Source organism: Nipponia nippon, unplaced genomic scaffold, assembly GCF_047370975.1.
Source record: "Nipponia nippon isolate SJK-2023a ecotype South Korea unplaced genomic scaffold, ASM4737097v1 scaffold_1, whole genome shotgun sequence".
Lineage (NCBI taxonomy): Eukaryota > Metazoa > Chordata > Aves > Pelecaniformes > Threskiornithidae > Nipponia > Nipponia nippon.
Window position 1 is genome coordinate 137,995,571 of NW_028262290.1, and position 72,089 is coordinate 138,067,659.

A 72,089-nucleotide genomic window follows, 5' to 3' on the forward strand; every position below is an offset into this window, starting at 1 on the left:
TGGGCCTTGTACTTGGTACCTCATAACTAGCAGCAAGTTTCCCCATCCTCCTGTCTGCCTAAGCTGTAGAGTAAAGGTGTTTTGGGAAGACAGGTGAAGAGCAAAGGGATGGAGGGAAAGAAAACACTGAATCTTGTGTCTTTGGATATGGTGCCCAGTGTCTTGGTGTTGCAGTGGCTCCTCCTAGCTAGAGTGAACACTTACAGATGCAGTAGCATCTGGGGCTCTCGAGCCACAAGATAGAGTGAGCCCAGTTACTCTATATGGGATTGTTGTTTTTTACTAATAATGTTTTTGTTTTGTTTTGTTTTGTTTTGTTTTTCTATAGAGGGCTTGAATATGCTTAGGCAAATTTAAATGAAAAAATAAGCTGGAAGACATTTTTTTATTCTAAAAAGCAAAACATCAAACAACAGCCAGTTTAAAAAAAGAAGTTATCAGTCTAACAGCTGTAGAGCCACAAGAACCCATGAGAAAGAGTATTTCATTGCACTGCAAAACCAGACATGGTAAACTTTCCATGTTATCACGTACAAATTGCATGAAAGTTCTTTCCTCTAGAGACCTGATGCAATCATTTGTTAACAACTGTTTTAAATCAGTTTAAAGCACATCAAAATATGAAAGCTTTCATGGAAACAAAACCAATCCTGTTGCAAAAGTGAACAAGTAGACAAACTGACATTTTATATCCTTATTAAACAGGTACAATCATTTTTGACAAGCCATTTTACTGAACTCACTAGATTGCTTGCAGGCTAACATAAAGCATAGTTTGAGTGAGAACAGACAAATTTATCCCCAGCTTTCTACTCTTTTTTTAAGTACCATAATGACATACCAGATGTTCTTAAATCTTGTGAATAGTAGCTATCTCAGAAATGACATGCTTAGTCCTTGTTTTATATGAAGGAGTTATTTGTTCTTTTTACTTAAATCAAGAAGTAGTTGTCCATCAGATACAAGTAGAAATTGTATAAATTATTCTACCATTGATTAACAAAATAATCTCTATACCTGTGTTTTGTAGCTTGGGAAATATTAAGAACTATCAGTAAACCTGAAGTAGAGCTCTTGATCACCTGTTTGAGTGAATTTCATTGAAATGATTTAAGTAACCACTTTAAGAGCATGCATAAATGCCAACTTGACGGGATGGTTTCCTTAATAAGTCAAGTGAGTGCATAATTATGTTATGTTGTATATTTGTAAAGAACAAAACTGAAATATTATCTTCCTTTTTCTCAACACGACCACCTCAACAAGTTGTCACCATCTGCTCAAAATTTGAGATTTTTGGAACTGGCTTCACTAAGATAAGATTCAGGATTCTGCCACCAGATTGATAAATTAGAAATAGAAATGTTTTATTAAAGGGAATATATAGTAATTCAAAACCACAGAACTTGCTGCTGTTAATGTGTATGTGCTATCTACATCAACAACCAAGTGACGAGGCAGATAGATTACTTTACTCCAGCTGTCCGATGGGTTTTTTCCTTCCTGTCCAATTAGAAGCTTTTCTCTACATGGAGTTCAAATTATTCCATGAAAGCTGTTATTGTTTTAACAAGTTTTTAGCTTTAGCTGTTAGTGGAATACGCTCTCAGTCTTCCATGTGGCTTAGGGTTCTGATTTCTTACTAAATGATGAATAGTGTTGCTTCTAGAAAGACAGCAAGGTTTTTCTCCCTGGGCATCTTCTTATGGTGACACCTTAGCTGGAGATCATTCTTATGACACAGGTACATTTGATCAGAAAGCTGTAGAAATTCCTGACTCTTTGGAATGGTTCCTGCTGAAGGGAATTATGCCACAGCCCAAGAGCAATTGATAGAGCAGCAGAAGGTGAAGCAGATGCAATGGAAGAAAAATGAACAGGTGTCTGGCACTAAGAGAAGCAGGAGTTGGTTTTCCTCTCTGTCTAGTGTCTAGAAGAGATAATGGCAATACACAGCCTTGCCAAGAATGTGTTGTTTACACAGTGTATGTACACCCACCTGCTCCATCTGAAAATGAGCTTGTGAACTCACCTGACTGAAAAGAACAGAAAAAAGATTGATGTGTTTTTGTATTGTGCCTGTTGAACTGACAAAAAACATTATAGAAAATTAATAAAATCCACATGAGGGAGTATCAATGTCCTTACAGTTTAAATGAGATTTTTGAATTGCTAGCTATGTCTCTTGCATTCCTTAATTTGGATGTGAATGTGAATATACATATCTGATACAACTATTACACAGATTACCCTTATTTTCATGCTTTCCCATTTCTGTGAAGGTCTTAAAATCAGCAATGACAGAACTAAGAAACATGCATTTGATGTATTTCTTCTCATGAGACATGAAGTACAGAAACCCATTTATACTACAGTAAGATATGTCCAGTCAACTACTTAAGCATCTAATTAAAATCAGCTGCTAAAGGTAGAGAAGTTATAGTAAAGACTAGGTGGAAAGTGAGTTGACACTTTGGCTGTAGGTTAACTGAGTGGGAGATGATTTCTTTATTTCAAGAAAATTTGGATAGTTCAAAAATTTTACCTGCCCAGGAATGTGACCATAAAGTTATCTCTCTCTGATCATTAATATCGATCCCTTTCTTTTCTTAGCAAGTTTACATTTTTAAACAAGAAGCTGTTTCAAAAGGAAAAACGAAGCTTTAAAAAACTGTTAAAAGAAATTTTGCAAACATGTATAAATACTGAAATCTGAGCAGACAAATTTGAAAAAACAGTCATTTCCCTGATTAGTTTTGGTTTAAAAGAAACTATCAAAATGTTAAAAAATGTTTGTCAAAAAATTACTGACAAGATCATCTTTTAGGATGAGATGTTGCATCTTTGGTAAATTTCTTTCTTGATTTAGATGCAGAGTAAATATTCCTAGCTAATAGCTATATAGATCTATATAAATCTATACACTGAATATCTGTCAGGGCAATTGAAATTTCAGGATAAGGTAAATGCTCTAAAACTGGACTGATCTCCAGAGCTGTGGCTGTTGACCTCATTATTTCACAGTGACAGTATCCACCTCTTTTGGCTCTACCCTAAGCTCCCTCAAAACACTCGTTAGCAGTTTGTTCTCCATCATTAAAGTGGTGGAAGGTATATAAATAAAGTTCATGGAAGAAGGTGGAGATCTGAATTTAAAACATTCTGACAGGGTGGCACTCAACTTTCTGAATTTTGACTAGTAGGCAATACCAACATAGGTATTGTGTTATAGCAATTGGGGAAGAAGGGAGTAAGAGGGGACTTCTACAGCTCACATCCAGAGCAGATGAACAGTGTTCCTTCCCACTTCATAAGCCTGGGATGAAGTCTCAGTAGCTGAAGGCGTGCACATTCTTTGGATCTTGTGTTGATGGCCTGTCCTGCCACAGCTCCAGCCTTTTATAGATATCATCTTCTTCATGTAACCAGCAGTCATCAAAATCTTCCTGCTCTGTTGATTAGCATGTGAACTGCATCTCCCCTTGCTGTGTTACCCAAATTTTCCTGTCATTAAGCTTAGTCTAAATTTAAATTCACTAGCAGTGGCTATGGATTTATAATAGCTTAAATGAGGCTATAATTTGGTCTATTAACTTTGTACAGCTGACTACCAAGATATTTTTCTTTTCTGAGTCAAAAATTCATGCTACTCTTCTGAAGGAAATTTCAGCATCTGCCAACCTTTTTTAAAATACATACTGAAACATATTTAACACATCACATGCTAGTGAATATTTTGATAAACTGTTTGTTCTTTTTCAGAAGTAACAAGTCAGACTTGTGCCTCCAGAAAGGAAGTACTGAGAAATGATGGTGTCTAATCTTTCATGTTTCTCCTCACCAGAAAAAGATACAAACCAACACAATATTCTGAGTTACTGATGTGGAGCTGAAATTGTTCAATGAACTACATTTAAAAGGGAACACACATGGTGGAACAAAGTTGTCATAAAAAAAAAAAAAAAATCAATACAGAAAGGCAGTACATGAATTGACCAAAGGCAAGATTTTACTTTGAAATACATATGGTACAGTAGTATATTTTCCTTTAGCATCTTAATAGCCTAGTGTACGTACATTGAACGAGTGCACAGTGCTAGCAGATTGAACACATTACCTTTCTGGTGGCTTGAACTATTGTTTCACTAATTTTTCTAGGGGTTTTTGGAGGGAGGGAATGGAAAAAACACATCCTGTTGATAAAGCTCAGCAGATCATTTTGTTCTTTTCCCTTTTTTTCTCCTGGAAGAGTCTGGAGATTCAATCTATTTTTATCCTTTAAAAAATAAAAAGCAGCCACAGCAGAGGATGCATTTTCACATTTCACATCATCACCAAGAAATACAGAGCCTTGACAACCAAGATAAATGAACAACAAACCAAAAAGCAGTGGAGAAGGGTCAAATCCATTTGACTTATGGGCTATTGTAGAGAACAGTAGGTCACACAATCTTTTCTTTTGTTTCTGAAGCTACCAAGTAGAAACTATATAGGATAAATATTTTCCTGATTTCAAAATAAAGAAAGAGGAAGATAACTTAGAAACTAAGGGCTGGCTGTGCCAGGGACTTGCATCTATCACCGACACTTAGTTACCTAACAAGCTTGATTCATTTGCTTAATCTCATAGGTTCAGGAAGAATGGCAGATAGTCAGTACTTCCTGGTTTTTGGTGTCAAATCATTTCTTCATTTACAATCAAGTCCTGATTTCCTTAGTTGAGGAGGAAACCCACCAAATTTTATTTAACTTAGAGACCTGCTGCCAGAAGTAAGACTGGGTATAGGGGTCCCGGGATTCAGTCTTCTGTGTTCTCAGCTGTGTTGAAGGTGAGATTATTAATGTTCAAGACTGTTGCTCTTTTCCTCTTCTATCTCACTTATCTCTCCTCTCTCTCTCATGCTTCGCAGAATATAACAGTGCAAACAGTTTCATTTTGACATTGTTACCACATCTAGGAAAAATACTCTCTCCTCTTCTCTTTCCCCTTCCCAAATGAGTATGTATATTTTCCTGATTATGCAGAAAGTTGACAGTTGTCATATAATGGGAAACAGGAAGCTGCAGTCTAGATGATAATACCACTTTGCTGCATCAGCTAGTCAGGAATATGATCATGAAGTCTTGGTCTCAGAATAGGAAAGATCGGAGAAGGAAAGAGCTGCTGTTAGACAAGTGGGATAAATTAGTATGGAAGATTAGTCAGTGATTAATATGTTTCAAGAGTTGTTTTTATACTGTTACAATTATAGATATAGACTTATCTCCCCTTCCTGGCTTGTCTCTATTTATGGACAGTAATAAGATGAAAGGGAATGGAGAGAGAAACTGGGATTTGTCAGAATGCTGATTGTGCAATCAAGCTTAATACATGGAGAAGTTTCAAACATCAGAAAAAAGGGAGGAAAGGAGGAAGTGAGCAATGTACAAAAGTCAGATTCTTTATCAGAAGTTAATGCCTCCACCATGTTCCTTAAGGGCTATTATATACTCCAGCTATTCTTCTGTCTGAAGCAAGAAATACAATTACAGCAATAATAGAGTTTTCTCCTGACTAGCCATCATTCTGGCATTACTAATGTATATTATCTTCATTGTTTATATCCTCACGTTAACATACATTAGTGGGACAGCCTCTGTTTAGGTTGATGGAAATCATGTCATACTAAAGCAATGACCGTTTAAGGGGTCCCACTTTTTCTCCTAAAGTCTTCTTCATGTTCCTGTGCAGTGATCCAGTTCATGGAAATCATCTGGCTGAAAACTGATGGTTTCTTTTCATCTTGATTTGCCTTCAACTTCCTTGATTTGGCTCACTAGACAACTACACAAGCATTGTTACGACACACGTGAGCAGGTGAGACTGAGCCGTTGAGCAAAGGTGGGAACCACTTCGTTAAATGGTAGTACAGGCTTACATTAGACTAAAGTGACAATGTAACCATGGCTTAAACATGAATGAGGACAACACTGCAAGAACTCAATGCTGATCCAAAACGCTTTAGTTATCTAGGAAAGATATACTGGCAAAATGATAACGGGTTAGACTGATGATAGATAACTGTCGTATAATAAACACTAATAATTGCAATTAGACATGTAAATAATTTAACTCTCTCATTGAAATTCCCCAAGACAAAAGACAAAGGAACAAAGAAGGACTGTTCAGTGGAGTTATGACATCATTGCAAAATGACTGTCAAATTGAGAAAAGTAAGATATTAGGCTGGATTAAAAAAAAAAAAAAAAGTATTATGGACAACACTGTACCAATTTTTCCTGTGAGTGTGTTGAACTGCATACTGCCCCCAGCACAGATTATTTCATTTCAGAAAGACCGCAACAGAAATAAATAATTTTTACATATTGAACAATACCTATAATCAACTAATTAGATACAAACTACCCCTCTCTTTATCTCTCCCTGTACTTTCCCTTTAGCAGAGTGAATGCATTGGTAATTCAGTTTTGGACATTGTTATAAAGGTGATAATATCTCCATTTCATTGAAATCCATCATTCAGACAAATGTATAGATAAAGTTGTGAATATTCTCCTAGCATTGCAGACTAGCTAAGCACAGTATTACTCTTACCTGAATCATAGATTTATAAAATAATTTTGGTTGGAGGGATATATGAGAGTCATTTAGTCCACTCACCTGCTCAAAGCAGGACCAATTAGATTACGTTTCGCTGTGCTGTGTTCAGTCATGTCTGGAATACATCTCCAAGGATGGAGATTATACAACCTCTCTGGGCAACCTATTCCAATAATTCCAAAGTATTTTTGTAACAGTTGCCTGGAATTTCCTCTGGTGGAAATTGTGTCCATAGTCTCTTGTGATATCACTGTGAACCTTCAATAAGAGTCTGTCTCCATCTTCTCAAAATTCTCACATCAGACAGCTGTAGACACTAACCAGATCTCCTTTCTTCTTAAGGTGGAATAAAACCAATTATCTCAGCCTCTCCTTATATGCCATGTGCTTCAATGCCTCAGTCATCTTGGTGGCCTTTTGCTGGACTCACCCCACAGTATGTTAATATGTTCTACTGAGGAGGCCTAAACTAGACTAAGTAGGCCAGATAAAGTTTAATGATCTCTAGATTACTCTGTATGTTCAATGTTGTTCTCCAAATGAGTTATTTCTGTGTAAGAAATTTTAGCATCACTGTGGGAATTCTCTGGAATACATTCAAACAGAGTGTTAAACTTTGGGAAAAAAAAAAGAAAAAAAAAAAAAAGCCAAAAACTAAACCAGGAAATATTATTGTGCCACAGCATTACTAATTACAATGCACCTATATACTGAATCTTCTACTCAGGTCTCATCAATCCCATTTCAAGAGGGTCATGATGAACTTGACAAAGCATAGCAGAGGACAGTAAGGATTATCAGATGTATATAAAAAATGTGTTTCAGTTCTAGAAATCCATGGCAACTGGGACTCGTATAAATAGAATTTTTAATTCTTGTTATTGTATAAATTCTAGATGTTTTGTGTGCAAGGATGTATATTTGCATACAGCTTGTTTCCTGGGCATGCAAGTTGTCCTGCAGTCACATATGGTTTTCTTGCTTTAGGTGCTGCTTTTGCAGCATCTCATCAGGAACCTGTACTCTAACATTAGGTTTCCTAATGTTTCCTCTTCCGAGACTGCTAGGCTACTTTGACCTGGGTACACAGTAATTACGTCAATTCATTGATGTGGCCTGGCTTTTGAGAATTGTTTCCATCTCTGTATTTTTTGTTTTCATGTCGCATGATAACAAATAGCAGTACAAAGGAGTGAGAGAGAACATAGTTATTCACACTTGCTGTCACCAGGTGCTGTAACTCACTCTTAAATCACTGCTTTGAGTTCTGCAGGCATGCACCTTCTTTCTGGCCGTTTAGTTTAATTTCCCTTCTGCTCTTTATAAATAGTCTGTGAATGGAGCCTAATATTTGTCATAGATGTTTGAGTTACATTTATATAGAGAAATACTAAAATGAGTATCTCTTCTTCCATCCAGTTTGACTTTTCTACAGCTGGTGAAAAGCTGGTTGGGTCTGGAATAAATCATTTTCATGTGTTTCAAAGCTTCACAAGATTTTGACATCTGTGGTGAAAGAAGTATCAAAATTAAGCAAACCAAAACAAACTTAAACCCCAGCTGCAAATTTTCAGATAGTTCTTTTTCTGTAGAGTGTCAAATTTGCTACCTCAAAGTCCAATTAGAGTTTATTTTCTATCCAGTCCTGCAGCTGGCAGAAGTTGAGTGAATTTGCCAAACAGCTAATGAAGATTTTCACTGAAATAAATGTTGTTTAAACAGACACAGTTCAATGACTTCATATGCTATTTCAAAGATAGGTTTGGATTCCAGCTTTTTAGAGGTTTAGTAGTCACTTATCCTAGATGCCTCTTCTAGGTGTCTGAAAAGGTTGGTTGGCTCAGGAAGGAATGACATTTTTGAGTGGCTGCACAGTTTTTCTGATGGGATTTAAACTCCTACAGAAAGTCACTGTGAGACCGGATGAAAGTCAGAAATTATGGGATTAGTGGTATGTGAAATGGGTGCTGGAAAAAGGATGAGAGCACAGAAGGAACAATATCACCTGAAGAGACACTTTCCTTTAATTTGAGGCAGACTGAAAGGTACCAACCACCAAGGTACCATAAGTTTTCATTGAGTCACTGTAAGGTAAATTACATAAAACACCCATATATATATATATGTAATAAGGAGAGATGTGGGAGTAGCTGTGAGGCACAGAGGGTCTATCTTGTTTGAGCTTCATGTATTTCTTGCATAAGAGCAGATGAAGATTTTCTTTTGCCTTCGTATTTGATAAAATGTTCTGTTTTGATTCGTAGGTATAAATATACAACCAAGCAAATGTGTAGCCAATTATTGTGGAGCTTTTCCTGACGTATTGGCACTTCTATGGATATAGAAACTACTAACTTGTCATATAAAAAGCAAGATATATTTAGTAAGAACACAACTATATGCCAGCTATTTTCCCACCATTTTAATATAGGATCACTTTATCTGATGATTTTTTTATGGCTGAAATCAGTGATGGTGAGACCAGACACCAATTAAAATTAAGTTGGTCGTTTCTGAGATAGCATGAAATCTAAAATTCTTCAAAGGAAATTATCAGTTTAGAAAGTCTAGTCAGGAATGAGTCTGCAATGATGGAGCTGGGGAAACAGAGAACCACTCCTTCAAAAGGAGTTAATACCCTTGAGAAAATAATAGGATGTGTACTCTAATAAGGAAGACCTTATTTACATATGTTGTAGGAACTGTTAGATTTTTAGCATTCTTTATTCTTCCTCTCTTCAGTTCATTTATGTTTATGCTGAATTTTACTTTTGAAGGTAATGCCTCATATTTTGTGTATTGCAATATATCATGAGGCCAGTAACAAAGAAAAGAAAGGGAGAAGCATTATCTGAACTCATTGATGGTAATATGTATCTCCTGTTGATATTTTTGTACATTTTAAGTTCCTGTGTCCCTGTTCAAAGACTTCTGTTTGTCTGATCTTGGAATCCAAACTGCTCTAAGCCTGCATTAGATGGGAAACCCATTTACAAATCCCCTTTTCTGTAAGCACAAGCCAAGAAGCTGAATGTCTGATGAATTTTAATCACAGAAATAAGACCTGAGAGACTCAGTGTGACTTCTGAACTGGTGAACAGGAAAAAAATGTGCTTAGCTGAAATAAGTGTTGTTGATTCTACAAGTTCACTTGCACAAAATTCACCTGCTCTTTTTCAAAGCAAAAACATAATGCATTATTGATTTAGTGACTGACTTTTTTTAAGAATCCACTTTGTGAAATCCCAAGTCCTTCTACAATTATCCCGTGGCATTCTTCATGTAGTTCTGTTCCCATTCTAAGGTTTTGTGTGAACATCACTAACTTCATTAATTGCTCATGATAGTAGCACAATCTTCACTAGCTCGTTGAACATTCATAAAACAGCAGCTACTCTAAAAGGAAAAAAGAATATCATGGCTATGAGTAATGTACATGAAGTAGAATACCCATTTAAAAAAATATCTAAATGTTCATAAACTCAGAGTAAAAACTATTGGGAAAAAAAATAAAGATTGCAAAAAAATATTATAAAACTCTAAGTTACTTCCCAGAAATGCATTAATCTCACCTTGTTACTCCAGAGTCTTTCCGTGTCTGCTGCAGGCCACAGTACAAAGTGGTTGATAGCTACAGTTTGAGATATAGACTGACACTTTCTTCTGCAGCAGTCATGAGTGAGTTATTCCAATCTGTGCTAGCACAGCTAGAAAATTTACCTTCACACGGCTGGAATTCCATTTCAGTCTGTCATGATACACTACACTGCGTCTGTTTCTTCATGAGCTACAGTATTGGTGCAATGTGTTCTCTAAGGTTTCTGCCATCACAAATACAGTCACTAAAGGCATCTATTAAAGGTAAGTTGAGATTGAAATGCTTTGATATAAAAAAATAAATTATTTTGTAAAGAGCCAGCTCTCTCGGGATTAGAAAAGCTTACATAATAGCTATGATTTTACTTCATTTTTCTTTTAAGTTTTTACAACTGCCTTTTTGCAGGTAACTTATATTCTTCCTGAGCCAGAAATATTTTAAGATTCTCTTTCTTAGTACTTACCAATGGGTGGAGTGCCCTAGCTTTTATTTACTTCAGTTTGAGGGAACCAAAAGGGACTAAAACTTATTCATAACTGCTTTTCCAGAGATTGTTCACCCTGATAATTTGTTGATGTGAAGGGTATAAACAGGAATTAGTTAATAAGCATCATTCCTTCAAGAAGTCAGCAACAAAGCAACAGTAAGGCCTGGAGACTGGGCCAATATGAAACATAATTTCATTTAGACATTGCCATTTCTGAAGTCTATACAGAATTGCTATCAAGAATGTGAATTTAACTGGTAGTTTTCTTCTCTTTCCTTAGTGCAAGAGTTTAAAATAATGGAGTTATAACTAAAGCCATCCTCAGTATTGGTATTGATACTCAAGCATCACAAAACAATTTTTTCATTTTACCCCTTTGTCTTTTAAATGCTAAGCAGCAGAGACGGTTGCTTTGACTGATCCTGTAACCTCCATCTCACTTCCTCTCCCAATTCACTTTTGATTTTTTTTTCCAGAGTTACCTGCGACTGGTGCTGTGAAACATATGTTCTAGAGTAAATCATACGTGTTCACAGCAGAGCTAAGTGAAAGGCACAGCTTGCATCTTGTGTGCCTTGAGCTCAGGTCTTCTGTGGTCAAAATCAGTGTGATGCTCACAGTGCTGTCTTTGTAATATGAAGCAGGAAGCATAGGAAGGAGCAGAAGTAAGAACAGGGCCATTTGTTTACAGTTAGTAAAACTAGCATGACACAAGCAATAATGTGACTAAAGTAAGACCTATAATATTAGCTCTTTTACCTCACCTTTTTAATGGTGATTCTTGTTGCTGTATGTGGCAGATTACAGACATGACTAACATTTCTTATGTATTCATTGACTTTTTCTTCTTTAAATAGGCTAGCTATACACTGTGTCAGTTCAATATGAACTGGGCTGTGGGTGTTAAAATGTTATTTACAATGTCCTTCCATGTGCATCAAGGAATGAGCCACACCATAGTGAGCACAAAGAAATAAGCTTTCACTTGTGTAGGCAGGTTATGGTAACTACTGTAGAATTGCTTGAGTTTATAAATAGGAAAATGTATTATCCTGCTATGGAAAATGCAAACACATTCAATAGCAGAACTATCCTTTACATTTCTCAGAGGTTAGAAAGCCAAGGATGGTGACCAGCTCTACAGTAGGAAGTCTATTTTACACAGTTTCCCTCAAAGGTATTTTAAAAGAAGATTTTTAAAGTATTAGGTCCACATAACATTTAGAGCATTCAAAACAATTTAGCAGTGACTCACTGGGTTTTGTTGTAATAAAACAATATCCTTTCAAAAATACAGTTTTATAATTAAAATGATAGGTTCAGTGCTGTGGAATGCTGACTTCAAAGGCTTCAGTATTAATCAACAGAGTGATATTTTTAGTGGACATTTTGGGGAAGTATTAGAGGAGACATTTCAAAACCATGAGACACTGAAGTTGGGACTTTACTTAAGTATAGGCATCTAACAGATAGACTTGTAATCTGTGTAATCGTCCCCATTAGTGCTATGGGAAGAGACAGCACCTCCAGAGAACAATCTACAATCCACCCTGCCTCCATTTTTAGTGATTATTTTTCCCATTCAAAATCTATGGAGGTAGCTCTCTATAGGTGTTTTTACATTGTCTATACAGACATCCTAGACCTCAAGCTTAGTCTAGACAATTAAATTGTAGGTAGCTGCAGCTTGAAGATGATTCAAATCATATGTTCTTTGAAAGTCAGTATAATTAAACTGTGGTCTGCCCTTCTAGAAACCAGTCTACAAAGACCCTCTTATGGAAAGTTTATCTTCTGAGAGCCTATATCATAGTGCCTTCCTAGAAAACTACTGTTTGTTTAACATCATGTCTAGTTTTTGTCCAGAGATGATATTGATGGACAAATGTCTATTTCTGTTAGATATAAGTGTGATTGTCAGTTTATAAGTCTATACATCTTTCAGTGTATAAAGAGTACTGAGGTTTAAAACCACTCTGCTGTTTTGCAAGGAATATTTCACACAAATTGGCAAATTAATTTGTCTACCGTTAAGAACCATGTCAATTGCTAGAGACTGTATAGTGAGGAAATGAGTTCACCTCAGGGACATCTGCACCCAGGTGGGGCCAGTTTATGCCTTTTGGAAGAAGTATTTTAAAAATTATCTATTAATTATCAAAATTCTGAATTACAAGAAACCTTATGCACAGTTTTGATTATGAGTAGAACCACTGAAAAAATATATATAGAAATAAGGGCATGGTAGAAGAAAAAAACCTTAAGGACTTTAAGATGTGCTGATGAAAAGCACTGTAGAAGAGATAGGTATTATATTAATGTTGTAACAAATTGTTCAGTCTGGCTTTACTATATGAAAAATTCACTATGAAGAAAGAAAACTATAAAGAAAATACAGATCTAGTTCTCTTCATAGATACACGTGCAGGTGGCTGTCTGATTTCAAAGGAAGTCATGCACACATACATCTTATTATAATTATAATTTACTAAATTATTTTATAAATTATTAATTATTAATTTCTATAAAAGCTCTTACTGTACTGTGCACAAACAATGTGTTATCTATTATGGCAAGTGCCACCCAGTACTACGTTCATTCCCTTCTCCCAGTGAAAGCTGTAAAACCTATGGCCAGCAAGAGTCTCTGAGAACGAGGCCATGCCATCCAAACATTTGAGGGAAAGCTCACAAAGCTTTCAGACAAAAGAAAGAGACATCTTCTTGCAGATGGTTCTCAGCACCAAAAAAATCATGAGCTGCCTACAGGAGTTGATCTTTCCCCACTGAATGTGTAGGTAGCTTGTGTCTTCTAACTGAAGTCCCTCTTTACACCTGCTAAACTTTCAGAGGAAGATTTCAAAGTGTATGGACAACATTTATAAGTGCAATGCATCCTTGGACATGGTGGTATATGCAATTGGTCACTGAACTCAGGCCTCTGGATCACTCAGCAACAGAGGTGGGGGTGATGAAATTTCTTCTGTTTGAGTTCTCTAAGTCTTCTCCTTGACCTGTTTTCATTATTGCTGAATGAGGAATGCCTGGCCTGAGTCACACTGTTCTGTTCAGAATATGCTTGTAAAACAGTCAGTTCAGTAATAAGGAGGCTGCTTCCAACTTGCAAAATCAGAGAAGGCACGGCAAATGTTTCCATGCTCTTCACTCTCCTTCTGTCTCCATGTTTCTGTGCCGTGGTGAAGACAAATCTTCATCTTTGCCTAGATATGTGACCTTATTAATTGGGATTTCCCTTGGTTTTTTGAAAATGTACATTGTTATCTGTATTATGGGGTCTAGGTAGTATACAACGTGTACTCTGAATCTCAGCAATGGTTTTCTGAAGATTTAAGTTTTGAGAAGTGGGTAATAAAAGAGGCAGACACTATATATTACATGTATACGTGCAATGAATAAGGTTAAAATGATCAGTTTTGGAGCTTCATGCCACCAGATCATATTTTATACAACTGCTGTTTGATTCAAAGCACAGCTTTAAATTACATTGCCTCAAAACTCAAAGAGATACTATTGTTAAAAGAGGATAAATTAATAATTGCTTGCTAAGGTACATTTAGATGGCAGAGTTCAGACAGTTAAATTCCACCGCCCACAGTCTTCATGTAATATATAAGAGGGTATTTAAACATTAAATCATGATGTGATCTTGTTAAGCTGAATAAAGTGAGATCATATTAGTGCTCATTAGAAGATCCATAAGAGTTGTTGGTGACTGTGTGGGGTTATTAGCAGCTGATGTGGTTGTGCTGAGTCAGTATGCAGATCTTGCAATCTTGTTGGGTTGGACATGCCAGTGTTCAGAAGACATCAAAAGTAGAGTTCTTGTTGTACTGGGGATATTAAGGATCTCTTGGCCTTTTCTCTAAGGACAGGATGTTACTATTTAAAAAAAAAATCCAATGCGCATAATTGCAGTCTGCTTACTCTTACATTACCTTGTTTCTTTAGATACACCATCTCACTTGTCCTAACCAGTAGGTTACTAACGATAGGCTGTGAACTGCAGAAAGTAAAGGTACAGTGGTGTGGTGAACTCACCTCAAATATTCCTTCCTTCCATGCTAGAAGAAATCTGAAGCCTCCTTGTTGGTAAAATGCTTTGCTGATCTCCATCAAAAAGTTACAATAGAATTTGAATGTATTATTCTCTCAACATAGTTGTGTGCTATCTCAGTTTGGGAACACATACACTTTTCAAGATGTCACCCTTTTATCTTTAGATTAACCCCTGTCAATCAGTTGAGTTGAAATTGTAGGTCTTGTTCTGCAAGCTGAAAAATACAGGTCATCAGATCATTCCTTTCAGAGTTCAAAAAAACCTTTAGAAAAGTTCTTCTTTTAACAAAGGTTTATACAAACTTTTTTTTTCATTAAAGAGCAAGGAAACCATAAGGATATTTATCATCTTTGGTTTTAAATATCAAAAATTCTGTAAGAATTCAGAGTAATCTCTTCAGTTTACAACATTTCTAGGCAGAATTACTTTTCCATACCACAAGTTTGATACTGCTACTGAATGATGCAGTGATTTATTTCCAAAGACTCTGTGAATATGAAAACTTAACAGTTCGTAGTAATTATAGATCGATGTGATTTGCAATAAAAGACTTGGCATTGGGATCTTGGCTAGCACATAGTAACACACAATTGTAACATACACTTATTATTCAATGTAGTGTCTTTGTCATTTTGTATTTCATACTCTGGAGAGATTTCAAAATGAAATAAAAGATGACACTAAACATGAGATGCTTCAGCATACAATGTCATTTTAAAACTATCTAAGCAGATGAACCAAAACAAAAAAGAACTGTCTTTACAGCATGAAGTCATTATCATTTCCTTTTTTGAGTTCTACAATGAAAAGTCATGTAAGTAGCAGTAAATCCTACATGTTTGACTACACTAGCTAATTAGCAAATAATTATGCCATGGCATTTTGTCAAACTTGCTGGTGCTCCATTAATGTGCATTTCAGATTTAGTATATAGAACATTAAATTATTTCTTATCATTTGTTGCTTTTGACATGTGATTTGGGTATTTTCTACAATAAATAAATAAATAAAACCCAGTTGATATATGAGATAGAAAGTGTCTGTGTTTAATTAGTTTTGAAAAGTGTAGACAAATGAATTACCACAAAACTCTGCAATGCTTATATCCTTTTCCTTTTTCAAAAATCTGACAAGCAGTTCAAGCTGAGAGAATTCCCTGATAGTTATCAGCCACCCACAGTTTCTACTGGCCATATGAGAAACTGCAAGCTACTTTTAAGTGAATAAGAAATGAGTGAATCCTTCTCTCTGGCTATTGATTCAGATTAAGCTTGCTCCAGTATCATAGAATCATTGAATCATAGAATGGCTTGGGCTGGAAGGGACCTTAAAGATCATCTAACTCCAGCTGCCCTACCATGGGCAGGGATGCCACCGATTAGACCAGGTTGCTCAGGGCCCCGTCCAACCTGCCTTGAACACTGCCAGGGATGGGGCATCCACAGCCTCTCTGGGCAACCTGTTCCAGTGCCTCACCACCCTCTGAGTAAAGAATTTTTTCCTAACATCTAATCTAAATTTCCCGTCTTTCAGTTTGAAACCATTCCCCCTTGTCCTATCGCTATCTGCCCTTATAAAGAGTCTCTCCCTCTCTTTTATATAAGCCCCCTTTAAGTATTGGAAGGCCACTATAAGGTCTCCCCGGAACCTTCTCTTCTCCAGGCTGAACAAACCCAACTCCTTCAGCCTGTCTTCATAGCAGAGGTGCTCCAGCCCTCTGATCATCTTAGTGGCCCTCCTCTGGATCCGTTCCAAAAGGTCCACATCTTTCTTGTGTTGAGGGCTCCAGAGCTGGATGCAGTACTTCAGGTGGGGTCTCACAAGGGCAGAGTAGAGCGGGAGAATCACTTCCCTCGACCTGCTGGCCATGCCTCTTTTGATGCAGCCCAGGATACGGTTGGCTTTCTGGGCTGCTAGTGCACATTGCTGGCTCATATCCAGATTTTCATTCACCAGGACCCCCAAGTCCTTCTCTGTGTGGCTGCTCTCAATGAGTTCTTCTCCCAGTCTGTACTCATGTCTAGGATTGCCTCGACCCAGGTGCAGGACCTTACATTTGGACTTGTTGATCCTCATTCGGTTCATATGGGCCCACTTCTCTACAGTATCTGTAACCCTGCCCCCAGGGTTGATATTATAGTGATTTATTTAATCTGGAATTGTCAGAAACTATTTGTCTGACACTCCTTTACACAAACACAAATTCAGGGACAAATGGACAGTAGGAATAAATAAAAGAAACTGTGGTTTGGTGCATCAGTGTAATTAGTCCCTCTATCACATTTGACATTCCTTTATCAGAGCCTTTTCTGACACTCTGTCTGCCCTTCAGATGCTCCATCTTTATGTAATCAGTTATACAGGGCAGATTGTAAAGTTATAAACTTATCTTTACTCATGTTGTATTAGGCAAATTCTAAATTTACAATGAAAGCGGGGGGTGGGCGCTAGAGTAATTCTACTAAAACTGAGCTCAAAAAGAGATCACACTCACATTATCTCTAAGTGCTATGGACTTGGACAATAGTTTTGGAAATGTGTTATTTACATCAGCAAACTTCATTTTACTATTCTGACTTGCAAGTCAGAATATACTTTCAAGGACAGAATGTAGTCTTATTTACTACCACTGCAGTTGCAAACTATGCATACCATATGTGCTGGTTTTGGCTGAGATAGAGTTCATTTTCTTTGTATTATCTAGTATGGGGGTATGTTTTGGATTTGTGCTGAAAACAGTGTTGATAATACAAGGATGTTCTAGTTATTGCTGAGCATTTCTTACACAGAGTTAAGGCCTTTTCTGCTTCTCACCCCACCCCACCAGCGAGTAGGCTGGGGGTGCACAAGAAGTTTGGGAGGGGACGCAGCTGGGACAGCTGACCCCAACTGACCAAAGGGATATACCACACCATATGATGTCATGCTCAGCATATACATCTGGGGGAAGAAGAAGGGAGGGGGGGACATTTGGAGTGATGGCATTTTGTCTTCCCAAGTAACCATTACATGTGATGGAGCCCTGCTTTCCTGGAGGTGGCTGAACACCTGCCTGCCAATGGGAAGTAGTGAATGAATTCCTTGTTTTGCTTTGCTTGTGTGCACGGCTTTTGCTTTACTTATTAAACTGTCATCTTTATCTCAACCCATGAGTTTTCTCACTTTTACTGTTCCGATTCCATCCCACCGGGGGGGAATGAGTGAGCGGCTGGGTGGGGCTTAGTTGCCAGCTGGGGTTAAACCACAACACCATACTATGCTCTGTTTTATGTACACTAGGGCATTCTTACCTTCTTGTGCTCCTTCAGAGGTGAAGGTCTTTGAGAGACAATACATACCTTTCATTTGCAGGAGGACCAGTGTCTGCTCTTTGAAAACTGAATTAGGAAATTTCAGTAGCATTGAAAAGATTACTGGAAGAAGTCAGAGCTGTGTACCATGCTTTTCTTTTACCCTATGTACAGTTAATGTCCCTGTAAGTATTTGTGGCATTCTACTCCCACTGTGTTTTTTACTATTATTATTTTTATACAGACACTCTTTCTCTCTCTTTTTCTTTCTTCCTCTTCCTCCTCCTCCTCCTCTTTTCTTTTTTATCACCAGTTTTGATACATGTTTTTTTGAGATCTATGAAAAATGTTCTAAGATCTACCAAGGCTAATAGTCTTAAACAACACCAATGAAAATTAAAAGTAAAAAACCCCAAACCTGGAAGGAAATGTAAGAAAGCACAGCATTTATAAGTGAGTAATTTTTTAGATGGGATGATTATTTTATTTTTTTTTTCCCTACCTATTATTACATTAATGGAATGTAAGACAGACAGATAACATTAATGAAAATGAAGGAATCTTCTAATGAGTGGAATTGACAACATCTAATCACCTTTATTTCACATTGTAGATAGTCAATGCCATTCTGTAGTGGACTCACTAGAATTTCAGAGGGAAGACACATGGTGACTTTTTTCTTAGTTAACTTTGAACAGCTGTATTCCATTAGTTTTCTGTTTCAAACGTTCTGCCAAAATAGTTCACATATTTAAGCAGAAGACAATTTATTTTAAAATTGTAAAGCACTGGAGGAACTGTTTTAATAACTTTTCCTCTTTATTTAAATACTACCACAACATGTTAGAGGAAGTTTTAAATGAAATATTATTATGCATTAAGCAGCAGTTACATTTTACAAGGCAATTTCTAATTTAACATTTTAAAAAATCACTATAGGCTGTTATTTGAAATTACATTCCAAGAAATTGAAGTTTTTATGAGCAGCTTTCCAATAAAATTTTATGAAAGGTGTAGCCATAGCATTTGAATAAGTTCTTATTATGTGTAGCTTGCAGTTTAACACTTTAAAATTATGTAACACTTAATCTAAACTAAGTAGAGAGTGCTGTATATATACATATAATTATAGAATCATAGAATCATAGAATTGTTTAGGTTGGAAAAGACCTTTAAGATCATCAAGTCCAACCATTAACCTAGCACTGCCAAGTCCACCACTAAACCATGTCCCTAAGTGCCACATCTACACATCATTTAAATACCTCCAGGGATGGGGACTCAGCTGCTTCCCTGGGCAGCATGTTCCAGTGCTTGCCAACCCTTTTGGTGAATATTTTTTTCCTAATATCTAATCTAAACCTCCCCTGGCACAACTTGAGGTCATTTCTGCTTGTCCTGTCCCTTGTTACTTGGGAGAAGAGACCGACACCTGACTCACTACAACCTACATACTTCAGATGTCTTATTATCTGTCTTGTTTAGAGTACAGATGTGTGTGTTTGTTTGATTTTCTAACAGGCTTTCCCATGTATATTAACTTTTTTTGCCAAATTTACACCAAAAAATTACAATTAATCATGCTATTTAGGAATGCCAGAATTTAGGAAATATATTTTTTAATATTCTCTTTTTTCTTTTATTATGCTGCAGTGTGGATTTCCAGGAATTAAATTAATTTATATAAAAAAACAGCATAAGTATGCACTGCAGCAAAATATTTCTGTCTTCAAATCATGCTTCAGACATTTTTCATTTGCAAATGCTGATTTTCATCAACTGTGAGACTACACATGCAAAGGAATTCAAAAGCTACAGCCTTGTTTTTGCATGTAACTCCAAGCATCTGACATAAATCTGAAAATACATAAGTTATTCAGGTCTGGCTGCAGAGTTTTGAAGAACAGGTAAATATACACATTTGTCACTCAGCAATCCTAGGAACCATTTTGCTGCACTAAGAAAAAAATCCATCTCACCTAATTTTATAGCTGTTGAATTTAAAATAGCTAGTTGGATTAACTCTATATGCAGCTGGAGAATGAAAAACCATCATAAAACAAGGACGTGCATCTGTGTGTATATGTCAGTGAGAAAAGGGGAATACTCTTTTTCTGTTGAAGGTGAATATCTGTAGTGAAGACTGACAAATTAGTTGTATCAAACCAGGAAAATTCAAGAGAATTAGTTTGTAGTCAAGACAGTTAACCAGAAGTTTATCAGATGAACATGGCAATTACTGTTTTGGGGTTTTTTTTTAGCTGAAAGACTTAAGCTAGCAAAATACATGATAAAGGCACAGTTATTAAAAAAAAAAAAAAGCCTTTGATCATATGGATTAATATCAAGAAGAATCTAGGGAAGTTATACAGGTTGACATCTCTTTGCTGATACTGTAATTCTAGAAGGATTGTTTGTTGGTCTAACTCTGTAGGCAAGAGCAGATTAAGGCAGTAGTTATTAGTGATGTATTAAGAAAGGGGCCAGAGAAATTCTATCAGAAAAATCTATTGATGGCTATTAATCACTGGATGACACAGAGAATATCCTCAGGAACTACCATTGTATTTAAACTCTTTCTATACCTAAGCACCCATTACAGCTATTATCAGAGATTGGTTAGAACATCAGATGATCGCCTTGGAAGAATTCTTCCAGCTACAGATTCAGACTTCTAACTTTGCATATCTCCAAAGCAGCTGTCTGCATTTGAGATATGTGCTTAAGCTCCCATTATAGTGAGTGGAGATCTAGTCAAACAGTCTAAAGTATCATTTTGCTGACCTGCATCTGCTTTCAGTTGTAACAGCAGTTTGTTTTTTGCCAATACTTACTGACAGATCATTTCCTAACCTCCCTGAAGCTATTATCTGTTTCTCTGTATTCTCAGTTTTTATTTGAAAGAAAGTAAATCTCTAAACATTGTGTTTGTGAAGTTTAGATGTGAATTGAATACAAACAACACAAAGATATGTGAAGAAAGAATGAAACAACTCTGAGAGACATGATACATACTTCCCCCCTACGTAAAGAGTGGGCAGAGACAGTTTCTTGCAGAAGAAAATTCAGAGAAAAATTCAAATTTAGCAGAAGTCATCACTCTCAAATCTATTTATTCCAGTAAGCTTTCTTAACTTCTGCACCTTAATTAGGTGTTTTACGTAGATGATATGAAAAAACTTTCATTCTCTACAGTTCTGGTCTTCAGGATTACAGCCTTATTAATTTTCTGGAAAGAAACAATGTGTAATGGTGCCAAAAATGAGTGCTGTTTTAACAGTATAGTCAGTTAATATTCGCCCAAGCCTGCAAGAGCCAAAGTTAAGTATCTTTGCAGGCCTCTAGGCATAACTAGGGAGAATCAAGCTTGTGGAGCCAACTAAAGCCAAGAGGCAATGCAAATCATATTTTGAATGGACTTAGAGATAGTGATGGAGCCTGGGTGTACTCCATCCAATTTCTCATCCTGCTTTCTTCTTTTAACTGCTGTCCTTTTTGCTTTGGTATGGACTTACGCTGTTTTTCCATGAGATGGTTGTTATTCAATGACTAATGAAATGTCTGGTGTGATTATAGTATATATGATAATAGCAAAATAATAGAATAATAATATACACATGATAATAACTTTAATAATACCTGAGAGAAAGGTAAAATATATAGGCAAGAAACAACCCAAACTGTGAAATTTTTCTCTTTCACTGTGTCTACAGTAACAAGGAATATATAGGTGCTAGTGTCAGCAAACATATTCATCCTTACAAAGAAAGTCACTACTTTCACAGTGAGACAGCTTTTCAGTTACAGCAAAATAAAAGTTTATCTTCTGTAGAAGTGCCTTTTGTTTTTCAGAGACAGAATTTCCTAGAATAAATGCTGCTGCCCTTCTGTTAAAGTCCATAACCACTAAATCTGTGTAACTGAGGATTCAGTGTCCCATCTCATTTCTTATCATTGGCCAGTTTTAATATCCTTTATCTCCCCAGAATATTTGTCAAAGGCTTAGAAATCATCTCCAAGGTGCAAAGCAATACATTACTGAGGATTTTAAATGGGTGAATTTCTCCCTGCATAAATAACATTGGAAGAAACTTACTTTTTTTGTTAATGGCATTTGTTTAACAAGTACATTTGGTTAATGAGTAACAGTGGTAATCTACAATGACTGGGAGATTCTCTCCCTGTATTGCTTTAGTAGAACACAGAATATGGTGGCACTGATCCAATAAAAAGTAGGAGCTTGTTAAAACTTCACATACTGAGATTATTTCACCAGAATAACAGACACCATTGTTTACCTGTGACCATTTAACATGGCCAATTTATCAACTCCTAATGGCCTTCTGACTCTAAGATATCAGTAGGTACGCCCTCCTACAAAAATATCTCTTTGGTTGAACCCTTCAGGTTTGGACAAAGAAAGATATATGGTCATTGAGAATAACTAGATACAGGGTCAGCTCTTGAAAAGTATATTCAATTTTTGCTAGTGTCATCTATTATTTCAGATACCCCCAAATGGATTTAAAATGTTGTTCAAAGTACCACTGTGGGCTTGTAATGTTTACCAGATAAGGAAAAAAAAAAGACTTTTTGTTGATTGTAGAAAAAAACAAATCTTTTGTCTGTGCTTGAGTGTAAGCAGATAAAGTATCTCTTTGTGTTAGATCTTTTCTTGAGAGCTTTGTCACTTTTAGATGACAATCAACATTGTGTGCATGAAAGCATTTCAACATTGAAAGTAGGTTAGATGGCAGGGTTAGCTGGTGTCTCAAATACAATAAAATCATTAATGAGACCTCACTGGTGCCTGGATTCATCTGATAAGTGTAGACAACTACATCCAAGTTTGCCATCCAGATCATCTAGATTTGTTTTATCATGAAAGAGGAGAAAGAAGAGCTTCTATTCATCCCATCCTAAAGAAAATACCTAAAATACATAAAAGTGATATAGCCAAACTAGGTCAGATTAATTGAGCTTTGAGCCTAATTTTATCCTTTGACTGTACAGAAGCATAGGGTGACCCATACAGATATGGAAGTTAAAACCCTAAAAAGCTTAAGTAGGTAAGGTCAGTCTTACTCAGCCCTTCTGTTAAATCATAAACAAAGAACTTCTAAGTGTTTCAGTCCTTTCATCTGACAATACAGCTGATAATATTAAACCACTCATAAGTCCTGCCTGTTAACATTGGTTAGTGTGCTACCCAAGGACTAGTGCCAATTTGATAGTTGGATCTGGCACTGGACTTAAAAGATTTCACAAGTATAGGCTGCAGGGATATAACAAAAATAGGTATCTCCCTTCTAGGCTATCTTATACTCCCACACAGATCTTTTGAGTGAATTTTACAACACACGGGAATTAGAGAAACACTATAGAGATCCAGGTACAGCACTAATGTTTTTTAATGCTCATTGACACATTTATTGGAATCAAATACAGTAATAATAAGCTCTTGTATTGGTTTTGGCTGCAATAGTTAATTTTAGTCACAGTAGCTTGTATGGTGCTGTTTTGGATTTGTGACCAAAACAGTGTTGATAGCACACCAATGTTTTAGCTATTGTTAAACAGCGCTTCCACAGAGTCAAGGCCTTTCCTGTTTCTCACACTGCCCCACCAGCAAGCAGGCTGGGGGTGCACAAGAAGCTGAGAGGGGACACAGCTGGGACAGCTGACCCCAACTGACCAAAGGGATATCCCACACCATATGACGTCATGCTTAGCAATAAAAGCTGGAGGAAGAAGGAAGCGGGGGGACGTTCGGAGTTACAGCGTTTGTCTTACCAAGTAACCATTACGCATGATGAAGCCCTGCTTTCCTGAAAATGGCTCCACGCACAGCTTTTGCTTCACCTATTAACTGTCTTTATCACAACCCACAAATTTTCTCACTTTCACATTTTACATGAGCAAGCAGATGTATGGGCCTTAGCTGTCTACCAGGTTTAGCCCACAATAGCTCCTAAAAAGCAAAGGAAAAATTGGGAAAAACTCGCATTATGTCATACAAAGCTCTGTTAAGGATTTAATTTTATTGTTTCAAGAGAGAAAGAACATGCCCAGCTAAAAAAATACAATACAGATCACAATTTTTAATTTCTTAATAATGTATCACACTTGTTACTGATTCTTTTAAAAATATTTTCTTATGTCTGTGATTTGTCTAACTGCTGTCTTGAAAGTTTAGGCACATCTGCAAGTGTAAAACACAACTGAAGTGCATATTTTCTTAGCAAAAATGAATGTTCCACTTCCCACATTAAATATCTATTAAGAAAATATGCACACCTAACAAAATGAAGTCAAGCTACCACCCAATACAGAAATACCCCAATCCGTATTCATTTATCTCAGAAAAGCTTGCGAATATGTATTAATCTTACCATATGTTCTAGGAAAGCTAACAAAGCTAGACTAAGATGTAAAGCTCAAAGCCACAGTCCTTACAGAGATAAATGATAAGGAACACTGTGCGGAGTTTAGGACTTAAAGAACGTTGAGTGTGACCATCTTCTCTGTAGTCTGCTGGGTCTTCTTGTCTGAAATCTGTTCAACTCCAATAAACTATTTTCCCACCAAGAATTACTATAGTGGCATGGATATGACCCATTCCCTGTCCAGAATAGCTTGGCATGGCAAGGTAGCCAGAGTTACAATTTTTGTGCTAATTGCATCTTAACACTGGTCTAGAAGATGAACAACTAGGGTTGTCTGAGTCTGTGCAAAGGATTTGTAGTGCTAGAGGGGATTTTCTATGCTTCTTAAAGGATTAACAATATAATTAAATCTTGGTATAAACCATTTGGTAAAACAATTGTCTCCATTTCAACCTAGAAGCAACCTAAGGTCATTATAGTCTACTAGAATGATGATGCTGGGATGAATTAACATTTATTTAATGGACAACCACACTTTAAAACAGGTCACGAGGTAACCTTATTGCCTAGCACAATGACAAGGGCATTGTAGAGGGTACAGGGACAACTGTACTGAATTCCCCACCTGGCAGAAGAAGTCCTGCACTCTGAATAAGCACATAGTGCAGGATTTATTACTTGAAATAATCTGTATAACACTCACAGACATTTTTGTATCAATGAAACCACAGAACCTGGCAAGTCATTATTCTGACCTTGCTACTTTGAAAAGCTTCCAAAGTTACTGATAATAATAAAATGTCATCAAAGTTTTCTTCCACGTAAATAAAGGTTATATACTGTAGACAAAATAGCAAAAGTGTGGAATGTGACTTTGGTATACCTTTGTTTAAAAATTCTAGCTACATTAAATTTGTGATCTAGTTAAAAGAATTAAAAACATGTCAAGAACATAAAACATAAAACAAAATAAGAAATCATACCAAGGAGATCTTGTAAAAAGTATAAGTAATATTGTGATGTCGGATAGATTTCAGTCACAAACTAATAACACCACTTTCTGATATCATCCTCAGTAGCAGAGAGGAGGGAATAAGCCCAATATTTGTATGTGTTTGTACACACACAGAGACATGGGCACACACTCTTATCTGCTGCCTGGTTGATAGAGCCTTCACCTGGGAGATAAGAAATATGGGCTTGAATCCTCTTCCTCTGAGGAGAGAATTTTTCTCTATAGGTGGCTACTAAGGAAAACTGGGTGGCAGTCACAGGCATTGATTAAAAAGGAAAGCCATTAAGTCTTCATTTCGGACATTCATGCCACTGGAACAGGTTAGCGCCTTTAAGTAGCATAGGTATCCCTCCATCTTATTTTAAAATCTCAAGAAAAGGTATACTAAAGTTAGGACTCTGCCTTCTAAGATCCGAACAGCAACATAATGCAAAACACCAATGCGTAGGAAACTCAGGCAGCCACTGAACTGGAGGTTTTAGATTCCATTTTCTGATTTAGGCAGTTCAATCTTCCTTAGTCTTGCCTTGGACACCTGGTTTTTCCTTTTAATCTCAGCCATCATCTTTTAACTGGTCTCCGTTTCTTTCTTCTCGGAGTGCAGAGACATAAAATTCTGAGTAAAAACTGATTACATGATATTGTCTTTGACTAGGTGCAAAGACAATCAAGTTGCAGAGCACAGACAAGATAATTTATAGCTCTTTTTTTTTTAACAAGGTACATTTCCTTCTGCTGTCCCTCTTTTTTTACAATATCGCTTTTCATGGAGGCATAATATGGTACTTAATACACCATGGGCAAATTGTTACTAAAATGAAACAACATGATCTCCACTCAACCAAGAAAAGAAAATATGATTGATGTACTTTAACTGAATTACATGAATGAAGGTCAGAGTGTAGCTTTCATGCTTGTGTGTCATATTGGTATGAAAGGTAAATCTTAATATGGATGCTGGGAAATCTGACAATCTTTCATTAATCGTTCAAGCTCTTGGAATCTCAGCTCCCAAGGATAAATGTGTACACTGAGTCTTCCCAAACTGCTTCTTATTACTAGGGGTCAGATATTAGATACATGGAGTAATATAACTGTAAAAAAACAGGGACTACTTTTGTATATCTAATAGTCATTCCTGGATAATTTTAAATTCCTACATATTGCAGAAGAAATAACAGTATAAAGGTATGCTTTCAGATCAGACAACACTAGGAAATTATACTGCTTTTCTTGATTGTTTATTTTTCTAATCTCATCAAAATTTTTAAGTCTTATCAAGTTGTTTCTGTGTGCTATTTGAATTAATAGCTGTATTACAAAAAAGATGTTGCAGTGAGGCTGTGAGGGAAACAAGACAGTACACTCAGGAATGACCTGAAATCATGGAGGATTTGGGCATAGTGGTAATGGGTAAGCCACAAACAATGCAAGTAATGCCTATGTTCTCAAATTTTGTTTTGCACTTCTCTGACTCTGCTGCCATTGTAAGCAAGATGACCATGCCAGTGGTGAGTTAAAATGACCTAAAGGTATCTCTAATTTACATCGGCTGATAAAATATTTTAAAAAATGAAACTACAGATGAAAGATTGTAATCATGGCCTGTTTCCCCTATTGTGGTGGCAGTAGTGAGAATAAGTGCTGTAATTTATGAGCCCCGATATTGGTGTTTTAAGTCACAAAAATATGTCCATGTTCTCTGAGAAGCATCTTCTTTGCTATGAAGCACTTCTAATCAGAGGAATCTGAGTGATTCATCCGGAAATATGTGATTCAACAATACAAGTGGTTCCTCTACAGTCTAGATTGGTTAAAAAGTAAGGTTAACTTTGTCAGAATTTCTTTAGTAGAGGAATTCTGGCAAGATCAAAACATGTGTTTTGGTTAGTAGTTACATTTTTTTTTACATCCTACAAAAGAAGTCATGAAAATATTTTGGTTATACTGAAATGAAATGTTTCCTTCAGTCCAAAATTAGTACTTACTGATTTTCAGATTTTTTTTGTTTTTCTGAAACTTCTGTTCTTAGACAAAATGAAACTAAATTTTAGGCTCTTGAAATCCCTCATGAAATGATACTTCTGCCCTCTCTTCAACTCAAGTAGTGATACTGATTTTGGACTCTGGCTCATCATGCCCTAGAAGTCCTACTGACAGTAGTAGAACAGTACAGGTGGACGTACAGAATAGTATGCTTTCCCACAGAGAAACACAGCAGAGTAAGAAGCAGTACTGAATAGGAAGGCCAGGCTTTTTTGTTTTCTTTCTGTCTCCCAAGGTATTTTTTGTTATTCAGACCCTGACAACGTGGAGCTTCTAAGGAACAAAAAGTACTAGTGCTAGTGCAGCTCCTTTGGTCTTTCATTATGTCTTTGGCCATTGTGTCAACTTTTGCATACTTCCGCCCATGTGATGTGAAAGAACATTGAATCTGAGGTCTGTGACACTTTGTCAAGTGAGTTGTTTGATTTTCCCTTCCTATCTTATAATTTAGGTAAGATTAACCCATCACTACATGACAAATAAAGAATTAATCTTTTTGTTTCTAGTATAAGGTACTCTCTGTCTTATTTAATTACATTATAAAATACATCTTTTTATGTAAATATATAATCCAATGTGAATAATTCCTTGAAGCTTACCTGAAATTTAGCTGGAAAATAACCAAGAGTTACATACTATTATTTTTTTAAAATTAGTAATGGCATTAATGAAATGAAATGACTCTAAAGTTTTCCTTCCTTCCTCCTTTTTTTGTTTTCCTATCATCATAAGGTAAACCATTTTTTAAATTACAATACAAATGTACTCAAATAGTTTAGTTATAGCTTCATAAAATTCACAATCTCTGCTGTCATATAGTACTTTATAACTGTTCTACACATAACATTTTCTCCATAAATATTTGAAATAAAATCTGTATGTATGTTATTGTACTATACCGCATTTTTTTCCCCAGTTGATATTTATATTCCAAATTTGAAAGGCTTGCATCCTTTACTCAGTCACCGATATCTGAATATGAAATAAAGTTGAACCTATCATCCGTGATGATAAAAAACTAAAGATAAACATTGAAAATATTTTCATTCTCTGTGTGCTACTTTGAAAGCACCAGAAGACACTATTTTAGGGTATTAGAAAATTTTTCATACCACTTTTCAGCATTTACTTGTATTTTGACATTCAAAAAGATGTTTTCAGCACTAGAGCTTTCTGAATAACACTGATACTTTTTTCTCTTCACTGTTTGCATTTAAAAAGGATACACACAATGGTATTTATCAGGTTTGCTGTGAATTAAGATGCTTTTGCACCCATCACTCATCACCAAACCCGCAGCTTCCCATAAAATAGAACTTTAGAGATTGGATTGCTGCTGCAACTTCCATCGGTGTTTTTTATATTTTAATATGACACTCCATTATAGTTACTTCCTCATGTTGAAGTCATTAGGTATTTATGTGAAATAGCATATCATTATCTCTGTCGCTGAACAGCGATTATTTCAAACAGTTTGGGTTGTTATTAAGTGAATACAATTTTTTAACTGTTTTAATTTTGCATGCGCTAAAGTCTATATGCCTGTTCAGCTTTTTTCTGCCTTCTTACTCTTTGATCTTTTTTCTTCCCCCCCCCACTTCATTTTGTTAAAGTGGTTGACAAGAAGTAAATTTGGCTTTTCAATGCAAGTGCTCTTGAACACAGTTAATTCAAAGATTTATTGTCTTGGAAAGCAGGCAAAGGTTGACATTCCAAGTTCCTTTTATGTAAGAAGTCTGTAATTCCAGCCACATGCCTCCCCTCCCCCCCTCCCTCACCCTGTGCTGCTTTGAGGTTAGCACTAGGAATCTAATTTGTAGAAACCAGGGTTTGGACAGTACAGGACTAGTGGGACCTGAAATATTTAGTGATCTGCAAACAATGCCAAATCTATAATTTTAAGCTCACTAAAGAGTTTATAAAAGGTTGTCGGGCTTCTAGCAATCAAGCATTGCTTAGCTACATTGCATTGCAGGTTTTATGTCTGCAACCTGCAAGTTCCCCTAAAGTAAACTGCAAATTCATAGGGCATTGCATGGGCTTTTCTTCTACTGCTGATTTAATAGATAAAAATAAGATTTCACTTCCTGAAGCTTTGCTTGTTTTGTTGATCAGAGGCTGCTCTATGCAGACTGAAAGTATTTTGGTGGGCTTCAGTGAGCAACATCTGTCCTAAGTTTTCAGATATACTATAAGGCACAAATAAAATTTCTCCTCTGTAGGGACTCAGGACTGCTTAACAGAACTGCTCCCCTAACCTGAATTTTACTCCTGTTGCAAATAGGAGCAGAGTAATTATAAAGTGCCATGAAAAAGGGAATGTTAGTTAATGGTATCCCACAAAGCTGTGATGTTTGGCCTCATAGACCATCGTAAGCAGAACGTCTTGACTGCAAGACTCAGTTGTAAACAACAGATATATCAATCAGATTCATGACAGGTTTAAGTTCTAACTTTCCTCACTTTGTCTGTCCCTGGCCACAACTTCTCTGGAACACACTAGGATACATAAACATTTATTGCAGACAAGTAATACATATAACTGATTCACTCATGTAGTAGCCGCTGTTATGTGTAAAGAAAATGGTGTATAAGTAGTCTTTGTTAACTGGATCAGAACATTTGAGAAGATGCTGAATTTCAGCTATTTTTCCAGTCCCAATGCCTTGTGAACTTTTGAAGGGAAAAATGAAGAGACTATTTTTATGGCAAAATAGACTCACTACTGATATCAACATATCAAAATAAATACATGCCTCCTGATTTAAAAAACAAACAAACAAACAAACAAAAAAAAAACACAAGCCAACAAATTCTTCAATTTTAATTTGGAAGAGTGATCAAAGTAAACATTTTTATTTAATTGCATTGCAATGCTTTACATTGTAAACCTCTGGGTGGGTATACGTATGTGCTTTTTCTGAAAACTGAAGCTCTTGTTTTTTCACTGCTGTTATGGAAGATTGAAATGCGCCAGCTTGCTTAGCACAATCATAGTTTTCTTTTTTTTTTTTTTTTTGTCTCTGAAATCTGTAGTTTGAACCAAATTTTGCTATGTAAAGTGTAAATAACTTAGGAACCCTGTTTATTCTTATTTTTTGTGTTTCTTATTTTTGTAAGAAAGCTCTAAGCTTTCTATTGTCTCATATTATTTTTGCTACACCAGCCTCTTTCCTTCAATTCCCTAACTACAAGCAAGTTCTTTCCCATCTCTGTGTTGTGTCTCCGAGGACAGACTTTGAGGCTGGTGGTTTCTCCCCTGGAATACAATGCTAGCTAGCAGAAAATTGTGTTATATCTCCTTCAATCTCCATTTCTGCCCTGTTTCTCCATTTATGTTGATTGTACACACTCTTTTTCTGTTTCTGCCTGTTTTCCTTCTTTTCTCCCTGTCTATTTGCACAGCTCAGATCCTTCAGTGGACTTGATGACCTTTTAATCATTGTGTAATCAGGTTGGTTAGGCACAGTGTTTCTGAGAGCAAGTGGGTAACCACGAGTGGAGTGCAACAACTGCTGTTTGCTGAGTTCATACTGTGTCAAGCATGACTGAATCAGCAGTATCATCTGATTCATTGTGGTCCAGAAAACATTTAAAAACACCTCATGAACAATCATTCCCGTAACTATGCTCTTGGACCCATTTCTTTGCTGCTTTGTTCCTGCTTAAATGATCAGTTAGTTTTCTAGTTATCCTTACTGTGTTGAAATAGTGCTGCCTTCTGTGCTATACTGTGAGACAACCTGAGATATCTTTGACCAGGCTGAGGTCCTCCAAAACAAATTTTCAATGTGATTGACTCACAGTGTGTAGCACAAAGTTATCTTACGTCTTCTCCCAAAGTATGATTCATGCAGTTTGTCCAGCTGAGGTGTTCATGGACTATCATGTATAACCAGAAGTGTTACTTTATCATTATACATGACTGATATTTGTCTGTCTTAGCTATTTATCCACTCAGTCAATGTAATATCTGTGACATCCTGAACATCTGATCCCTAATGGTTCTAGAGAGAGTAATCATGCACATGAGGAACGTAAAAGATGCCCTTGCATCTGCACTGATCTACAGGCAATTTTCACCTTCCTGACCTAATTTTCTAGTTTTTGATGCCACTGATTTTGACTGAATATTGACGCCTGCCAGTAACAACAGCACAGTCTCTTAAGTAGAAACCAAGGAACAGCAGGAAGATATGCCGGGAGAGGTTTAGGTTGGACATTAGGAAAAGGTTCTTTACGCAGAGGGTGGTGGAGCACTGGAACAGGCTCCCCCGGGAGGTAGTCACGGTGCCAAGCCTGAAAATATTTAAGAAGCATTTGGACAACGCCCTCAGACACATGGTGTGAATTTTGGGGTTGTCCTGTGCCAGGACAGGAGATGGACTTGATGATCCTTGTGGGTCTCTTCCAGCTTAGGACATTCTATGATTCTATGATTCTAAGTATCAGTTTTAACAAAGAATGGGTCAGTTATTTGTACTAGAAATAATGGATAAATTGATATGAGCTTTAGTAGGAGAAAGATCACACCCTCGAAGGTGTTAAATATCCTCATGAATGCCATGGGGCAAACAGATCTAAAACCGGGAAACAATATGATCTGCAAATTCATGATATCCTTTCAAACTATTTAATGCCGACTAGCTGCATTTTCTTGTATAAGATGAAGGATTCAGTTATTCTATGGTCCACAAAATAATTATTTTCTTTGCATGGTTCTGTTCATTGAATTCTTGCAACATAAAATCCACTCCCGTATATGTTCCCCGTATATGCCTGCTACTTCATGAAACACAATGAGCAAAGATAAAATATGCTACCAAAAGCTTTGTCAAAAACTTCAGCTAATAGGAACTGAGTACAGTTTTACATCAACAGTCTTCAAGTCCCTTACTAGAGTTTCTTGTGTGTCCCCATTCCCCAAACTACAGAGAATAAAACAGCAGATTTGTAAACATTCCAACACACATGCGACCATTTTTCTAGATGCTATTTCTTGGAAAAGGGAAAAATTAAAAGGTCTAGTATATTTTTATGTGACAAATAATGATATAAATGGCATTCCCATGCTATCACTAGATCATAAATTGAAAGTCCCAGATATTTTGCCTGTATTTTATTAATATTGTGTCACTGAAGTACTGTCATTTTTTTTACTGCTTCATGTTGATGCAACAGTGGTTGAGTTTGGGGTTTTTTTTTAATTCTTTAAGCCACAAATGAGAATCATTGGCTATTTGATTTTCAGCACTCAGAAGAAAAAGAGGAAAGCAAAAGAAAATAGACATTTCCAGTCTGTAGTTCACTGAACAGAGGGGAAAAAAAGACTAAAAGAGAAAAAAGATTATGTTTCAAATTATAAGTTTCCTGGTTGTTATGAGTTTTCATACTGTTAATTAAAATAATTTAAAGGTTTCATATGTCTATATAAAAACTTTACATTAAATAGTAGAAATACTTTGTGTCAAAACATAAAAAATAAGGGTGCATTTTTTTAATTTTTAGAATTTGTTTTTAAAAGACATAGCTCTAAGCTTAAGGAATTTCATGCAAAAAACATTGTAAAAATAAATTATTTGTCTGACATATTACACATATTACAAAGTATGAAAAAGCAATAGTTATAGCAAAAATTATTTTCTAGTTTCAAATTCATACTGAACTTTGAGCAAAAACTTTGAGGGGAAAAAATTAAGCAACAGGTAATATTAAGAGAAGCAGAATTTGTGTATCATGTTATGTTTTTTGACCTTTATAATCTTATGTAAACATTTTGGAATACTACTTAAATACAGTCTTTGAAAGAATTTAAACAAATTGTATAGAAATATGTGGTAGATACTCCCTTCTACTGTACAAATTTCATCTCCTGAAGTAAGTTCTTTAACATGCCTTCTGAATCAGGTATCCATCACACTGAAAATTTCTAGATTATTGAAAAGAACAATTCTTTAAGGGTCATTACAATCTGGTCTCAGTTTAAGCACATCTTTGATCTGAAAAAGATGAATTAGTGTCTTCAAATATAATTTAAAGCAAACTGGACATTCATTGTCAAACACCCACTGGATATTCAACGTATCAGTTGTGACAGACAGTTTGTGGGACAGATTCTTAGCTCATGTAGATTGATGAGAATACATTAACATCAGCAGAGTGATTTATGTTACCTTTAAAATATGAACTGCACATCTTTGATTTCTTCTTTTGCATAGTCTGACTCCATCACGAACGTATTGAGATGTCTGTCTATCACAACAGTAAATTAAGCAAAGGGAAACATGTTTGCATGTGTCTTTTCTGTGACAATTATAATGCTTTCACTTCCCAGAAGTGCCCAGTAAATTACAAAAATGTTTCTCCTGAGCACAATAAACAATAAATTTTACTAAGGGAGACCTTATATTCTAGCTACACACTAGGTATCAATTAAACCTCAAATGCCAATCTGTAAGTAGCTGCTGAAATGAAGACTTAGGCATAGGAAATGACAAGGTGAACAGAAGAGCCTCTTTGATTCAGTATTGGCAGGATTTATATACTACCAAAAGTCCACTGACTTCTCTAATAGAGCTCATGGTATTACCATCAGTTTAAAGATTGATCAGCACTTTCCCACAGGGCAACAAAACCCTTTGCTCTGCTTTCTGCCCCCTGAACAATGCAGCCTTTGTTTGCCAAAGTAGCAGATCCCAACACTTCCGAGCTTTTTAACCTTTCTTCGTGCTGGTGATTACATTTGCAATTCATGCCATGTGGATTGTGGATGCTATTTATAAATCCCTGTGGGGGGAAGAAAAAAAAACAGGGAGGAAAGGTTAAAAAAAAAAAAAAGAAAAATTAATCTGTTAAGTTCCTCCTGAAAAAGCCAAACTGTCCAGTTTTTAATGCACGTGAAAGTGTTCAAAACATGCTGAGCAGTTAGAGCAACAATGTCTCACATGCCTGCTTATGGATATACCTGCTGTGAGCATGAGAGGGCCGGGCTGTTCTGTAGTGCAGAGGGTGATACAGTTCCTGACGCCCATTCTACCATTTGCATCTAGAACATGACACCCAGAGTCAGGATTTGCATATCAAGGATAACATTTTTTGCAGATGTTTAGTGAATGGAGAATATGAACAGGAACCACCTGATCTTCACTGAACAGGAGTGACTTGTTTGTGACATCAAAATATGTTGTTACCATTCTTTGTAAAAGACAGTCTTGAAGACAAAACGGAAGGAAAGAAAAGAAAAGAAAAGAAAAGAAAAGAAAAGAAAAGAAAAGAAAAGAAAAGAAAAGAAAAGAAAAGAAAAGAAAAGAAAAGAAAAGAAAAGAAAAGAAAAGAAAAGAAAAGAAAAGAAAAGAAAAGAAAAGAAAAGAGAAAAGAAAAGAAAAGAAAAGAAAAGAAAAAAGAAAAGAAAAGAAAAGAAAAGAAAAGAAAAAAGAAAAGAAAAGAAAAGAAAAGAAAAGAAAAGAAAAGAAAAGAAAAGAAAAGAAAAGAAAAGAAAAGAAAAGAAAAGAAAAGAAAAGAAAAGAAAAGAAAAGAAAAGAAAAGAAAAGAAAAGAAAAGAAAAGAAAAGAAAAGAAAAGGAAAGAAAAGAAAAGGACTATTTCTTTTTTCAGAGAAGAACTAGTTAAATGTCTTGACCAGTTCTCACACTTCTCCTTGACTTCTGCGGTCCTTGTAATCTGACAAGGATGAGCACATACCAGTCCTTTGTAACCCAGAAGTCTTGAAAGCAGGTGTTTTGGGGAGACATAATATTTTGTTGTCAAAGCAGCATCTCATAGAGGCATGGTGAGGGCCATATGACTCTAGCCAGGTTCTATTCCATAGTCATCTATTAGCTGAGTTTGTCCATTTTCAACTCCGTTTCTAAAGACAGAATGTCAGATTCTATGAAAAGAAAAATAATAGAATTTAGCATAGAGGTGGCAAAGGAGACAGCAAAACTGAGATGTTTATCCACTTCTTTCTGTGCACAATTTCAAGTGATCTGTGAGCCAAATAAGGAAAGTTGTGTTTCCTGAATTGTCACTAAGGCTTCTGCAGAAATTCTAGGTGTACTTCAAGCTGAGAGACTCCTGGTAGGGACATACCCTAGCTCTATCAGTCCCAAAGCCATGCCCGCGAGGAACAGTGTAGCTCCATTGTGTAATGCATACAAAACCTGTGGATGTTTGTATCTGAGCCAGGAACATTAAATATGATGCAAGACTTGCAGCAGTAGTTCTAGCCTTCTACACCAACAAAACAGACAGGCATATATATTAATCTAATTTTATCTTTCTTCATCTGACAAAGACTGAAACAGGAACACAAAATAACCTCTCTTTATTCTTGGAAGAACTCCCAGTTGACAATAGCTCTAAAGGAGAGAGGCTGTCTGTCTTAAACCAAATCCACTGAGAGGCAGGAATTTCTTACATTTCTCTTGCATGTAGCTGAGCCTTGACCAAAGAAAGTAATATTAAAGGTTAGGTTTCATTCTGCTACTGTGGCATTTCTTAACTTAGGAGAACATGAGTAAAGGTGGCCTGTTGAGATTTGACATGACAACCATTGTCATCTTGTTGAGGTACAGCTTATAGAACAGATGTCCATTTATAACAGTACAAAATCTTTAATGCCTTTTAAAAGCAGAGCTTTTTAAAAGTGCATTTCTTGAGGGAACCTTTTTTTTTTCAGACACAAAAAATCTTCCATACTTTACGTCTGCAGCTACTGCTGCACAATGCCCTCTTTCCCACCCCTGGTGTGATTATTCTCTGAGAAGTCACAAATGAATAATAATATAATTTTCTTTCAAGTTAATGGAACAACAAACAAATCCCAGACCTCTTGCGTTTTAATAACGATTGTGGATTTCACAAAAGGTAATAATTAGCTTCAAGAAGGACAAAAAGTTTCTTGCAAGATCGCCAAGTCACTTCTTCACAACCTTAATTCTTTCATGATTTTTAAAGCAGTAATATATAATTAAATTAAATAAATATTAAATTAACATAAGTACAGAAGCTTAACTTACACTGAGCACCAGAATACTCTTAAATGCTACTTATAGATACTTCCAAAGTTTTCATTTCTTCTATTCAGTCTATTATATAATAGTACAAATATGGACTGATTTCATCATTGTTCATTGTGAATAATTCTCTCTTTTTTCCCAGGTTTATCTAAGATGAGCAGTTCAAAAATTACAGGCATTCCAAGTACTAAATAGTTCTGAAGTCTGGCAAATTTCTTTCTTTCTTCTATTTTTGAAAGAGTAATTAAAAAAGTGAAGCCTCATATATTCAACCTCTCTTCAACTTTATTTAAGTATTTTCTTATGTCTCATTGACTTTAATATGATAGAAATGTGTGTAAAACCTAGCATGTGCTTATATACCTTTCTGAATCATGGCCAAGATGGTAGAATAACCAAAGGTAAAACCTGTTATTTCATATACATAGTCCTATATTTTATTCTCATGTTGCAAGGACAATATGTCCTTTACTCCATACAGTTGGGGTCTACCACATCCTTCCTGGTTAATTGATCATCATGGGATTAAATAGAAAAGGGTGTGAGTTAATAATGCCAAACATATACATTAGCATAAGATTTTAAAGGAATAAATGAAAGGCTTCAAATTCCAGTTGACTCTAAATGGGATGTAACTGGGTTTTTTATGCCTTAGAAAATATCCTCCATTATAATATTTCAACTTGGTGGCTAGAAGTGACTGTGATTTCAGGTGATTAGGAAAGATGAAACTTGGATTTTTTGAAGCGGAAAGGTATGGACCGTACTTACTCTGTTAACTAATAATAGGTCTGTCTCCCCTTAAACTGTGGGAAATAGAAGCAACTAGGGCAAAACAATCAGATACAGCTGGAATATATATTACTGATTGTATAAAACACTGGATAATAAATCTTAGTTTGAAAAGCACATAATGAAATTTAAAACTACCTGTTTTAAATCCTTTTAAAAGAGGACACTCCAATTACATTAAACATCTAAATATCTCAATACAGAACTTCGGGTTAGCATTAGCTGTTTGCTGCTGCAGCATTCATGTACTTTCTAAAAATACTTGTTTGTTAAAGATTACATATCACATCTTCAGAAATATTATTGGTACCACTGCTTTCCAGAAAGACTGCAAATTACATCATAGATTTGGTTTAGCTAATATCATTCATAAAATCCATAGGATGACACATATACTGTCTAGAAATCGATCCTCTTACTAACATTAATTCCTAGAACATGATATTTATTAAAATGCATATACTCAATGGTGTCATGATCTCGTGTTATATAGCAAGACCTACATCATTAGACTGCAAAAAGCTCTGCAAACCTGAAAAGCTAATACAAAAGACATTGAGAGTATCATTATTCTCATTTTACAAATGGAGAAATTAGAAAACAAAAGAAGATATTAAGTACCCACAGTCCATCTTCAGAGTCAAGAAGGAAGTTCCCATTCTCTTAAATGGAAGGAAAACAACACTAAAAATGGAGGGTGACTGGCACAGCCAGGCAACAACTCATACTGGAGCCGTCTTTATACTCTTAAGAAGTCCTCACTTTGACTGTATACTCAGATTTCCTTTCTTAGGTTTTTCATTGCAGGTAAAATATTTCTTACTTTTTTCCTTATTTAGGAAGATGCTTTCTAGCTTACAGGTGATGTAAGCATCAGGAGCAGCAGCAGTTGCTAAACAAACTTATTTTCATGAACAACAGAGTAAACAGCCTCATAAAATCCGCATGAGCTGTCAGTGCATGACTTTATGGTTACCTTGGGGCTGCAGCAATTAAAATATGGTATTTACTTAAAAAGAAAAATGTCAGGCTCTTTCAGTTCTCAGATCTATGACTTGGTTTTGTGTTTTATCTACTTCTTTTTGCTATGGGACCATCTGGGAGCTGAATATTATTAAATTGACTATAATAAAAAAATTATATTACTCAATTTATTGGGTAGGCTTTCTAAAGACTCCAGCAAGTTGACGAGGATGTCTTTAGAGAACCTGGGTAAAGAAGTCAGAATGATATGTTCAACATGCTTGGAAAGGTGTCTTATTCAAATCTGAGATCTTTTTAAAGACTTGGCTTTTCCTCTGTATTAAATGGTTACAAAATCCTCAGATGTTGAAAATCTGGACTTGCAGTGTGGAGGGGAATCATCTGTGCTTGTGTCTTCTTGTTATTTTACACCCTTCTCTTTCCAAGAATGAAAGCTGTGAATGAAGATCGGAAGATCTTTAATTGCCCATCAAGTAGAAAAAATAGGAGACCTTTGTTAATATTTAGTTAATCAATATTTAGCTCATCTTGTCCTGAAAGCTTCTTGTTTGGATTTCACTTTAAAGACTCATAAAAACAATGGAAGTACTGCTTGCCTCCCTTCTTCCTCCAAGTCTACTGTTTAGTGCTGGCATTTATTCAGGAAAGAGACTTGAGCTTCAACCTCTCTCAGACCAGCATTTAACGGTATTAAGTGAGAAGAATCGAAACCAAGTCTGTACACAATACTTTCACAAGTTTTCTAGCTTAGGAAATTGTTAGAAACTTAGATGCTATCTATTTTACAAAAGATGTTACCAAGCTCATAAAAAAAGAAAACAGCAAATTGAGATAGCAACTTACTCTAGCCATGATCCCAGTAGTTTAGAATTCATCTGGGACACTGAACCTAGAAGCTCTAGAACCTGATCTGAATAAGGGGAACATGAATCTGGCATATCCCTGCTAGTGCATCATCCCTGGCTCTTCTGGGATGATGAATGGTTCTTGAGATCTGGTCAGAAATTCTCTTGAGAAGGTATTTCTTTACAAAATCTTCACTGAATGAGCATGATCCAGCAAGAACTTCAGTTGCATTTAAAATGATTCTATTAAAAAAATTTCCAGGAGGCTTTAAATTTGAGTTCATGCACACACACATGTGCAGTGCACACAAACAAAAAAATAAGGAACCATCTGCTGAGGCAGGTTGCTTGCCCTGACATATTTTCACTGTGCATTTAAGAGATAATGGCATGTATCTGCAATGTAATTTCTCATGACAGTCTTTACTTATATCTGTGAAATACTGTGCCATCATTGGTTTTAGTAAGTCTTGTGTTTATTTCAAATTGTCAGATAAATAGCTGCATAGGCTAAGACCTTAAAGACATGATTCATTACACAAAAATGAGTATCAACACAGTAAAAAATTGATTATTAAAATCTGCCAATGTTAGATATAGCTATAGATAAAAAACAAATATGAGCAGAGATACAAACAAATACATAGACCCAAGATTCATTCAATGAAATTTAATTTTTGAGCTGGGACAGTTAGATAATAGGTCAGAAAAAGCCTACATTAAAAAGAAAGACTAATAATCAGTCATTCAGGTGTAAAAGTGTTTGTGTAATTGCAGATCATGACATTAACAACAAAAACTGGATTTACTGATTAATTAATAATTAATAACAACATGTTACTAATATATTAATGCAAATTAAATGCACAAAATGTCTGCTGTGACATTCTGCAGACAGATATTGATGTCTGAATGACTGTGATAACCTATGTATCCCAGACTTTCTGGATACAGAGCTTTCTGACTCCTCTGCAATTTATCTCTGCATGTTTACACACATTCAGGCAAAATCACAGTGAGATTCTCAGTGACTGGCTAATACCTACAAAGCTGCAAAATGAGTCAGGTAAAGCAAGGACCTAAATCTAGCTTTCTCTCAAGTGAGTGTTGGACGACATGGGGATACCAGCTATCCTAAGGTATCTCACGCCTTCATAGGAAAATATGTTATTAAAATGTTATTTTTCCATTAAAAAGCTTTTGCCTAATAAAACATAATGTCTGGCTCTACTAATTACTACTAACATAACAATTTAATAATGAACAGAAAAACCAGAATTGTAAAAATGAATGAAATATCTTGTTCTACTCATTCCAATTAGAGAAACAACAAAATGTTGTAAACACAATTCAAATTTTGCTTTTAAGAAAAAAATAATCTCTCTTAAAAGTTATATTGTCTTTTTTACTTGCTTAATGAAAGAAATAGCTCTTGTTAATCTGCTATCTACATCCTATTTACATCATTTCTCCTGTTTGATAACATGTAAGGTCCCTTCCATACTACAATTTTGCCTTCCTGTGAGGAAATGGAATTTCTCTTTTTTTTTTTTTTTTACACAATGTAGAGACAACTGCTTTGTAGCCTGAAGGTACATGGAAGAGGAAAGATTTCACTCTGTTGTTTGGGGAGACACCTGAAAAAATTGTCATAAGTGATGGGTCTGGAAGCAGAACTTACTACCTAGCTTTGATTTTTCTTTTCTGAAAAAGAGAAAACAGCTGCCAATTTCTCTGATTCCTGCAACTAAGAGGGTCAGGAGCTCTGTTCAAAAGAAAAAGCATGGGAGGAGCCAAAAGTCCAAGACAGTGCAGAACTACATTCCTCATGAGGATGGCTTCAAGTCTTTGAACGTCGTCTTGGATTATTTTAGGTCTAGGAGAATCCAGCATGTATGGAAAGCGGATTCATATCTAATATGGGGAGGAAGAAAGTATATCAGACTAGCATAGCAGGAAAGGATTTTATCACAGAATTTTTTCATAGTTGGCCATTTTACACAGTTTCTGTCTAAGTAATTTGGGATAATTCAACCCTCAGTGTACACTGTAGTATACAGTGCCTGTGACACAGAAGTTAATTTATGTTAAGATTTTTCTTTTTCTTTCTTTCCTTTTTGTTTTCTTTTTGCAATATGAGAAGTAAGTGCTCTCTGCTTCTCACATTTTTTCATTAATTAGCTGGCTGATGGGCTATGGCCAGTTCCACAGCTCACTGAGCAGCCTAATATTAATATCGTGTAGCTTTGTCACTTTACCCAAATACTATATAGCTTCTACTGTATAAATAAACAGAAGCTCAGTAATGAGAAAGCCTCTAGGTCTTTTTGCTAGTGGGTTTTGGGGGGATGGAGGGGATTAGGGGTGTTTTATGTGTGCTAAAGACAGGGGAATTAAAAAAAAAAAAAAAAAAAAAAAGATGGACTGGTGAGTCCTGTATGTGAAAACAGTCTTGCAATCAAGCAAACAGAATCAAGCTGCTGGATTAGAAACATGTGTAGCTTACATGACCAGAAAAATACTGGTGAAAATTTGAAGAAAGATTTTTTTTTTCTTATGGGGCAGACTTCTGGAGAAAACATGAACAAAGCTGTAGTTAATGCTCAGTTTTGAACCACTCTTTGCAAGACATACTGACAAACTGGAGCAAGTATAATGAAAAGAGCAACCAAGATGATTGGGGACTGGGCCACATAACATAGGGGCAGAGACTAAGGAAGCTCCATTTGTTTGGAGGGAAGAAGAGAAGGCTGAAGGGAGTATCTAATTGCAGTCTTCAAGTATTCCATGGAAGATTACAGAAAAAAATTGAGCCAGACTCTTTGTAGGTACTCAGTGAAGGGATTAGAGGCAATAGGCACAAGTTTTAGTGAGATAAATTCTGATTGCATAGAAGGAAAAAAAAAATATAATGAGAGCTACCTGGACAGGCTGCGGAGCCTTTGTCTTTGGAAATATTCAAAACTCAAGTGGAAATGGTCATGAGCAACCTGATATAACTTTGAAGCTAGCCTTGCTTTGAGAGGAAGATCACCTAAGGCCTAGAGGATTTTCAGAGGTGTCTTCTAGCATAAATTATTCTATAATTCTATAAAATAAGAGAGATATAGTTCTTTGGATTTGTTTTTTATTATTATTTTATTTTTTCTTTTCTTCTTTTTTCTTTTTTTCTTTTCTTTTTTCTTCAAAATAGCTAATCACACACAGTCTGAGAAAATCACCATTTTAAGTTTGAGAAAGAATGAAAACAGTAGGTATCAATTTCCCCTGAGATCAAGAGTTGGTGGGGATGTGTTTGTATGAGGTCATTACTTGCATTTGAGCTTAGTATTGCTTCGAACTTCCTGAATTTGTGGGAAAAGGGCACCTGGTGAGCAGCTTGTGTCTGAGTAGCTATGACTGAGCCCACAGGGACCATCTATATTTTCTGACTGAAGTTTAACGAAAGAATACTTTGCCACTAACAGGACCATTGAGTTTGAATGGCTCTGCTCAGGATCTGGGGTTGCGGGAGCTGTAGTATGGAAATTCCCCTGTGGAAAAGCGGAAGTGGGAAGAGACTCCATTATCTGCTTGGCAAGCTCAAAAGACCATCATACAATAGTCAGTGGAGACACCTAGAAGGGTTATCTGGTCTAAAGTGCAAAGCACAAAAAGCTGAGACCAGTGTTCTGGGGTGACGAGAACACTGAGACTGTAACCACCAGTTTTTCCCCAGTCTGTAACTTCTTTCAGGAATAAAGTGTAATTCTGCGTTTCTTTATTTCACAGTCAATTTCTTCAGAATGGTGTTGTCTGAAGGGAACATGTTAAGCCACTGGAACTTTGGAAATGTTACAGATCTTGACAGTCCATTGCTCTAAAAGATGTAGATACATTACACACACACAGACATTTACACACACATATATGTAGTGTACATATAATGTGTGTATGTATATGAATATTAAGTATATATATTTATGTATATAGTGGACTATGCTGAAAAGACTGAGGTGTAAGAGCAATCCTCAGCACATTACTAGCCACAAAATGGCATAGAAACACACTCTCTCATCCTTTGACAGACTAATTGCAGGATAATTTTTGTTCAGAAAGCCTGGCTAGACTGAGACATGCTTCCCAGACAACTGACAGAGCTCTCACCTGCTGTAATTTGTTATTATTAGGAGAGAGAAAGTCCATAGTGTATAGCAAAGCAGTGAAACTACTTTCCCAGTAATAAACCAATGCACTAATCAGCTAAAGTTTTATTGTACTATTTTTTTATTTGTGACTAGACAGATCAGACTGATCGAGTTTTCTTCAATTCACCCACTATTTTGCATATTTCTTTTCTTATTTCTGAAGTTTAGCCAGTGCAACTCGTCACATGTTTCTATATTTGATTCTCAAATCAGGACTGTGCAGATCACAACCATGGGATGTACATACCTAAGTAAACCCCATGGAGAGGACTTAGAGAGACAGAACTTTCCGTTGTGTCTATAGAGAAGAAAAGGGACATTCTTAATCACACTGAAGGATATACACACACAGATGTCAAGATTTCAATTAAAAAAGGAAGTTTCTGTGAACCAAGGACATCAGTTAATATTAGAATTAGTAAAGACAATCCCTGTGGATCAAGAAAATATTGAAATGCACAATTTCAGTCACATGAAGATACTTCAGAAACTACTTGAAGAGACAGTGCCCATTATTTAAAGACATTTTATCTTGAAATAGATCCAGACTGCACAGTAGCCTACAAAGATCATTTCACTAATAGTTCAGAGTTTGTTTACAGGGTCTTCTGCAAATAGTTGTTTTCTCAAAAAATACTGTGAAGGTCAGTGTAAGCACTAAGACACAAATCTGGTGAATATTTTGCTCATGTGTACTGTTTCTCATGCAAAATGAGCTAATGCACAAGTTAAAACGGAAGATAACAACAGAGACTATGTCCATTTCTAAACTGGTTTCTGAATGTGGTCCACGCTGGGATTCATTGTTATAACTTAGAGAGGTGCATGGTCATTGCTCACCAGGAGCACCACCCAGATCTGCATTTCTTTTCTATTAAAACAAGGGACACCAGCATGCAACAGCATGCCCGGATCACAGCACAATCTGAAATTCTTTTGCAACCCAGCACAGAGGTTAAGTTGGAACATGTTCCTTACATAGACCTGTATAAACCTGGGATTAGAAAAGGAATCCCTAACTCCCATTTTCTTGTCAAGATGCAAGGAACTGGCTATTTCTCTGAGTTGTAGCTTGCGAAAAAGTTCTGTATCTCTCTGAGGATGTGGGACAAAAAAAGCATTTAGAAGATTTTTGAGTGGGACACTGAGATAATCCTTGGCAATCTGAGATTTTCTGGCCAAAATGGACATCTGGTTACTTTCTACGAGATTTTTCTAGCCCCAGACATCATATTGCAGCAGTGAACTTGCTTAACAACTTGTTTCATGATAGTAAATGTAACTTTCTAATGATATATGGAATGTCCCTTACCCCCACCCTCTTCAGCAAAAGAACAGTGAAAAATATCACTGTTACTTGGAATAGTCTAACAGTGGAAAGCAAAAGGGGGAGAAACTCTTTCCTCATTAGGCAATATACACCAGCCAGTCTGGCCTTGAACTATCGTATCATCTTTTTCAGTTGTACTCTGATGTGTGTATCATAAACTTCTTGGTCATACACCAACACAAAGTGGAACAGCTCTCCATATCTATAGTAAATCTGATGACGCTATGTCAGCTAATCTGTTGATATAGACTCTACGCTGATGGCTCTAAAGTAACTGCATGGTAAAGTGTGAATACTGCCTTTAAAATAGTCTTTCAATATCTTTTAACTCATGTTATCTTCCTTGTGACCTCTTTTCCTCACTCTCAGCATTTGGTATATTTTGCCCTATCACCATTATATTGGTTTTAGCTTTCTCATGGTTACATTTACTGAGTATCGCATAGATTTTCTTTTGGTTTTGGTGACATAAAGGATAACGTTATTATTCTTCCCATGCTCATGAAATGGCACAGGAGTTGTGAGCTATAGTCGTAGCTGACTTGATTAAGAAAAGCCAAGCAAAGTGGGGAAAGGACAGGAAGGTTATGCTAGAACTATCCAACTCTGATGTTTTGTTCCAGGTTCCTTCATCCGGAGAGTTTATGCAATAACTCTGCAGGAGTGGACCTGATCAGATTAATGATACAGTAAAGTAAGCAGTGAAACTTAACCAGAGAAGTGCTGTCACAAAGATGATTTTATGACACCCTATTAGGCAGAGCAAGATGGTGTAGAACTCATATCACAGTTTCTTAACCTAGCGTGTGGTGTCATTAACTCAGATGGAGAAGCTGTTCTGATTTTAAAGAGTTTTGAATGCATGAAGCCATAGCTATAAAGTAAACTGAGAATAAAGAAGGAAAAAAAAATATTATTAGGGACCTCTGTTACATGTGAGAAATAGTAGAGAAAGTAGTAAAAAATGCCCTGAGTGTCTAGTCACAGAGACAGGCTTGGAGTAGCAGAAGCAGCGATAGGTTTGTGGTATGACTGCACATGTATGGAAGAGTCTGCCTGAGCTGCCATTTGGCTGTCAGCCTCTCTGGAGTACCGATACCAGAGTAAGCTTCAAGTCCACTGGCAGTTCTGATAGGAAGTGTGAAGGAGAAAACTGCTGGGCAGCAATGTGAGAAGTCCAGTGGAGCAGCAGAGAGCACAGGTTGGGAAATCAGAATCAACTCACTAAGTTCTTTTAGACTGAAGCTGAAGTTGAAAAGAAGAAATGAAGCTCTGGGTCACTTTCTGAGAAGAGATGACCTTGTGCCCAGAGAAAGAGCCAGGGGGAGTTTTGGTAGATGAGGAGCAGCTCCTCCCGCTCTTCCTCCCTTTTACTTTTAAGCTCAGTCAAAAACTTCCTGATTTTAGGGGGTATAATACCACTTAGCAAAAGACATGTAAGTATTGGTGCTTGTTGGAATCCCACGTCACCAGAACAACGGCACTTTTGGGAGTGTCTTGAGATGTCTACTCTTGGAATCAAGACATCAAGAAACAGCATAAATAAAATGCAGCTATCTCAAATTATTATCAGGAGAACATTTTTAACTAGACAGATTTTATAGGGATGAGATTGTTCATTGGTGGCTCCTGTGTCATTTACTTTTGGGGTACATACTGTTTCTTCCATATATCTTGTAGCCTAATACACTAGCAGAGCAAACATAAAGTGGTTAGAAATGCAATGTTACAATTAACTTGCAATTATTAAAACAACTGATTTGCCTCTGATGTGAATGTTCCTAAGGAAGAAATTGTAATCAAGCAGCACCATATGGACAATAGAGATTTGAATCACACAGAAAAGAGAGTGACTAACGAGAAGTTATGAGTGTAAGTTATTGTTGTGCTGGAAAGTGGATACAAATTTCCTCCTGTGCCTAAAAACGTTGAAACTGGGGAACCTTCAGTATAAAAGATTTAATTACTAACACAGAAAGAATAACAGGACTCACATTTCTCTAAACTTTTGCAAACACAGGCAAAAAGCAGTAATATTTCTACCTTTTACATCTCAGGGGAGTCCTAATTTTTGCTGTATAAAGAGTCAGTACTGTTTTTAGAACTTAATACAAAACACTAGACATTGAAAATCTAGTAGTGAAATCAGCAGCAAGAAAAAAAGGTAGCTTATTGCTTAGTATTAATAAACAAAAATGCATTTTGGTTATGTCATAGTTGATGCAGCCTTAGGGCAGCTGCCAATCAGGTCATGTTTTATGTCTCTTAGTTCTTTGCTATTAAAAACAATCAAGGTTACCATGGAAACTGCAATTTTATCACATGGTACTTTTGCAGTCTTTCAGCTACAGAACATGCTATTAAAGAAATACTTCTTAGTGCTGTGTACTTCTGTATTTCTTAATATTTTGAATGAAAATATTTTTAACTCGCAGTCAAACTGCCTATTAGGCATATTTTATTTTTGCTTTTAGGAATATCCAATGAAGGCTGTATTAATGAACATATAAGACCTTACTCACTCCTGAAATCTTCCACAGTAGAAAATAAAATGGAAAAAAACCTCACCCTGTATAGTTGTAATAAAAATATAACTATTTTAGTTCACAACATGTAAAATTATTGCATTTTAAATGTATTTCTACTTTGTCTTCCATTTCATTCACCTCCAACTAGATGGATAATAGTTTAAATTATTATGATTTTTGTGATTATATTTTTTAAAAAAATGCTAAATGTTTCATTCAAGTTCATTATTACTATACATTTAATTTGTGTTCATGGTTGTTCTCTTTTCAGTCCTATAAAAACAAAAAGAGTTTTGCACTTTGGATTCATGTTTGAGAAAATCATTGCTGTTCTCGATAATAAGTGTATATTTACAAATATATGAAGCGTAGTTACAGCTTGATTCTTTCAGGTATATAAAATGTACATAAAGGTATATAAACCTCATTAATGTCAGGGTTTTACAGTCATTTGGCAGAATGAGTAACCCAGCCAAAATCTAAAGTGCTACTCCAGCTGGGATGAACACTTGAGAAGAAAACACCCAGCACAACAAATTTGTTGCCACAAAGGCAACAGCAGGATTTCTCCTAGTCAGCTGACTCTTATATTTTGTCATGATGGTGTAACAGAGTCAATTTGAACACGAATGGAAGAAATTAAGGTTATAAGCACAGGTTTATAAATCTGGATATGGTATTTGTTTTGGAATAGATTGCTCATCTAGTTTATGAAAGAAAGAGAACATAATGAAATTTTTTAAGAACCAGTGAGTTTATTAATTTGTTGAAGGAATGAGCAGGTGTTTTCGTGAACTTAACTCTCAAGTTCTTCTAACCATAAGAAAAAAAAGAAACAAAAATAGCATGATTAAGCAGGTGGGCTGAGCATATAGAGGTAAGCTACGAAAGGAAAGAACATTTAAAGAGGCAGTAGCACAATATATTAAAAGCAAATTCTGGCCAAATTTTCCAATTCCATACTTTTTAAATTTGCAGGCATCCTGCCACTTTTTCCCCCATGGAGCTTACATTCTTATTCTCCAGCCTACTGTATATAATAATTTGTCCCATAGGACAGCATAGTCTTCTCATAAACACATAATTTATATTTCAGTGGGAATGACATTTACTTCAATTACAGTTCTACTTTTATTATTAGCAATAGTTATTTATTGGATGCCAGTATTAAATAAAGGGCTGTAAAAAATGCATAGCGTTAGTGATTCTATTTGAGCTGATGTTTTCAGTGCTTGCCTTTATTTGTATACACTGCAGTTGTGGTGACTGAATAGTGATAAACAGCAATAAACCATAAACTCAAATTAAAACCTACAATGTCATGGAGTGAATGATCCTTTTACATAGCTGAGAAATGCTGAGATGGACTAAATAGTCTGCCTTGTTCATTTCAAAGATGTTAGCCACCTTAATATGCACAGGAAACCACATTGGATCACATCCTTCTTTCCTCTTAGAGTCAGAATCGCTGGATAATCATCAGATGAGGCAGGTTCAGAGCAAGTCTTCATTCCTAAATTGTTAATTACAAGGCATGCAGGCCTATATAAGTTAGGGAAACCAGTTTTTTGCATAGATATGCTTAAGCTGGTTCACTGCATCATTTTCTGTGACACTGCAAACACATGTATCCAACTTTGAATGGCCTCTGCTGTCAGGCCTACAGAAGACAGAAACCCACACAGACCTGTTACTCCATATGTTCTTTATGGGGAATGCAGGGCTGGTGCTGACTTTCCCCATCCTCACTTGCTCAGGAGGCCCAGAGCACTGCAAACAGGCAGTTCTAACAGAGCCCAACAGAAATATTTTTCATGGTATTCTAACTGATGATTATTTTTATAAGTTAGGCTGGTCAGCTTTTGACAGTTTCTCATTTACTGTGTAGAGTATAATCTGGTCCCTAACAACAGATGGGTACCCTTCCTGAGGTCTGCTGCTCACTGGCTTGCAGTGCATGCTGAATAGTGCCTGCACAGGTCCCTGCAACAGCACTGCCCTAGCTGCAGTTATGGGCAATGCAATCAGACATGACAATTCAGCTTCTTTCCCAAAGCACTGTCTTACTCTTTCTCATGTCTCACCTCCACGCTTGCTTATACTCTTTCTCCATCTTTATGGTGTGCAGTTTTTTTACTAACATTGCATGGATATTGTTTAAATGGGTTCAGCAAGTAGTTGTTTTCACGGAGCTACCTTTGTTCCCTTTACTGACACCTTTTCTACAAGAGCAGCAGACTGCGTTGCTGCTGCCACTGCTTGAATCTGAGAAACAATTTCACAGTGAGGATTTGCTTCTTTTTCTCTACAGGCTGCTTGACAGTGATGCATGAGGAGGCTACTGTGAGCAAGTGTTGGCCTCCTCCCTCTCCCTACTGACACAGCTATTACTTCTAGCTTTGTCACAGCTTATAGAAGATCACACCAGAGCTGAGGATTTTGCTTTGGTGACCGCTGTTTCTCTCTGATACTCTGCTCTAAGTGGAATCATTGAACCCTACTTTCCTATGGTAGCATCATGTCTTTCTTTCAATTTTCTCGTAAATAACCATTCCATCTTCTGCTTGGATGGTTACGTACATGAGGTCTAAATAAGGAGAAATGGAGGAAAGGCAGAAACACGAGAATCTTACCCTCACAACCAGAGAACAGCCTGTTCTTCAGATGTTTTGCCTATCTTATGACAAGTAACATTCTGCTAAAGAACTTGTAGCTAAGCAGGAAACAGGTTTTTCGTCTGATGAAAATAGTAATTATGAAGTCTTTGTGAGAGTGTGGGCAAAGATAGCTGAGGTTATAATTGTTCTTCATTTAAAGGTAACACTGAGCCAGGAGAGGATTACCAATAGAAATGCAGTCAATAAAAATAGGGAGGAGAAAATAAACTTACTAAATTTGGGACTGGGAAAATGCCTTCTCTTGCTGAATCTGCCTCGTGCTTCCTGTCTGACACTGGACAAGTCACTCACTGAGAAATCAGCTACAATAGTGACAGCTGATATTTCACCATATGGGAATAAACTTGGAGCAGAAAGTACAGGATACAATATATCTATGATTCATTACTGATAGAAAATTTTAAATCAAAATTCTTTGCAATGTAGAAGCTGGTTTCAACTGAAATTCCTTCTTTTAGATATAAAATTATGCATCCCAGAGAAAACTATCTGTATGTTTTAATAAAAAGGAAACTCTAGAAATCTCTCTTTTTATCACAAAAAATTTTCTCTCAATTAAAAATGTAAAAATAAATACTTTTGCAAAACAAACTCGTTTTTTTTTTGGTCCAGATCTCATGATTTTCCTCTCTCTTCTCTCATTTTTATCTATCCCCCCTCTTATCTTTGATCTCTAGGCTCAAGGCCTCCTGACCACCCCTCGACATGGAAGAAGTCTTCCTGTTTTTCACATGGCAGTAAGAAAAAGAATGGATAATGAATATGAGTGTGACATTTTTATATAGAAAGAGAGGAGGGAGCACTTACCAGCTCTAGCACATGGGAGTTTTGGTTTGATTTGTAGTTTCCCACAGGTCTTTATGCACCATAGCTATGCATATCAAGTGAGACTTAACTTCAGACAGAAAATCTACATTACAGTTATCGAGATTCTGTACAAAAAGATGGTGGAAAATGGTAGATGAATAACAACTACGTTGAGGTATCTAACTCCCTTAAGCTCCTTTAAAATCTGGCTGTGAGTTAAATACACATTTAGAGGTTAGGCAGATAGATACCGCTATTTTGCCGTTACCGCTTATTTAGCCTTTGACCTTTGATAATGGACATGACTGTTGGAGAAAATGGAGTACATCAAACAGAAAAAGTGATTCTATATTTGAGGACATCCAGGATCAAGATAAAATATATTGAATAGCATAATATAGACCAGCAAGTGTTTTCATTGTCAGAGTAATAACATTTTATTTTTCTCCAAGCATCTGCTGCATCAGCAAACAAAACTGTAGTAGATCTACAGTTTAGCTGAGAGTAAATCCTAATGAATTTATTTCTGCTGGGGAAATGAGTATTAATATCACTATATAAACCAAAAAACATCAACAAAGAAAAAGAAGCAGAGTCCAGAGTAGACCCCAGCCTTTGACAGCCCTTGGGCAGCGATACTTAGTTCAGTGCACTCAGTCACATGTCTGAGTTTTAACTCTTTTATTCCTCTCTGAAGGTACATCACTCCTGGGTGTCTCAAAGAGATAGGGGTTTTTTATTATAACTATGGACCAGAAAGCACTGACATGAAGCAAACAGCTTTGGCAAACACAGAATCGATCAGAAGCTTTAAGGGCTTAGCAATCCACAGAGAAGACATTTCTCAAAATATTTGAAACATTGGCTGAGGAACAGTGCAAGGAATCATCTGGAAACGTTTCCTGTTGGAAAAGAAGAAAATCTCACGTGGAAATATTTCCTTACACAAGCACAAGCAGTTTTTGTGGCACAGAAGCCTGAGGCACTCTTCACTCAGACCTCTGTTCCCAAAATGCCCCATACTGTGCAGGATAAAATATCACAAAATCTCTTCTCCTTTCTCCCTCTCTTTAAAACAAACAAGCAAACAGGCCCATCTGCTGCCTTTTGTTGATGGTGAAGAACCCTTAAGGCAGCTGAGAGTAGAATATTTGCCTTCATCATTGGGTAGGATTCTATTCACATATTTACAGTGCAGTCAAAATTAAATACAAGAATGCAAAAGGAGTCCTAGCCAGCTTGAATTTCATCTACATAAGAGGGTGTAAAAGTGGTGCTTGAAAGAGCAGTACTCTAGGGAGGCTGAAACTGGAAAGATATTCACGAACATAAGCGAATAGGTTTACTGTACCAATCAAGCATGCTGGCAACAAAGACCACCTGCCAGAATAATCTCTCTCTGAGACTCACTTAAGGAACTAAATCACCTGCTTAAAGTTTTATTTAAGTGAAATGGCCCAGAAAAGCAAACACAGTGTAGCTTGTAAGCAGGTCCTCAAGGGAGGGGCCATTTGTTGCTTGCCCAACTTGCCAGACGATGAGCACTACGTTTCCACTTAGTCTGAACGACTGAATTTTGTGTTGAGTAGTAATCCTCTCCTCCTACATGTACACACACAGAGTGGCTTATAAGGCATGCCAAAAGAATTACGATTTTGGTCACAGATATATTTAGTATGGGAAAACAGGCACTGTTGTGATAGATATCCATGCACCTAAAAGTACCTCTAGCCCATAGAGGTAAGTGAAGCAGAAATGTTCTAATGTTTTTGTGGTTTGGTTTGAATGACCTTTACACAGAACAATGTTTGTTCTAAGTTTACCATACTTATTACAGTAGTTTTTACGTATTCCAGGTAGGAGTTTCCCTCACTCAGGTACATAAAATGGAATAGCTGTTCTTCTTGAAAAGTCAGGCAGGGAATGAGTTATTATAAAAAAGTGTGATTACTTTCATTTTACAGGTAGACAACTGAAGAAGAAAACTTCAGTGTCTCACTTAAATCAACATAACAAGTTGTAGCCCTTCTAGGGCATAGTCATTTTTAGTTCCACTCTAACACCTTACAGAAAGATTGCTCTTTCTCGGTATTGTGACTGTTGTAGGAAAATAGCTGACTTCAGGCATTAATATGAGACCATGTAAGAAAGTTAGCAGTTGCTCAGAAATTATTAAAAAATGTAACTCATTTATTCTGGTGTATGCATTCACATCATAAGACATTTGGGGTGCAGAATCCCTGTACTGTTATATGCCTTAAAATTTCACAGTCCTCATTCCAGGTTGTCTCGCTGAAAATTTTTTGTATCACTTGGCACCTGTTTTAAGAGCTCACTGAAGAAAGGCTTCAAGCAGTGCATTATGTTTTGTGCAGCCCTACTTATAACTGTTCACTTCATTCTGAGACCCAGATTCTGTCATTCTCACTCACAGTGAATTTTCACTTCACTCCATGAATTGCTCCATTGGTTCTAGTGTGAGTTTGCATGCTTCAAGGTAAACAATTGAAAGTAACAGAATTAAGCTCAGTATACTTTGGGCTGTACTAATTCTGGGAATGATGAAGGTACCATTTTTGTCTTCTCCCTCCATCACTCTCTGACTGGGTCAAAGCAGACAGTCATAAGAGAAAAGCCTTTCTTTTTTTCCAGAATTTATTTATCAATACAGTGATATTTAAGGCACACATCGGTCTTGATTGATTTTTTCTGCATATCTGAGCCCTGTGTTTGGGGGCATTGATTGATAAGAAAAGTAAGGACTTGAAGTCACGATAAGTCTTTTACTTAAAATATGTTATCTTGTATGTCACAGAGGTGGGTAGAATAGAAGATGCTTATTTTTTAATGAGATCTTTAAAAAGCCATCGTTGTTTTCTTTGCTTTTTTTCCACTCAATTTTCCCTCAAAATGAAATAAAATAAATAAGCAGCCTCCATTAAAATTGCATTTACTGACTGAAATGAGAACAACATTGTGATGTAACAGGTTATTTACAAAGATGTCTGTGTGGCCGCAGAAGAATTGCAATGTAACAACCAATTAAAATTAAATTCTGTATACCATCAAAAAAAAGGGGGGGGGGGAGAAAAAGAGGTCAGACAATTAGATCTAACAAGGGTTTCAGCATTGTAAGGCTAGATGGTTTATATAAAAATAATGGTACAGTGTCAAACACATTTAGACTCTCTGAATGCACACAGAAGGCTATTCTGACATTTTTAAGTTCCCATTTTTAAAGTGTAACTTCCATCATTTGTTGCTAACTTGAAGTTCATAGTTCATGACGGATAGACAGACCTTTCCCTCAGAGAAAGAAAACTACATGCAGGATACATAAGTATGTGAGTGGACATGTATATATCACACAGAAGACAAAAAATAAAACAATTCCTCTGGCCTTGACTAAAACTGACAGCAGTGTACAGCCTCTTTAACATCTAGGGAAATTATTCCTGGAGTAACTCAGTGAGCTGTGATAGTTTGTATGCAACAATCTTCAGAAAACAAGTGACAATATTATTTTTTTTCCAGAAGAGTCCAGGATCTTCTCAAAAAAATTTGGTGCCATTAATATGAAAAGTGTAAAGTGATAACCAAGCCTATTTTTTTTTGGATGAGAGAGTGCTGTGGTGTTTCAAAGCCCAGTGAATGACAACTACACCAAAAGAACAAACCACGAGACATGATTTTCTGAAGTAGAAATTACCCAGAACTTGTGGCCAAGTCAGAGGGAATTGGGAGTGTTCAGAGCTTGGGAAAATCCATCCTTTTCTTTGACTGTTGATGGCTCAGTACTACAAATTTACTGTGTAAAGTCATGGGTGATACTAATCACATTTGTTATAGTTTTACTTTGTATGCAAGTTGCAAAGAAAGAGAAAACTCTAAATAAGTGTTCCAGTTTCTTTTTTTTTATTTATTATCGAGGATTGGCTTTACAATTACAAGGCTTCTGCCTCAGACATCTGCTGGAACAATGACCGTTAAGATGACAGAAAAGGAAAATTTCCTGTCTATATTCCCTACTCTCAAAGTAATACAGCTGATGGCTCAAAAGATATGCACTAGAAATTCTTAGGGCCCCTAGATGGCAGTCAATAGAGGGATTAGAAATGACTTGTCCCTTCAGCTTCAGAAAATGAGTAGCAGGGATACCTCTGTGAATCCCTCCTGGGACACTCACTAGTGATTCCTTAATTCCATGTCTTCAGAGTAGCTTATTTCCTTCACTTTATTGTGTATTTTTGTGAATACCTGCCTGGCTGCTATCACTATTATCATTTCTATAAGTCTGCATGATAAAATACATGTTTACTGTTATACCAGACCATACATTTGTAACTGAAGTAATTGCAGCAGAGGAAATTGGGGGATTCAAAGGAATTGATGTTGCACAGGGCTGTTCATATTTGCTCTTTTCTGCAGAATGAGGCTCACACAGAAGATGTGCACTGAAGCGCAGACAGTGGATTTATGTGAATTTACTGGTGAGATCCTTCCGAGAAGGATAGGGTCCCTGGACCTGCCGAGATGCCCAAGATGCAGGGACTCTGCCAGAACTGCACTAACTGCCAGCAGTTAAAGAAGGACCTTTCTCTCCATTACACCCCTCAGACCTAGCTAATTCTTAGTCCTTTTATTCTAAATCTGCACTGGGGTCAGATTGCCCTCTTTCTGAATAAATGTGGGAAAAATTTCAAGTTCTGTACATTCTTATCAGTCAGAGATGTGAATTCCACTTTAACTATGCATAACCAAAAAGCATGTTTATAGCCCTGAGATAGATTTTTAGGGCCACTGTAGAAAGAAATGCAGAGTTCAGTGATCTTTACTCACTCCTATTCATATGCATAGAGAAATTTCTTTGTCCCATAAAACTTAATCTTTAGCTAAAGTACTGAATCTCAATTATTTAAATTGGACTGTGTTATAAAGCATTTTAGAGTATAGGAGCTACTGACTCTTTCTTATGTCTTTTATATTAAATGAGCTGTTGCGATCAAGTTCTAACTTCTGCTAAGCATAAAATGTGATTTGATATTTAAACTGAGTAATAGCAATTTAATTTTCAGAGTCTCTGGGAAAGCAAAGATTCCAACAAGTTCAGTATATTCTGTGAGTTATCAGAAAAGTAGGCTTTTTAAATTAGTATCTTTGCTTGGGATCTGAAAAGAATCCCTTCCATTTGTTAGTTTGCATGAAAATTAGTTTGACTCTTTTGTTTAACTTCTGGCCTGTTGGGCTGACTGCCTTGCATTAAGCTTGAATATCCTTGAGCCAGATTCCAAGGTCCTTATCAAAGATCCAGCTCAAAATATTTTAATCGAGTGCTTCTAAATTGCAACAGTGGAAATTTGTAAGAGTTAAGATCAAGTGAAAATGGGAGGAATTTAAGCAGCTGGGTTCAGTTCTGCTCCCATGCTGAAATAATTGATTCAACTGGGAACAGGACTGAATAACTGTTAAAAGCTAACAGTAAAACAAGGCTGCTACAGTTAAAAGAAGAAATGATGGATTCTCTTTCACAAGTGAAAGAAATTAACAACATTTGGTTCTCTTATTTAATCAACTATATTTGGGTTATTTGCTGTAAGGAAAATATTATAGTTTGGTGTATCTAATCTTTTCCTAGGTAGGTTTTCTTTTGAGTACATCTTTTTTGCACTTCTTTTAATATCTTATACATAAGCGCAGCCCATTATTAGGTTTAATTCAAATGGATCTCACTGTGGTTCATACTCAGGAAAAGAACACAGACACACTGACCTTCAGGTACATACTCTTAAATGCCATGATGCATTCAGAAGGTTTACTGGTGAAAGGTCTAGCTTTTAATACAGTCTTTCAAAAGATCTCTTTCCTAATCAGGTAAAAAAAATAATTGCTATACTATAACTCTTTTTCCTCATATAGATCTGTATGATTTCTATTACAAAGTCTACAGAGAAAATGGTGTGGCTATCAGCTTGCCAGCTCTGTCCTGAAGAGTTTCATTTTAATTTCCCTAACCACCCTTATATTTTCACTGCTGTTCTAGGCAGGGCTCTGTGGTCCAGAAACTGTTGTAGGTTCTTTCATCCTATTGTTGTCTATTGATTTTACTGGGAATTAAGTCCCTTACAAGCTCTTGGCTTTGGTTTTTCTGGGAGAGTTTCACCTACTGTCAGCCATCTTGTCAGGCATCTAATCTGAATTGACTAATTTAGATCTGGGCTTCTTCTAGCCTACTAAGAAATAGAGAAAAGCACTTCCAGAAGCTCATTATCCCAAAATAGGTATTTAGAATAGTGAAAATAAACTGTTCTCTGGAAGGAATATCTTTCGATCTTGATTTGCTACAGAGGGAGGCTAAATGATTAGCTTAGGCTCAGTGGTTAACTATTCAACAATTAGCTACGTGTGGTCAATCGAACCAGCTCTATCCCAATACTCATTTATCGAATAGGAACAGTACCTAAAAATCTCACTAAGCATTTAAGATTCATCTCTCACTAATGAAAACATTTCTCGCAAAGACGTCATGCAGCAGATTAAATTTTTGAGACATACCAGCAGAAGGAAAAGGATTTTTTTTTAAGGGTCAAAGCCTGATCCCCCAGTCACTTTATAGAATACTTCATTCTTCTTTCCTGGCAGGCATAATCACATTGAAATAACATAAGGATATTGACATTTAGTGACCTGTTTAGCTGTCTTTTCTGGCTTAATAAAAAAGCCTTTTTTTTTTTTTATTTTTTAATCTGAAAGACTGTTTACCTCATGTTAAAATGCATAATGTTTTTTTTATGTCATGCTGAAAGCCACACATTAATAAAATGTCGTTAGTAGCTAAAGTAACAAAATGAGATATAAAAGATTTTAATGGCAGAATTATTATCTATGCACTTCTTTTCTTAAACCTCAAGGCCCATAGCAACAATAATATCTATCTCCAATACTTCAAATTTATTTCTCAGACCCAGTGGAATGAAGTCATCACTCTAAAACAGATAGGATTAACTCTGGGTGAAAACGTACATTTACTACTACACATTCCAGCATTGTAAATAGTAATACAGCTTTTAAGCACTGAGCAGAGTACTAATACTGATAATGAAAGCAAGATGGACACTCTTGAAACAGTCTGCTGAAGACTTATAGAGCAACTGTTATTCTTAATGACCAGGGAATTTTTTTGCAGTTTTTTTACAAGTTTTTAGGGGGTAGGATAAGGCCAGATTCTACTACTCTCATTAGTATTGCTTCACAATTAAGTACATTGGATTTATTGGATTTTTTTCTGAAAACAGAACAAAACAGAACAAAAACTATTCCACTTACATAAGTTTGTCAGCCATTATAAAGAGAAAGAAAAAATTACTGAATGTTTTAAAATTCAAATGTTGACAGGTTATTTAATTAGATTTAATAAAATAAAAGTTGGAGTTGCATAAAAAGATGTAGCTTCCACACAGTATTCTATGTTTTTGACTAATTATAAAACTTGCTTATAAACTAAACAAGAAGTAGTTAAATATAAAATTTTCTTTCATATGCCAATTAATATAGCTTCCCCTTTAACAAATCATTAAAAAATAGGGCTAGAAGGGTTGGGCATCTAGTCTTTCTTATAGTGACCCTATCATAATCATAGCTATTTTCATTAAATTACCCAAGCCCTTCTTAAAATCAGTTAAGTAACCTGCACTCCCTTCTCAGCAATCCTGTTTTATCTGTGTTCTTCCTTCCTAATTCTGAGCTGCCTACAACAGCATTAATGGTCACATCCAATTTTCTTACAAGAGTAAATATAATCCTTTCAAAAATTATACTGTCTACCTTTACTATTGTTCCTATCAATATCAGTACCTTCTAGGTGCTGTTTTCTTTCCTTGATGGTATTGCTTTATTTACTTCTAGATGCACATTTATCTAAGTCTTCTTTTCTTCCTAAAACTCAAAGTAGCTAGTACACTAAACTTTCACAACTCCTTTCTCTCCATTCCTGAGTTTAAAGTTGTTCTTATCTCAATTTCCCAAACACTAGTTCAGAAACCTCAACTTCACAAATGCTCAGAGGGACAGCAGTAAGAATGCTCATTCCATGAAAGGGAGGATCAGAGATGCTCCAGCTTTCTCATTGTAGCAGTTCTGCATCCTCAAATCACCCTTCCCACCACCACAACCACCCCCCTCAGCAGGCCCATTGCAAAGGAAATCTATATTCTCCCTCAAAAATGTATTAATGATATGGGCCATGGCTTCTGTGTGTTAAAAGTAGGTCTGAGATCAAATTCCTCTGTGAAACCACCTCCAAAATAGCAACTCAGTGTTAAGGATGCTGCAGCAGTTTAGGTTGCTCCAGAAGTGGAGGATGCAAGCCCACAGGGGGTCACTGTAAGAATCCTTATAGACTTGTACGAATAAAGAGAGCAGCTGCCAGAGTGTGAGAATTAAAGGTTTTAATGGTTTGAAGTGACTTTTGTGTGTCTCCAAACTTGTTCATACCCGTGTTGGAGGTAATCTAGATTTGCTGAGCTGATGGGGTTCTTTGAGTTCTCACTGGTCCACCTGAATTTGGGGTTTTGTCTCTCTAAGTCAGTACAAGGCTGCTTTTCATGTCAAAGAAACTGAATCAAGACCATAGAGAGAGTATTATTTACCAATGCAGAAATAGTTATAAAGATCTGAAATAGATTCAACAGTGCAGTAGAACACAGAGTAGAAAGTCATGCAGATGAAAAAGCAAGGAAGCCATGACTGGAGGAGCAGATTGTGCTGGCAAGAAAATCACTGATACAAAAACTAAAGGGCAGTCAGTGGAGAAGAGAGTTTTGATTGAATATCTGCTTGGCAATTTTGAGTTGATACTTAGATTTTGAGATCAATAGCCATATGCTGAAGGTGGCTCAGAACTGCACTGCTATCCTCCTGCCTTCTAGAGCAGACAGTAATCTGAATTAATTAATACCAATCTACTTTTAATAGAGTGTTTCTGAGCCACATTTCAGTAACAAATGTTACACACCAGAAGATAAAACATAGCCCTATCTGATATATGTGGAGCCTCAGCTGTACATATTTGACCCCTATTTTACACAGTTGCGGCTCATTGATTCTCTCTTTTAAACTTCTGGACTGAGCACTCAGCAATCATTGGACCACCCATACATCTTCTGAGCTGATTTAGTCTATGAACTGTAACCCTGCTACAGGGCTGTAATGTTTCTGGCACCTACAATGCTGGCTGCTTGTCATTATGACATATAACCTAGAAGATGTACTTAAGAACAAATAACCTCAGAAGTGTTAACATGCCATCAGTCTTTTCAGCTGAAGCAAAGGCAGGGCTCAGGACTATCCAAAAATGAATAAATGAGCAAATTCACATACTATCCCGGTAGCCACCAAAGTTCAGGTTTGGAGCCAAAAGTGTCAGAGAAAGAAAGATACCTAGACAAGGTCTTAACGGCTAAAAAAAACTATCCATTTTACCTCATGAAAGGCTGTAAAGTTACGCAAGCCATTTTTCTTGCTTTTACTTGAAAGATATATATTCTTTTCCACAAAATGTCTTCAAATGCTGCATGAATCTGGTGATGGACAAGCTTAAATTATAAATATTTTCCTTTTCCAAGGTTTATTAGAAATGCCAATATGAACATAGACCAACTGAAATAGAGCATCCTAATTTAATGTAATAGAGCTTTATAAAAGGTCAGGCAGAACATTTTACACTGAAAATTAAAATATAGATAGCACTAAAACTGGAGTTACTGTTTATCCCACTTCAGTCCTGTTCGTAATGAAATTGTATTGAATTTTTTATAACACATCAAAGAGTCAACACGAAACAGTTCACAGAGTATTAAATATATCAACAACATAAAGCCAGGTCAGATAATGGCAGAATTAAACAAAGACGAAAGGTAACAATACTGGCTTCAATTAATGTAGTGAATTAATGAATGATCTCTATTACTCTACTCATGTTCATTAAACAAGTATAATAAGCTTCTGAATTGTCCATGTGAACCTAGAGAGTCTATTCAATCAAAATTACCTATGCTTACTGTCAGTCCCTTGCTGATTATTCATTGTCAGAGGCACACATAACTAGCCCTTTGGCATTTTCAGTCACTTAGAGCTCAAGCACGCAATATTACCAGGGCTGTGCCTATGAACACAGGCTCCTCAAAGTGAATAAACCCCCATTTTATGTAGGGGGGTGGGGTGGGGGGCGGTATTTACATACATAAATAACATACTGGTCCTTATTAGCTGCCCACAGGGCTAACCACATTTTCCAGCTACGTATCTGTCCCATCTTTTAGAACAGTGCGATTTGGACTGTGGACTCCCATAGGGAATAACAGTTGCGGGCTGAAAGACCAAGTGGCTTCTTTCAACCAAAGTAGGCTCTTGCTAGAGAAAGCAGGAAGATGGAAGGAGGGTGTGGACAAAACTGTGCCTTTATGAGTTGGTAGCATCAAAATACGAGTGTGCCAGCTGTTGCCAATGGCTGCTAGAACTACGAGCAACTCCTTGTAAAGGAAGGGACTGTGGCCCTTGGTAACAATTCTTTTCCTCCTGGTTTGTGGTAACGACTGTTATTGTTTGTCGTTTGCTATGTCTTGGAGTCACTGTAGGACTTTAAATTTCCCCACCACCCATATTGATTTATTTAGCTTAGATAACAAACTCCTGTGCTTATCATGGCTAGACAATAAAAACCTAAACCTTTCATGTGTGCATTTTCAGCAGACTTTAAGAACGATATATTACAACCTGGTCCTTTGTTTGTACCAAGGCCAATGACTGCTGCTTATTTAAAATATATTGTCTTAAAGGAATCATCACTGCCTGCTCATGTTTACCCAACCAGTTTCTTACAAGCTGTAGAAGCAGGATCATTTTCCTGCTGTGCTTTCATTTGCTTGAGTTAGGTGATCACAGTTCAGCTTTTAACCTTCTTATGTTTTTCTTGCTGTTTTCAAGCTGAAAACAATGTCTTTCTCAATAGCCTATGCAAGATGGCCGTGTGGTTTTCTGTTACGATGCTACTTTATTTTTGTGCTGTTTTATGACAGGAGTATTAGAATGAGGTAAAAGCACTAAACTTATGTTAAATGTTTCTGTAGAAAAGATGGTTGCATTTATTAGGATTAATAGACTACTTATACTGGAAACTAAAATCCTCTTTTTATTCACATGCAATATAGTGTGCAGGTAACCAAAATCCAATCTTCTTAATCCTCAGTGAAGCAGCTTTTTCCCTGACTTCAGCGACAGTTCAATTTCTGTTATGCTAACCATATGCTTCTGATTGATTATCAGTTATATTTAATTATTCAGAGTTACAGATGGCAGTTTTGCGAGGCAAACTGCTGATCTCTGGAGGCCCTGTGTGCTGATGCCACTGCCTCTGCAGTTACAACTCTTGAGTCCCCGAGGTTGAAAAAAACAGGTAATTTAACCACTTCTGTAAGCTGTATTGGCCTATCCAGCCAGAATAGAATGAAAAGATTCTGATACTAAGGTAGTAGACTAAATCCACAGAGATGGAAGAGAGGATATTAAGATGAATGCTCTGAAACAACCTGTGTTGCCTGTAATTAATGCCACTCTTTCTCCTTATCCGTTGAAAGAAACCTTTGAGTTGTGCTACATTTTTTTCCTCCACCAAGATTTTCCCATTCTCCACATTTGAAGGGTATTTGCACGGTAGTGGAGAACCAAGTCCTTGCTTCCCTACTGTAGGATCTTAGGTCTAGACTTTGAGGCCCTGCTGTTGTTCGTTGGAACACCAGTGTGCAGTTCAGAGCAATACTTGGTGAGCAAAACAGGATGGGTCAGATGCATTGGTACCAGAGTGGAAAGTACAGAGACAGCAGAAAGCCAAAGAGAACAAAATATTCCATCTCCCATTCTCCAGAAAAACTACACACAAAAAAAAAAAATACGAAAAACCACCAAACAATAAAAGAAGTTATTCAGCATTTTCCCCCCCTGTGCATTTTTTTTTATGATGATTACTACAGGGACAGTGGGAGAGAATCTGTTGTGGGGTTTTTTTTTCCACACAGCTTTCTTCAGAGGGGTTTTTGTTTTCAATTCACCTGATAGTGCAGCACCTAACAAATCATAGTGAATGTCTGCACCTTGCTATGTATCAAAGTCCCTTAATGTGCCAACAAAGTTCTCCAAGGTCAGAAAAGCAGTTTATCAACCTCTTATATCTCTTATAGGAGACAATAAATTTATTCTACTGTTGGAATCTATGAATATTTCAGATGTTCTCTGAGATAAACACTATTGCTTAGGCTGCTCTGCATGTCATTGTCAACTAGTAGCAAGCACTGTCATTGCTTCATGCACTCTATACTTTTAGCTTCCTCTCAGCTCAGGAAAATGCAATGCTGTATGGCTTGCATTTTTCTATGTCCTTTAGCTCTTTAAAGTTTGTTTTTTCCTAATGCAACTTCCCATTAACAACTAGATTGAGACAATTAATGTTTTGAATAATTGCTCATTCCCCTCTGTCTTAATTTCTAAGCAGTCTAAAAACTGACTTTAGAAATAGAAAAAAAAATGTCTTTTATAGAGCTCTGAGTTGCTTATTCCTATTAGTAAAGCAAACAAAATATCTTCCTTGACTATTTTTATAGCGATCAGTGAAATCCAGGATACTTCCTATTTCTATTTAGTTTAATCAAATGTGTATTATTTAATATATACATAAGTCTAGCTAATCTTAGAATAGTTTTATGGATCCCTTTAAAATATCTAATGAAATATTTAATTCACTTCTTACAAAATCATTCTGAGTTTTATCACATTTTAGAACAAGTACTGCCCTAGTGAGCCAAATTAAAGTTCATTTGTATGATGTATGAGACAAGGAATAAGAAAAAAAGTAGGATTTTTTAACTATCAGCTTTCTGGAAGGACTTAAAAAGCCAAATATGGCATTGGACTCCTTCTTGTATCATAACCTTCATACAGAAGTAAAAGTAATATAACAGTAGTTAACTTTGTGACCTATGCTGAAGTTTTAGATTCTTCTGGGAGGTCTCAGTGTTTGCATCTACGACTAGCCAAGAGACCTTAAACATCATTTTGAAACTTTAATTGATAGAGACATTCGGCTTTCAAACTTGGGAAAGTGATGGAGAGTAATGCATTTATATACAAGACATTTCTATACCTGAGTCCATATTTACAGAGAATGACTACTAAAATTCAATGTATGACCTACCATGTATTCTACCATATTTCTAAATAAACTTAGCCTCATTTCACCTGAAAGGACATTTTTCCACAGTAATTGAACATAATACTAACACCTGCTTCAAAAGCTTAAGACTCATAATTTTGGTAGTGTGTTTTGTATTAGAAAATATGAATATGCCTAGTTTTATGTGATATGAAGTAAATATGGTTACACTGGTGATGAGTTCCTAAAAGAACACCTACATATTTAAAATAAAACAAACAAATAGATATGCGTCAGGAGTTCTGCCAACAGGAATAATATCTCCTGATTTATTTTTAAACAACAGTTATAATAATGACAGCTTTCCCGTAAAAGTAAGCAATTCAAATTTAAAGAGTAATAGTAATGATTTGGCCTCAAAGACGAAAGTGAAAAGGAAAGAGAATGCTCTTATCTTTTCCTAAATGCCTTCACCAATGACACACTGCTTTGTGCAGCAATCCTCAATAGATCATTGCCATTTTACTAGATTTTTCTTTTTCAGCAGTGACAAAGCTATAAAAGGCAGAGGAATTGTTTTAAGATGGTAGATTTTGTAGTCATTCCAATGTTGATATAACATAAAGGCTTCTTTAAAGAAGTTTGTTTATTTGCTTCTTCACTTGCTCAGCATCATCAGGTTCATAAAAAAATAACTGGTCCCTATTGTATAGCTAAATTGAATCAAATCTTTTAAGAGATTGTTTCCCTAGACTGAACATATGGATGTAAAATAAACATTTTGTCAAGCCCGTAGTATTCATTTCAAATGCTGCTTATAAACAGTTATATGAAAAAAAAAATATTCTCTGTGCTTTACAGTGGTTTACAGTATGACACTTGCATTAAGCATTAGATAACAACTGAAAAGTAGTTATCAATAAGATTATCTTTTCTTCTTTGCTTCTAAAGCAAAACTTAAAAGCCTGATTAACTAAGTAACATTCAGCCTATGTGAATAACGCGTTTTCTTATTTTAGCTTAAATCCGTTTTCTGCCTCAAAGTCTCCTTAAAAACTAATCTTTTTTTTTTTTAGTTGATGGAAAATAATTTCATTTTTCTAACCAAAATGGTTCAAATTAAACAAAGGGTTTTGTTTCATTGGAAGTAAATAATTTCACTTTTAGTGTTTGTTTGGTTTTTTAAAAAATATACACAGAACATATCCAGAATTTTATATTTATTTTCTGTGTGCATTTGAAGGATTTGGGTCTCAAAATGAAAAACTGAATGTTAGTTGAAATATTCTACTGCAAAATATTAAGACTTTTCCTTAAAAAATCCCCAAGTGATTTTGATTATGCTTTTTACGTATATAGTATATGCACTGTGCTAGTAGTCTGAAAAATCATCACTAAGCCTCACAAATTCAGATTAATTTCTGAGTAATATTGATTTAAACAAATAGTGTGTTTTCATAAATATTCCACTAGCATGAAAAAAATTACAAAATGTCTAGTGAAAGAGCCTGAGGAGATGAAATCCAGCCTCACATTTCTGGGACAGTGACATAAACTCACCTCTAATTTATAGGTTTAACAGCCCAGCCACTGCTCACTGGTTGTTGAGAGACATTGCAATTTGTGTAAAAGCAAGGCTGCTTCCTTTCACCATCCCCTCTTAGGCATTCCATGAGTTATGAGGACCAAAACAGAGACCATATTCAGAGGCAGGTGAGAAATCTTGGAGTAGTAGCTCCCAGTCAGCCCACGTGGAGTCTACACATACACCCTAAGTGAGGTGAGACATACGTCAAGAACCGGAGTAAACCCCTTTGCTGATTCTTATTTTAGAAGGAATGATATCTTTTTTTTCTTTCTTTTTCTTTTTTTTTTTTCTCTCCAGTAAAAATGCCTTTTTAGTTACTGTACTGAAAGAATAATTATGCATGCTCTGGATCTAACAGGTTTGAAAGATTCTCAGGCAACCTTTCCTACAGTGCATTTCAGGCAGTAACCTCAGTATGTTTCTAGATGGATTTTTTGCCTTCCTCAGACTCATATAGTCCCTGAGTTACAGTAAATTCATGGACAGTACCTTGTGACCTGTACTTTGGTGATGGATCTGGGACAGATTTCACACTTGCTGTAATTTGGCTCCATTTTATCCAGGTCACTCTAGCAGAACACAGTTAAATATGCTGTACACTGTTAAATGAGTGTATGCAGTATTCATTAACTGCTGCAAGAAGTTATAATAAAATGAGTAAAAACATTGGAAGTCTATACAGAAAGATATTTTTTATATAATTAGGCCTCTTGCAGAATTATTTGACAAAACAATGTCACAAAAAACCAGTGACTATTTACAGAATCCTACAGCATGAAGGGTTTCCCTGTAAACCATTACCTGCCTCAACTGTGCAATGTAAACAGTATCTACATATTTTTCTCTTTACTATGGTTATAAAGTAATGTGTCTTTTATATGAGTCTTATCTTCCAGCTGTAAATTTAATAGTTACTGCACACTATACCACTGACATTAGTTTTAATGATGTGAGACTCCAATAACTCCTAAAGAGTTTAAGATTAATGCAAAAGAACTTAACTTTGTGAGTCATGACTTATTTTTATTAGTAACTCTGCAGTTTGATTTAGATTGAGAATGGGACAGAGTATTATTTGCCCATAGAAATGAGAGGCTGTTCATTTTATTATATCATTCATAAGTAATATGTGTTTGATTCTAATTTCTGTATGCAATAGGGATTCAAGTATTTGGGGGCAGGTAGGTCAAAATTCTTGCAGGCAGCATAGCACCAGTATGGGACCCGTTCAAACTCTGCAAAAGGGGCTTTGTGGGAGGACCCAATCATCAGCTTCAGACCCAGACCTGTGCTTCAAAAAGCAAAAGCAAGTGTCAAGTACCAAAGACAGAAACCCACAAAAAATTATTTGCCTTGTTGGTCCAACAGCAGAGAATGGAGTGTGCTGTTACATCAGATAAGGACATTGTCAAGTTGAAGCCTGATAATTTCTTCATACTCATCTAACCAGACCATTGGAAAAGTACCTTCCTACTTCATCTTTTCAGGTAATAAGAATGAGGCTGTCAGGAACTGAAGTAAGGAGAGAAGAGAATAAATAGTTTTCATATTGGAACTGTCTGACAATGAAGTGGCTGAGATACTGACAACAGTATGCAATTTCATGTGAATAAACTATGACACCACATGGCAGCGGATATATTAACTATCTTTAAAAGACATGTTCATCATGGTGCCGGGGATTTCAGACAAGTGAAATTGACCTCAGTACCAGGACAATCTGTACAGTCTTAAAAACAAAAGTGTAACCATCATGATTTTATAGACAGAGGCAAAAAACAAAATAAGAGAATTCTTTCCTGTAAAATAAAACATCAAAACACACCAAAACATGCCTATCTGATCTATTTGATGATGATGAATAGTGTCAAATAATTCTGCAAAAGGCTAAATTGTATAAAAAAGATCTTTCTGTATAGACTTCCAAAGTTTTTATTCATTTTATTATCACTTCTAGCAGCAGTTAATAAATATTTTGATGACGTCAAAACAGTGGCCCATACTGCTGATGATTTATCAGCCATTCTCACTCTCAGGGTTCAGAGAAGAGTGATCAAAATAATAGTAAAACAGCTGCATGTAAAGGAATGGGATTAATAATCTAGGACTGTAAAATGTTAAAAAGGGAAATATAAGCAAAGCAACATTAGAACCACACCAAATGATTGACACAGAGAAGATAAATCCTTGTTCTTGTTTCTTTGTTCTCAGGAAATGAAGACGAGAGACTTTCTAATAACACTAAGATTAAAAATCCTAAAATATACTAAAATGGACATTACTTCTAATGCCATTTTGATTATTTAATTTTGTGTTTGCAGTTTTCAAACTGAACCAAATCTTCCAGCTCTTTGAGTTCCTGTTGTCTCACGTACACCAGCCTTGTCTTTTGGTTTGTACCAAGTGGATCTCACCCAGTCAGAGAGGAAAGCACAATATGAACTCTCTGACCTGAATTAGAAAAGCTAACTGCTGCATAACATCAGGATAGGGATTATTGTGACCTATGATAGAAACACGTAGTTTTACCAGGCATCATCAAAAACATGTCCCAGGTTGTTGGGATTTTTTCTTAAGATATTAAATAAGGAAGCTATTAACTAATTGAGACCTGTGCTATGAAATAAGCATCATTACCCACAAAAATGACAGTTCTCTCAGAGCTGGGTTCATTACAAATACCAAGCAAGGCCACAAAGGTTTTAAATCCCTTGCAGTTTCAGAAAAAAGCAAGCTCTATAGCACACACAAAAGGTTTCAGAGAAAAGCAGGCATTTTTTAATGGGTTATGTGCATGGAGACTGCAAGTGGAACTACTCACTGAATAAAACAATGACTAAAGAATGAGGATAGCATCATTTTTAGGGCATGCCTACAGTAGTGCTTGCATTCCCATTTCACAGCTGGGACCTTGAGGCGTGGAGAAATCACTGGTATAAAGTACTAATGTTTCAGAGATTAAAGCCATGTAAAACCTCTCATGGATTTCAGTTTTGCTGCTGTCTAGAGCTGAAAACCAGAGTCACCTCCATCCTTCATTCTTTTTGCTCTTTTCTGTTTCTTGCAGCTGCAGCCCAGTCTCCTTTATGTTCTATTATTTTTTTTCAAAGGCAAAGAATTTCACTGGTGGCCGACACCTTGCCAGAAGTACCTGTCCTTCTGATAAAGATTTTCTTCATAATTTGAGAATTGGATTGGGAGATGAACAATTGTTTTCAGAAGTTATCTGAGATTAACCACTGCCAAGAGTTTTACCTTTAGCTTAGTTTAGCATGCTTTTCAGCTCCAAGAGGGAACAATAAAAATGAAACAGTGACTTGTGTATCATACCCATAATTGCCAATTTACTACTAGGTTAAAAGTGTATTTTCTTGTTTATCTGATATTCTGCTTTGCTTCTTTTCTCTTCGTTTGTTAGCTGTGTTTAAATACTTGTGTGAATAAATCTTGTTTGTTTATGTCACCCAGTCACAGCATTGCTTGTAAATAAAAGTTATTAAAGGGAATAAAGATCTCAATTTGCTGTTTTCGAAACATACTTCATTAAAAACAGAGAAATCAAGGCCTAGCTATGAAATCTACCTTTTTCTTGACAGTTTCTAACATAACTTGAATTCTAGCTGGTTTAAAATACTGCAGATTGCACATGACTTACAAGACCTCAAGGGAAAAGTGCTTCCTAGTGAGTTTTTTTACAATCTGACTTTCATTAAAAGCTGAACAGAGGTTGTTTTTTTTTAAAGAAATCATCATTATGACCAGAAAAATTTAACTCTCTTATTTTTTAATGAAATAGATTAGAAATTATCCTCTGATGCACTCTCAGGGTTTTCATTTATTGAAAATCCCTAGTGACTTTGATAATTGACTTAGTAATTCCTGTTTGCTTTCCTGTCAACCATATGTCACACACGTATATTTTCATGGGTGCATTGTTATATCTGCTTTATAATAAATTTCATGTGCCCTTCCTATTCCATATGTTGTCTTTAGAGCTGTCTATAAAGTTCACAAATGTATAAATAAACACCTCGAATATTGTTAAACTGTTCATCTAACATAGGTGTAGTTTGCCAACTTTCCCATGCTGGCAAATGGTTATTTCACATCATTAGTACAGGTAAAGCTAGTAAGAGTAACTGATGGAAAATGTTGGCTTTTTAATGACAAGTACAATGTTTCATGTTATGAATGGACCTTATGGTCCCAAAGAAATATAGATCTTTCTATTCACTAACTCACTGGAATTCCTTTCCTCTTTATTTCAATTTCTTCATTACAAGTATCCAAGAGTCTGAAAATCATTGCTTTTCTTTAGGAAGTGAAAGGGTATAGTTCTGCAGGTAGGTAAGACAGAGACAGAACCAGACTTAGGACACAATTGTATAAGTTCTCTTTCAAAGGTTAACCTCTAAAACGCACTAGAAATGCAACACAGAAACTCAGTAAAGTGAATTTCTGCAAGAGGACAAAAGGAGAAGTCGAAGTTGTTCTTTCCTAGATCAGACAGAAGTTATTAGTGAGATGCTGGTATTGCAAGCACTAGTGCTGTGTCCTCTACTATTTTTATTCATATTAATGAATTGGATAATGCTTTTGAAAGCAAGATTTCCATGTGATTCTAAATTAGGAGGAACAGTAAATAATGAGGAACAATGCAGACAGTAACAGGACTAATAGATGACAAATGTAGTTCAATGCAGCTTAATGCAGAATAATGAATCTGGTACTGAAGGGAAAAAAAAAAAAAGAAAAGAGAGAAAACACTTACCACCTGCAAGCTCAAACACACACACACACACACACAGAGAAGAATAAAACAAATGAAACAAATGACAAAGAAAGGAAAATTAAGTTGCGGGCATGTCCTTTTCTAAAAGGAATCCTTTGCAATGCTCCAGCCTCAAGATCACCTGAGGATAAGAAAGCAGGTTAAAGTTTGGATGTACTATAGGGAAGATATAGAAAAAGAGATGATGATTATCACACTTAAAGAGAAAATGCTGACTTTTTGCAGGTCTGTTCTTGACTTCTCAGTTCATTTTGGTCCCTAAACAGCCTGCCATGGACTAAGCACATGCATCGATAGTTAAGTTGAAGCACAAGCAGTGAATGTTGCAGAAGTTTGCACTTTATTTTGCACTTAGAGAGACTGCTATTTTCAAACAGTTTCAATCCATCTTTTGTTGTTTGTCTTCAGTTAGCCTGGTAGCCATGGTTTCCAAAGGTTCCCTGTCACTACTGCGCTACTGGAAGTTATTTTCATGAGTACATGCAGTGTTTATACACCCCACTTCATGTCTGCTTTCCGAAAGGCAATTCACAAAGGAGCAACAGTTTTGCTTTTTGTTGTTTAAGTTTATTCATGTGCCTTTTAAAAAACATTTCTATGAATAGCTTTTTATGATTAATCTTTTCAAGTTACTACTATGATGTTAATGAGACCAGTATTCTCCAGTACTGGAAAATTGCTTTTAATGCTGGTTATTTAATCTTGCCAGTTTTCAGTTGTAAGTGGCTGAGAGCATTTCATCTGAAAGCTGCCTGGTGTGTTGACGTAACATTCAGATTCACGGTTTTCCTCTGAATCGTAAAGTGATTTGGAAAGCACCACTGCATTGTGAAACACGACCTTTATCACAAGCAACTGTGATGTAGCTTCTCTGTGATGATCTTGTTATGGTATGGATATTCAATGCTCTAATGCAGCACATCACTTTAGTACGTGCTTAACTTTAAGCATCTGAGTATTTCTTTAGATGTGGATATCATTTTGCAGTTTCTTAAAGAATCATCAAATGATTTTAATTCTTTTGCTGTGTCCTTTTAGAGAGTTACCCATTTCATTAGGTAAATGCTTCGTTTCCTCAAACTCTCTTTTTCATTGTTTTTCCTTCCTGATAGGAGATTATGGATAGAATTCTATTTCTTATTTTCTTTCCTTAAAATTATTTGTTTAGTTTTTGACCTAGGGCTTCCATTTTGTACACTAATAATATTAATTGCATTGCATTAGATTTTTTTCCAAAAAAGTAAGTTTACTTACTGCTCTGAAAGACTAAACTTTTGCTTTTCTGATAACATATTTATTATTGAAATATTTGCATGTAGTTTTTCTTCTTAAGAAAACACTTTTGCTTATTATAAAAAAGATTTTTCACTTTCCATTCCCTGTTTCACTTACCTTTTTTTTGTGAATTTAAGATCAACTGGCTCAAAGTACCATTTTTCATGTACCTTGCAAGGTTCTGCTGTTGAGCTCTTTGACTGACAGCATGCTTCTTTCAAACACTGGATCTTGAAGATCAAGGCCGACGAATGTTATTTTGGTCAGATGGGAAGGGAAATTGCCTTGATTTTGTTCCAAGCAGGCAATTAAGAAATGATAAATTGGAATCCCTGTAAAGCTGGAAACCATAACTCTCAGATGTGTCATGCACTCTGAAGTGTAAAAGACCTGATAATAATAATAAATACTATTACTAATTGTAAAACAATGCAAATGAAGATAAGCATATAAGAATGAGGTGATTTAAAATCTGGCATTTGTTTGGAAATTTCTTCTTAATCTTGTGAAGTTAATAATTTTCCCACCTTTTCTATGTAATGTTCAAGTCACCTGTCCCTTGTAAT